Raw genomic sequence first — 71706 nt, forward strand, 5'->3', positions numbered from 1 at the left:
AAACGAGGGACATATCTTTATACTATAAAGCCTTTTACGGTCCCCGTTCTTTTGTTTTTATGTTGTGATTTTATAGAGAGGATGTTGATGCTACGAGGAAAAACCATTATATTTTCACTGACCCTGAGCCAAACTACATATGTTACAGGGAATTTGTTCCAATTTCAGGTTAAAAAATAACAGATTTACTGTCTAAAGTGCCAAAGTATGTTAAAAAAATGTACTTAAATAAACAGAAAAGCAAAATAAAACTATATGAAATTGAGGTAATAAAAATGCAGTTCCAGGATCAGCATTTTAAACGTGTGGTTTCTTTATCTTCATTACACTCCTGTTTTACTTCCTATCAGGTTCAAAAAAAGGAGGGTTTTATTTAGCTCGTGCTGTGAAATATCTGCGGCGAACACGTTAGCGAACGCGGCGAGAGCCGGCGTGTGGTCGACACGTGTAAATTATCACAGCATCTTTAATTTCACAGAAGGAGAAAATATGACTCTGCGTCGTCTGTCGCCCTCCGAGTCTCTTCGTGAGTTCATAACGGTACCACGTATTTTTTTACATCGATAAATTATTATCGCATTAATTCGCAGACAGTTTAATTATAGAGGGGTGGGGGGGGGAGAAATTAATTACCTCCTTCTCTCATTTGGCAATGTCACGTATTACGCAAACGTACTGTACTGGTACACCGTGTTGCAGTTGGACCAAGAAAGTGTGGATTTTGGGTGAAAATGTTGAATATTTGAACAGCTTTTAATGCGTCGTCTTCTTCAAGGCTGGTGTTTTAATTGAAATGTAAATTGAATGTTTGTCTGTTTTTTCTCTAATTTGAGCAACTGTTGGACCCTGTTGGAGTCCCATTAGGCTGCTGGACGCCTTATCTAAGTTAGCGTCCATGGCGTCCTACTATACAATCCAGCTGATTCGGCCTCAGTGGACCAATATGTCCTACGTGTCCACATCACCTCCCCCCTCCAACATAATCTGCATATCTGTTCATCTCTGCGCCCCAACTTCAAATGGTGCCACGCTCTCGCTTTACCTCCTGCGTCTTCCCTCTCCTCCTCTCCTGCGTGGGTAACTCCCTCTCCAGCAGCTCCATCACCTCTCTCTCCATCACCTCCCCCCTTCCATCTGTTAATCGGATGAGCCGTCACAGTTGTGTGGATGATTAAATTCCACTCCGGAGTGCTTCTGCGACCACAGAGTCCATCGTCGTCCCCCCGCGTCCTCGGTAAAGATAAGCTACAAATATTGATGTAAATCTTTCAACATCAACCGGACTCAAATAAATCACACAGTCGGACACGAGATGAATTGGGAAAAGTAGAAATAAACATGTCAGAGGTTTTAAATTTGCTGCTCTGGGCCACAGACTGTACATAATGAAGCCGAGACTCATCATTTGACCAATTTCACGAACATCACCTGCAACCAGGATCCTATCGGACAACATTCACTGTGTATGTTTCCCTGTTAACTTAACCGATACAACGGGATGATTAAATTACACTGGTGTCCAAACTTGAATTTCCTGTGGGATTAATGAAGTATCTATACATCTATCTCTGTATGTCCCCCATCGATTTACATTCAAACCTGTGGAGTCGCCCCCTAGTGGATAACTGCTACTTCCATCCGACATCCTCGGCTTCAGTTTCATCCCTTTGTATGTAACTGCTTTATATGTTCTGTTATTTTGTTTTCTTAACGTCATGTAAACACGTTAGTCCGACTAAAATAGAGCTAGTCTTCGTCGGACTAAGATACCTGGATAATGCGATTCATAGTCCGATTACTCCTGATACCTGGATAATGCAAATCATAGTCCGATTACTCCTGCGTGTATACGCTTAGTCAGACTAAGATACCTGGATAATGTGATTCATAGTCAGTCCGATTACTCCTGCGTGTATACACTTAGTCGGACTAAGATACCTGGATAATGCGATTCATAGTCCGATTACTCCTGCGTGTATACGCTAAGGCAAACTAAGATACCTGGATAATTTGATTCATAGTCAGTCCGATTACTCCTACGTGTATACACTTGGTCGGACTAAGATACCTAGATAATGCGATTCATAGTCCGATTACTCCTGCGTGCATTCGCTTAGTCGGACTAAGATACTTGGAAAATGCGATTCATAGTCCGATTACTCCTGCGTGTATACACTTAGTCAGTCTAAGATACCTGGATAATGCAAATCATAGCCCGATTACTCCTGCGTGCATATGCTTAGTCGGACTATGATACCTATATAATGCGATTCATAGTCCGATTACTCTGTGTATACGCCTAGTCAGACTAAGATACCTAGATAATGCGATTCATAGTCCGATTACTCTGTGTATACGCTTAGTCAGACTAAGATACCTAATGTAATTCATAGTCCGATTACTCCTGCATGTATACGCTTAGTCGGACTAAGATACCTGGATAATACGATTCATAGTCTGATTACTCCGTGTATATGCTTAGTCGGATTACGGTACCTAGATAATGCGATTCGTAGTCTGATTACTCCTGCATGTATACGCTTAGTCGGACTATGACACCTGGATAATGCGATTCATAGTCCGATTGCTGCTGGATGTGCATGCCTAGTTGGACTAAGATAATTGGATAATGTGATTCATAGTCTAATTACTCCTGCGTACATGCGCTTAGTCGGACTAAGATACCTGGATAATTTGATTCATAGGTGAACCGAGTGGAATTAAAACAGAAATATGATCATCATTATTCATGACAGCCCTCAGGGGAAAACATTTGCATTTGCCGATAGCACATGAGTAAATAAAATGAACTTATTGTTCGGGGAATAAAGGCACTCGGGCAAATCAATCACTTGTTGAGGTGCGTGAATCCTGAACTTAACGTGGTAGTGCACTCCTCTATTCATGTGCAACATCGCACACTTAAGAAAACAGCTTTTCTAATGGAAATCAGTGGCACCCCGGGGTCACGCGCCTTCCTCCCTTTCAATCAGGCTTTGATATGAGCGGCGCTCTGAGCCGGAGGAAATAATGTCACCAAACAAGAGACGCAGAGGGCTGTGAAATATCCACAAACACACTGTAAAAGTAATATTATTAATTGCAGCTGTATTGAACATTCTTACACTGTACGTTTTATCATAATAATGGAAAATAGCAGCCAAAATGCTCCGAGTTCTAAGGGTTAAACACACGCTTAGGACTCGTTTTGTGAGTATTTGGGTCTTAACTTTGAGCAACAGGGACATTTGTCATGTTTTACTATGTTTTTACAGCAGACGAGAGTGATTTATGTGTTAGTCTCATTATCGTACGGAGGAGGATTAGGTCCAAGGAGAAAAAATATATTTTGACTTTACTCTCAGAATTCTGACTTTAATCTCAGAAATTCTGACTTCAATGTCAAAATTCTGACTTTATTCAGAATTCTAACTTTAATCTCTAGAAATTCTGACTATAATCTCAGAATTCTGACTTTGATCTCAAAATTCTGACTATAATCTCAGAAATTCTGACTTTAATCTCAAAAATGCTGACTTTAATCTAAGAATTCTGACTTTATTCCCAAAAATTCTGACTTTAATCTAAGAATTCTGACTTTAATTTCCCGAAATTCTGACTATAATCTCGAAAATTCTGACTTTAATCTCAAAATTCTGACTTTATTCTCAGAATTCTGACTTTAATCTCAGAATTCTGACTTTAAAGTCGGAATCATCTTCCGTAGAGGAGTTAATTAGTGTTTTTTTTATAATTCTAGTGTTGGGCTGGACAGTTGTGATCACACTGAGCTTCATTCATTCATTCATTCATTCACATTTACAGTGGAAATAAGAGCTGAGCCTCCATAACACAAGGCTTCTCCATGGATTTTTTTTATTTTTTTATTTTTTTATGTGACAAATAATTTAATCAACGATAATCTATTCTGATAAGATGCACCCCAAATGAATTACAGCACTTAAAAAAATAAAAAAATAAAATAAAGCGTGACCACTAGGACTCATGGATGGAGAGAGTTGGTCAGTGACGCACGCACATACTTCACAGTCTGTGATGACACACACGAGAGTGTTTCTTACCGGTAACTTCACTTTAAAAAAAAAAAAAAAAAAAAAAAAAGTATCCTCATTACTTCTGCGCAACTCGTGACTGGATGAGAGTAGACCTGTACTCGCGCGCGCGCTACTGTAGCGCCCGTTACTAAGCAACACTCGCTCGCTGTGCTATATAGGAGCGCACGCACAGTCTCATGCGCACAGGACAGGAAAGGACGCACCGGAGCGCACGGGAGGCTGAGCGCTGTGTGCAGAGATACACCGCAAACTGACGCACGCACGCACGCACACTCACGCGCTATGGACTACTGTTAAAGATCTCCTTGTGAGAAACCAGTGCGCGCACAGTCCAGTCCAGCTGCTGCTGCTGCTGCTCGTGCGTAAAAACCTCACCAGTTGACCTTTTTTTCTTTCTTTTTTTTTAAAGTTTGCTTTTGTTGTTGTTGTTGTTGTTTGACGAACACTGACAGTGAATTTAAAACAAAACAACACGGTTTTTGGCGTCATGAAGTTGCTGATTTTACCGGCTTTAATGGTCCTTTTCGCCGTCGTCCAAGTTTTCTGCGAGAACGACCCGAAAGAGGAGGCTGACTACTGGACGAGTAGTAATCAGATTCAGGTACTTCTTCTCGATAATTTTACACACAAAAACTGTGTAATATCTGACATTTTCTTAGTTTAAATAACAGTGAACTATTTTTAGTGGCTCATTTTGGAGACGACATCCATGGAAGATCGAGATGATTAATCCCAGTAGATATTTCCTGGATTAAATTACTTTATGTTTACGTTTAACAATCAAATGTACAGATTTAGTTTTAAACAAAAATAAGCAGTGAAACTTTCACTTCTCTGAGCAGCAATAGTGATAAAATATCTGTAAATATGAGCTGATCCAGATGTTTTTACTCCCTCTACACATGTAGACGCTAAATATCACTAGTTACTACTGAATTATTAGATTTGAGAGCAGATTATATTGAAATAAAGGTCTATTTTTTAGTATAATGGTGACACTTTGCCTGCTTTTATTGCAAAAGTGAGGAAATATACAGGATACAGCTAATTCATCCATGTATATGCTTCCAATAATTCAACAGTTAATCAAATAATGAGTGAAAGCATCTCCTCTTGGTTACAGAACATGAGGAAATTAGGTTTTCAGATGTGGTCGGAGTGCTCCAGTGAAAGAAAAATGAGTTAAAGCTCTTAAGTGCGACTGATCTGAACCCTGAATAATCTCCATTCTGTGCGTGTTTGACATTGTGAGCTGGAGTCGAGCCAAAAAACCTTAAGACTGTGGATCTGCTGCTGTTATTTTTCTCTTTTTTTCATGCATATTTTAGAGATAAAAAACAAAAAACACTTAGTGAAAGTTGGACCTTCATCATCGTCACACTGTGCGTGGATTATTGGTGGTGGCGTCCTTTTTTATAGATAATGACTTATCTGGTGCTTGGCTCTCGTCCAGCTCATCAGCACAAGTGCAAGAATGAAAAAAAAGGGTTAATCAAATCCATAACCAAGTCGGTGTGCGTAATAAAATTCTGTTTGTCTGCTCACTCAGGACGGCTGGATCCCCAACGACCCCTTAAGAGAAATCCTCCTGAGGATGACGAGGAAGCCGCGGCCGCATCAGTTCATCGGCCTGATGGGGAAACGCTCAATGGGTGAGAGCTGATCTTCCTCATACAACAGCTTCTTCTTCTTTCTTCTTCTTAATCCTAATTTCTTCATGTTCTCTCTCTCTGTCTCTCCTCAAAACAGCAAACTCACAGATCACCCGCAAAAGTAAGTGCAGAGTCATTTTTTTTACACCTGTATCAGCAGCTCAGTTTCTCACAATCTGAAAGACTACTCAAAGATATTAACGTGCAGGGCCGTAGCAGAGATTTTAGCAGCCCTGCCCGAATGCCGTCTCAGTTAGTCGTAATTATGAAATTGAAATTGAAACCATTATAAACTCCAAACCAGGTTTCTTAATGAATCCAAAACCTTTAAAAAAGACAGACGTTACAGTGCTGCACCACCGTATTTGTTAAATTTAATGAGCATGTGTTGGCTTTTAGGGTAATTCACGAGGAAAATGATTTGTGACGCACAAAGAGCTAAAAAGGCTTCAATAAAAAGCTTTTAAAGTGTGGATTCACACCTACTAATAGGAATAAAGTTATTTATTTATAATCGTGTCACTGGGTTTAAGTAATTAAATTGTCTGCGCCGCGTTGATTTGTCGCGAGGGAAAAACACTGTGTGTGCGACAGAAAAGGACAGAGATAAAGAGTCCAGCAGGGATGAGGATGAAGAGGAGGGGATTTTCTTTTTTCTTTTTTTCTCTCCCTTTCACCCACTGGAGTGATGCAAACACAGTGCACGGCAGCATCATAATAACAACAACAACAAGTATACGTCTAATTTATTCCGTATAAGCAGACTGTAAGTCACTCATCATTAGGGCGAGGGAGAGAGTGCTGCCATCAATGGCTCCCAAGGACACGCCAGTTAAATTGGATTGTTTATGGTCTGTGATGGATTTAGGGAGCGACGTATTTTTCATCCTTCACTCACACGACGACGACGACGACGAGGACGCTGAGAATTCTACACACTCTTAGAAATAAGGGTTCCAAAAGGGTTCTTCTACAAGGGCTGAGGTTCTACCTGGAACCATTTGCTTCTGAAAAACCCTTTCTTTAAGGGTTCTTAGTAACACTAATGGTTGCAGTAAGAACCATTTTGATCCAGAGAACCCTTTAAAACCACTTTCGTGAATAAAGGGTTTTAAAAGGGTTTTTGGTGGGATCCTCCAAAAGGGCTCCAGGTGGAACCTTTATAAAAAGGTTCTACCTGGAGCCAAAAAGGGTTAAGACAAGCCTAAAAACCTTATATGGTTCTACTTAGCACTTGTATTTCTAAGAGTGTACTACACAAACTGTAAAAAGAAAAATAATCATATCTCTCCTCTACGTTGTTATGTTTTTAGTGACAAAGCCATATTATGCAAAACAGTTACAGTAACCTCTAATCAGTCTAATGCATATATTGATGAATGAATTGGACGCTGCTCCCTCGGGGGTCTCCGTGGTTTCATAACCCCCCCCCGCCCCCCAAATCCAATCCAATCCTGCATTCACATGCTTCTTCTTCTTTCTTTTTTTTTTTTTCCTCTATATTACGATGTGTTAAGCAGAAGTGACAGGAGCCTCAGTCAGTCTGCAGTGGGATTGTCCATCACTGCAAACCGGAATTTCTGTATTTCTGCCTCACTGTTTCATCATAAGAGGTTAAAAAATAAATAAACCCTGGTAACACTTAATCACATTTGTAACAGATATTATGGCAACGCCGTCTTATTTCTACAGTAAAAACATTATGTTATTATCTGTAATCTTGATGTAATGTTATCTCCTTATTATTTAAATATTACAATTAAAGCTGAAAACTGCATTAAAAAAATATATTTATTATATGTTTACAAGGTGCAATAGAATATATAATTTCTATGGTTTATATTTGTGTCATATCGTGACATGGTTCTCAAACTGTGGCGCGTGGACCACCAGTGGTACGCGAGATTCCTCTAGTGGTACAGTTGAGGATTTTTTTTAACCCGAGAATAATAATAAATAATAATAATTAATCTTAATCTAATGTCACAATCCCAGTGTGAGACATATATATGAGGAAGAAGAGGATGATGATGATGATGATGATGATGATGATGAGAGAGTTATTATCAGTAATTATCTTACTGGCAATAAATCTGCCTCCTGTGAAAAAGTTAGTGATAATAATGTTCCAAGTTGGTATGAAAAGTTTGAGAAGCGCTGATGGATGGATTCCATTTTAAAGTCGAGCTCCTTCACTGTGTAATGGATCTTCTAGAACCTGATGATGATGAATAAAGCGTTTCCACACGACAAACCAAAGCATTATCTATATATTCTACCGCGTGAATTAATGACACCATTTACAGATCATTTATTCATCAACCCCCGCGCTGCATAACTGGGATTTCAATATGAAAACGACGCGTTGTTCAATCCGACACGATCTGAATCTAAGTGGTTCGGGAAACTATTCGTTCACGACATACAGAACAAAGTGTGCAAAGTCTAAAAAAAAAAGGTATTGAACGTGGATGGAGCATCTCTTAACGTAGCTTTCTCTGCTAATATAACGCTGTAAACTCCATATTCTTTGGCCAGGTAACTTCTGCCCATGTTTGCCTCTTTTGTTTGAGAAGCGCCACCTTGAGGAGACATGAAGTAGCAACGCCTGGCAACTGAAAATCCCCTTAATTTATTAATTTAAATATCAATATCCGCCTTAGCGTATTGTTTATCACGTTGCACAAGGAAGGACGACGATACTAAACTGACATTTTGACTCACCGCTAATGCGTTTATCATGTATTTAATTCTAAATGGGACCATAATTTACTAAATGGATGCCATGCTGTATTAAAGAAGATCCGAAACTAATGATTCAGACTCTAAACTAGTGAGAATTTGGCCCGTTTTCCTCGTAGATTTGCATACAAAGCAGCAGCGTCTCCCCCTCCTGGACATTCAAGAGAATACAGGTTGAGAACACTTCAACATTGTCTTCACGTTATACCTAATATTATGAAAACATTGATTTAAAAAAAGTGACAGATATTTCCTCACAGACTGAAAATGGCAGCCAATGCTACAGAGCTCACGTTAGCCTAAACAAGCTAGCATTAGCCTCTGTATCTGTCTTGTACCTGATTATTTCACCATAAATTCAAAATATAGCCTGTGGCTTTTTCTATGTGCTGTTATTGTTCACCGTGTCGTCTTTCTTCAGTTTTCCTTTGCTTTTGACGTCAGAGTTTGTCGTACAAAATCAATACCCGGCCTAGATTCGGTTGCTAACGCTTAACGCTAACCCCTTTAGCGTCACAATCCGAAGGTACAATTTGTGGAAACCATATGTAATGATTTGAATTCATGAAACAATAATGTCAAAATACATTAGAATATCTATAACATAGGATTTTTGGCTAATGCTATAGTTGCTGCTAACTTAAAAAAAAAATGCTTCTACTAAACTCAAACGTATTTTCTTTAAAGGGCATAAAATCAACTCCTTTGTTGGACTGATGGGGAAAAGAAGCCAAGAGGAGCCAGGTAAGAAAAACATCAACGATATTCTTCTAGTAGTTTATACTTTAAAAAGGTCTTTAAAAATGCATATAGGGTTTTGTCTTTGTTTGCATACACTCTTAGAAATAAAAGTGCTAAGTAGAACCACATATGGTTCTTCGGCTTGTCCTCATAGGAGAACCCTTTTTGGGTCCAGGTAGAACCTTTTAATAAAGGTTCTACCTGGACCCTTTTGGAGGGTTCCACCAAGAACCCTTTTTAAATCCTATATTCAGGAAAGGGGTTTTAAAGGGTTCGCTGGATCAAAATGGTTCTTACTGGAACCATTAGTGTTACAAAGAACCCTCCAAGGGTTTTTTCAGAAGCAAATGGTTCCAGGTAGAACCTCAGCCCTTGTAGAAGGACCCCTTTTGGAACCCTTATTTCTAAGAGTGTAGTAAGCTCGTGCTCCAAAATGCAAAACGCACATTCATGCAGTTCTTCTGTAGGATATCATCACAAGATGGTAGCACCCGTAAAGTTAATACACTAAATAACTCAATCTTAATCTAATTTCACTATACAAGTGTATGAAGTACATGTGAAGAAGAGGAGGATGGTGAGAGGGCAAATTATCTTATTGGGAAACGTTTGAGAACCACCGTTCTAGGAGTTTTATAAAGACGGCAAAATGTTTATTCTAAGACACTTTTTCCCCTCTCTCTCTCTCCGTCTCTGCAGACTCGTACGAGTGGAGCACAATACAGACGTACGACAAGCGCCGCTAGACCGTCCTCTCTTCACCCCCCCGCCCTGCTTTGTCATCCAGCCATTCCTCATCCAACGACAGGAGGCACCCCCACAGACGGGTTCTCCAGACTGTGCTATAGCTGTTAGTCGAATAATAATAATAATAATAATAATAATAAAAAAAAAAGATTCTGTTTCCACATTGTAGTGATGTAGCAGTGCTGTACCTGTGCCAGTTTCATTTGTCCCAGCAGAGAAGAAGGAAGGGTTTGCGAGGAGGGTGGGGTTGATTCATCGTCAGTGTTAGTGCTTTCTGTGAGCGTTTTTTTCGGCCATCTGCCCTATGCCACAAAGTTCGACATGTTGTTGTGGACCATCAAAAGCAAGGCTGTACCCCAGGGTAGGCTGAAAATTGCACTGCCAAAATGACTGTATAGTGCCTCATAACTGTTCACTAATTGCAGCTGATTGTTTTGCTATAAATCCGTCACACTGGGACAGGTTCTTTTTTTTTTCCGTTTGTTTTTTGTTTTGCTTTCAAGTGACTTCAGAGGAGTCGTCGTGCACCTGGACATGTGGTTTTTTGACGCGACAGGATAACTGTGTGTTTTAATGGTTTGACAAATATTAAATTTATTTTCTTTACTGGTTCAACTTAAGCTTGCAAGTCGTCAATTGAATTCCTTCACTAAAACCAGTGGCGTCGAGTGCGATCGAGGAGCGAGGTAAGGGCGCGCTCTGGTGGTGGACAGAGGTGCTGCAAGCACAAATTCAAGACATTCAATTTACGAGTAGATTTAGTCGGAATTACTATGATAATGTAAATGTAGATAAATGTAGCAGGATAGACACTATTACTACATGTTCAGTCATCAGTTCATTATAGATAAAACCTGGAGTATGTCCCAACTACAGTGATTGACTGGAGTGGATATGACACTATTTCTCAATAATGCAAGAACACACTGGTGTGAACCCGTCACAATATGTAAGTATGCTATCCATGAGGCTAAAATGTTAGTTTTATTTCATCCACAATGGAGCACAGAGGTAAGTAGAAAAGAACAACAAAGACCATCGTCTCATATGCACCAAGTCTACACTCCTAGTACAGCAAAGATGACAGACAACGGTGTTAGTTACGGTGGCCCCGAGGTGCAAAACTCAAACGCAAATCACAAAAACATTAACTCAAAAAGGAAATGCAAATCGCACAACGCAAACACAAAATTTGATTTGCATTTGTGTTTTTTGATTTGCGTTTGTGTTTTTGATTTGCGTTTGTGTTTTGCACCTCAGGGCCACCGTAGTTGGTGGCTCCAAACAAAACATAGCAAAAAGTCTGCCATAATTTGACAACTAGAAAAAGCCACAGGCTATATTTTGTTGTTTTTCATGGTTTACAGACGCTAATGCGAGCTTGTTTAGGCTATTATATTTTATATTATATTTTTAGCAAACAGCAACTATAGCCTAGCGGAATGTGGCGCTAAACACACTTCGCAACCAATCACTAGGCAGAGAATCCCAAAAATAACAACACATGGAATAGTGGCTGGTGCTGCAAAAAAGTATTAAGTCTGTCACAACTTGTGTAAAATAAAGAGTAGAAAAAGCCATAGGCTATATTTTGAATCTTTGGTGAAATAATCAGGTACAAGACAACAAAACATTGTTTACAGAGGCTAATGCTAGCTTGTTTAGGCTAACGTGAGCTCTGTAGCATTGGCTGCCATTTTTACTTTTCAGTCTGTGAGGAAATATCCATTACTTTTAAATCAGTGTCCAATTTAGTCCCTTGGTTGGCAAAGTGAAGTGTTTTCTCTTGAATGTCCACCAGGGGGAGACGCTGCTACTTTGTATGCACGTCTATGAGGGAAAACGGGCCAACTTCTCACTTGATTTACAACATCTTTAAACTTTTCCCACAGGGAGTTTAGAGTCTCAATCATTAGTTTCAGGCCTTCTTTAACACAGCATGGCATCCAGATTTGTAATGTTTTTCTGATAGAGTTTATCAATCAATTTCCATGATGTATCATGTTCCTATATTTGAATCAAATAGACCACACAGCATGAGTTGGGGAACAGATGGATGATCCCCATCCTTCTCTTCTAAATACAGTTAACTGGTTTTAAAAATTACAATTCAGCCCAGGACAAAATACTAAAATCTGGTCATCCTTCCCCCGAGAGAGAAGTGTGTGTGACACAGGAAGCCACAACCTTCTCTTAACTTGAAGTACTCAAACAGAAAATACAGAACAAACTGCTAACCCACTATCAACGCTCAGAGGCAAACTGCCAGGGTGTGGTGTGGCGCGGCAAGGTGAGCTTTTATACTGAAAACCACAGGTGCAAACAATACGGGCGGAGCTGTGTAATCAAGAGCACATTCAAACCAAAAAACAGGAACAGCAGGTAAAATAAATGTGAAATGATCACGATCTGCCACCTCTAACATGCACTTTCCCTCCTCTGCCATTTCAGTTATTCTTTTATTTCAACGTCGGACGAGCTCGTGCTCTCTGAACTGGTCTCATCACATCATTAGCACAGTGATATCAGGTGTGAGTCGTTGAGTGGAAGCTGAAACACCTGCGCTGTGCTGCAAATGGTGTTTTAGAGAGGGAGAGTGTGCTCAAAAAGAGTGAATAACATCACTCTTTAGTGATTGGCAGAGCGAGAGTGAGTGTTTTTTACCTTTTACTGAAGCAGGTCGAAGAAGAAGAACACGAGCTTTCTCCACCATACCGCTCATGTTCGACGTGTTAAAACAGAATTCAGTGATACAAATGCACGACAAAGCCTGAAGTGACACGCTGCATACATCATCTACGTATAGATCATCCACACTAATGACGAGAAATCAGTGGGTCTGACAATTCCGTTTTATTAGCAAAGCATTAGCGATTCACAATATGCGTCGTTATCTCAAGGCACTTTAAAGCTGCACTCTTACGTGTAAGCTAACGTACGTCACCATCGACCAAGCGCGAAATTAGTTCATACAATGCTGATTAAGCTCCACACGACTCTCTGCGTTACCTCCATATAACCGTTTTTTTAACGGCTAGCACGGGCAACGGCAAACGTTGCGCTAATAAAGCGTCAAGAAAGTTTTCTAAATTAATTCTGAAGTTCAGGAGTTTGACGAGATTAACAGTTATCGTGTTTTTGGTAGTTAACGGTTGATGATGTTGATATTTTTCTGTTTGTATGCTGCACAGTTCATCTAAAAAAAAAAGCTTGTCAGGCAATACTATCAGACCTGACTGAGGTAGCGTTTGTGCGTTTATCTTGTCAAACTGCTGCAAAAACGCATTTTATTTGACCAGTAAAGTCACTTCTGAATGTTTTTTTGGGCGATTTTATTTGTCGCCACCGTTTGTGTTTGTCTTGTGACATAAAAGAAACCACTTCCTGTGTGCAGCAGGTGACACAAACGCGAAAAGTAAGAGTTAAGTGGCGTAATGCCCAGATGTTACAGTAATTTTAAAATGATTATTAGTGCCTCGACACCATCACTATCTGAAAAAACAGCATGTTGAATTAATAAACTAAAACCCAGGAAGTTAAAATAGCTCATGGGTCAAATAAGTAAAGCTACAAATGGCATGCTAACTGACTGTCTGACACACAGCACCTGTAGCCAATCACTGGTCTTTCTCCGGTTCATAGATAGACAGCGTTCGGGCCGACGGGTCGGAGGCTTGGATCCATCGGGGCATCCAGTAATGGGAGAGCCACTCGGCTCGGCCCGGGTAGTGCTTCTCGAACACCTGCCTGTAGTGGTACGCCTCTTTGGAGGACGGGGTCAAGTGAGGGAACGTCTTCTGGGCCTTTTCCATCTGGTCGTCGTTGACCTGAGAGAGGAGAGCAAGCGGATCAGACAACAGCCCAGGACTGACGATCATAACTTCACAGTGGTTATAATAAGTGGTGGTCTACTGTAGTGTGGTCTACTGTAGTGTGGCCTACTGTAGTGTGGTCTACTGTCAGCACGGGTTGCCAAACCAGCAGCACAATAACCAACAAAAAGAGCATGATGCATTTTATTATCATCTAATAGTCATCTAACCCAAACCCCAACACTAACCCTAACGCAAAGCTAGCAGTAATAGCTAGCTAGCAAAAATAAAGATATATCAGAGTATCAGACGATAAAAATGCTTCTATTTTCTTGTTTTAAGGTACATTTTGTCAAATTTAGGGGAAGATAGACGAAGATAGAGGTTTGTGAAAATGGAACATGCACCTCAAAATAGGATGGTCGAACACTCCCTGAAGCGACTTTAAGTGATATGGCTAATGCCGAGATTAGACGACACAAATTCATGTCGATTTTCAAGCGATTTGGTGACCGACACATTTCCAGTGTCGTGACCTTATTATTATTGTCGGAAACAATGACTGAACATGTAGTGAAACCTAATTGAAGACCAGATATTTGGAGAATGGGATTCTCCAAGACACCCTGATGAGAAATCTAGCAATCTGTAACTTTTTTTCAAGGGTTTTCTAATCATCCAATAGTCTTCTAACGCGATTAGCAAACACAATGTACCATTAGAACACTAGAAATGGGCCTCTACACTCTTAGAAATAAGGGTTCCAAAAGGGTCCTTCTACAAGGGCTAATGTTCTACCCGGAACCATTTGCTTCTAAAAAACCCTTTCCCAAAGAAAGGGTTTCTTGGTAACACTAATGGTTCCAGTAAGAACCATTTTGATCCAGAGAACCCTTTAAAACCACTTTCCTGAATAAAGGGTTTTAAAAGGGTTCCTGGTGGAACCTTTATAAAAAAGGTTCTACCTGCAGCCAAAAAGGGTTCTCCTATTGGGACAAGCCGAAGAACCTTGTATGCTTCTACTTAGCACTTTTATTTCTAACAGTGTATACACCTATGTACATATTCCATTAAAACCAGTCATTAAACACCAGCTAGAATAGTCGTTAACCAAATTAACAATAGAGTGTATTTCTGATTCATTCAATGTTATATTCATTGAAAAAAACATGCTTTTCCTTCAAAATAAGGACATTTCTTAGTGACCCCAAACTTTTCAACGGTAGTGTATCCCAGTGTTAATACCCCACTGAGGTGTGTCCTCATCTGTATAATACTACTACCATGTGGACTGATAATTAAACACACACCATGGAGTCCAGATGCTCCTGCAGACAGTGGTACCAGGACTTCTTCACAGACATCAGACCGTCACTGAAGGCTTCTTTACGCCTCCACAGGATCTCCTCGGGGATCAAGTTGAGACCTTTGAAGGAGTCCCTCAGCAGGAACTTCTCCACGCCGTGCTGCTTACACAAGACACACACACACACACACACACACACCAGACACCGTTATGACCCTGTTATTAACATCGAGTGCAGTGCGGACCCAGAATAACTCATCTTACAGCACCTTAGGAATCCTCATTTCCTCGGGCAGCGAGAGGTAGTACGCTGTCAGTCTGTGGTCCAGGAAGGGAACTCTGAGCTCCAGACTGTGAAGACAAAAACAAACACTCACATCACTGACATGAGCTCACTGCTGGACATACAGTATGATGCAGTTATGCAGTAAACGCCGCTATTAATTCATGTCAAAAATCAGTTTCCGCCGCATCGATTCTGATGGATTTCACTTGTTAAACTTTTATGAGTCACATTATGCAGGTTATTATAAATTCAAGCTGTTCACCGCTTTCATTTTTTTCCCCCCCGTCTCATAAATTTTAACGGATTATTTCAAACGGTGACAAAATAACAGCACAGTAGATAAACTTCTCCTGTGTGGCAGGATGTTAAGCTGCAAACGTGGTCCTTTTGGTGTCAGGAGTGAGTGGTTTATACACAGAATACACAGCAAATACTGTGTATTCTTAATTCCTCTCAGAATAATGAGATTTTAATTACTATGTAACGCTGCAGATTTATATCAGATTAACTCCACACATTTTCGTTCCAGTTTTAAAGAATCTACCCATGTGCAGAGGTGGTGCGGTCCGCACGGAGAACATCAAACAGGTAGAGTTCCTTCATGAGTCGAACGCTGTCCTCTGCGGCCGCTTTGGGATTTGGAGCCTGAAGGAGAAACGACGCGGACCTTAATTATTAAACAACAAACGTGATGGAAAATTGTCCACGTCTATGTATTTTACAAAAACTCAAAAACTTTCTATCTTTTTACTGATTTAACATGGTCTCTCTGGAGTCAGATGTGAGGGTTAAATCAGTCAATGGACTTGCCTTGTGGAAGTAAATGTATCCCTGAGCCAGCTCGTCAGAACCTTCTCCAGAGAAGATCACCACACTGTCGGACTTCTCCCTGATGTACTTTGACACCAAATACATCCCTGCAGTGGAACACGGACAAGTTACAGGAAGGCAGTGCACATTTACGACCTTAATGGGAAAGGGGTCGTACCTATGTTCGCCGTTTTTCCCAAAAAAGGTCCTATGTTCCCCACTTTGTATATGACAGGAGAACATAGGATCCTTTTTTTGAAAAAGGGTAGGGTTAGGGTTAGGGTTAGAGAAAGGGTCCTATGTTCCCCGGTCACATACAAAGCGGGGAACATAGGACCCGGGGAACATAGGACCCGGGGAACATAGGACCCGGGGAACATAGGTACGGTCCCATGGGAAGCTAGCTTGTGTTTTCAGATATACGACATTTTTCGCCCCCGATTTCGTCCGTGTGGCTCAAATGAGCTCTAAGTACACGTCTGAGAGAGTTTATGTGAGAGAACACAGCAGGAAAAGCTCTGTGTGAAAGGGCTCATTCAAGCGAAACATACAGTAGCAGCAAAGCTAGCAGTAATAGCTAGCTAGCAAAAATAATAGAGTATTAGACTCTAAAACTGCTTCTATTTTCTTGTTTTAAAGGTACAGTTTGTCAAATTTAGGTGAAGATAGATTAAAATAATTGAATGTGTAAGTGAAAAATATTATTCGGCCTTCTCTAAAGTTATCAGCTCCCATTCCTAAGCACAAGCCTAAACAATTCAGGACAGCGCCTGCTGAAACTGTTGTTGTCACATTGACCTCGGTACAGCACGGTTGTCTACAGAATTCGTCTCTTCATGTTTTTTTCGCTGAGCCTGACCGGATTGGGGCAGAGGACTGACACTACTGCGCGGTCCTCCCCAAGGTCAGCTCCATGTATCAGCAGAGGAAGCACCTTTAAGTATCCTAACTCTGGGACTCACAGGCAGACTGACAGAGGATGCCCATCTGTTAACATACTTGTTTTATGTTCGGCGTTGTCTCAGTTCTCCTCAGATCTGAGCTGCTTCCAATAAAGCCTTATTCAACTTAACTCATCTCTGACTCCAGAATACTCCATCCTTGGTCGACTCACCTAATAATCAAATCTCCGCAACAGAATGAACTGTTGTTTTTCATTACCCCAGAATTAGCCCGAATTAGCCTTTAATATCTATATCAGGAGCAGGGTCAGGGCCCATGGAAGTGCACATTTTGGACCATCGTGTTTGTACAGTAGCCCACAATGGACAAAGTGTTGATGCTAGCTGAAGGCTACATGGGTTCTCCAACACATGTTTAAATAATAAATGCTGCTACGTGCGACACACTGCCTACACTACGGTTCAAAAGTTTGGGGTCACTTAGAAATGTCCTTATTTTTTAAGGAAAGGCCCTTTTTTTTAATAAATATAACATTAAATTAATCAGAAATACACTCTATACATTGTTCATGTGGTAAACGACTATTCTAGCTGCAAACGTCTGGTTTTTAATGGAATATGTACATAGGTGTATAGAGGCCCATTTACAGTGTTCTAATGGTACATTGTGTTTGCTAATCGCACTAAAAGGCTATTCAATGAACAGTTTTGCTGGTTCTTTGACATAAGCAGTTATTATTTTGAATAAAAATCATTATTTCTAATCATGTCAATGTCTTGCCTATATTTTCTATTCATTTCGCAACTCTTTTGACGAATAAAAGTGTGACTTTTAATGGAAAACACAAACAAAATTGTATAGGTGAGCCCAAACTTTTGAACGCCAGCGTATATGAACACATCACGAAGAGGTGACGCATCACTCACCAACAGAAGCGCGTATGGTGGTGATGTCATAGGTCTCCAGGTGGAAGATGACGTCGTCGACCGCTTGGATGCCTTCCTCCACGGTGAAGTTCACCTCGTGGTGTTCGCTGCCAATGTGAGCAGCGACCTGACAAACAACAGGTCACAGCCTTAATATCATCAATTATTCTTGTTATTGTTATTATTATGTTCCATGACGTCAAAGACCTTGCGAGCCGATATGACGTCGGGGCTGTCCTCTGAGCCGATGGAAAACGTCTGGATGGGATACTGCAGCTTCTCCTCCTTGGCCAGTTTCACCAGCGTGGCGGCAACCAAGCTGGAGTCCAGACCACCTGGAGATCAGTGAAGGACGATCAGTGACAGAAAACACATCCTGGGACTGGGGCGGGACCCAAAGATGGATTGTTGGAGATTTTATTTGGGGTCCTCCAAACAAATTTTCAGAATTTTGCCAACATTTTGGTTTGGATTAATGTGTATATGCTTTGAATAACATGCATATAGTGAATTTTTATATTTGATGTTACATATATAGCTGTAAATTTGCCAGATTTGCACGATTTACAGTGTCTTTTTGGGTCACTGTGGAACAAGACCTGCAAATAACGATTTTTTTCGTAATCGATGAATCTGTCAATTATTTTCTCAATTAATCGTTTAGTACATAGAATGTCAGAAAATGTAAAAAAAAAACTGTAAATTATGATGTTCTCAAATGTCTTGTTTTGTCCACAAACCAAAATGATTCAGTTTTAATAATTTCTTTGTTACGTGGAGCAACGAAACAAAGAAAATATTCACATTTAAGAAGCTAAAACGATCAGAAATCTTGTTTTAATCATGAAAAAAGCTTCAAAACTGATTAATCGATTATATAGTTGATGATTAATTTAATAATCAATTCATCCCGCGGATACTCGGTATAAATTACCTGAGAGAAGACAACCAATCCTCCTCTGAGCCATTAGACGCTTCCTCACAGCGTTCTCAAACAGGGCTCTGATGTTGTTCTTCACCGTTTCCTCATCAAAACCTGCGGAAGCATAGGTTGTAAATGTAAAAATGTGTCACTAATAAGCATGTAAGTCAACAAAGAGCGGTTACATACTCGTCTGAAGCGTCTCCACGGTGTCGCACACAGCATGAGCCGGCTCCTTTGTGCAGCAGTGAAACGGCTCCATCTGAATAGACTGAACTTTGCCATTCTGATTTAAATCAAAGACCTCGAAATGCCCGGGGAGGAAAGGGACAATGTTGGCAGGGGTGGCCATGGCATGGGTAAGGTTCGTCAGGCCTGTGATGAGAATAACAAAAAGGTCACGCTGTAAGCAGGCTATAAAGAAGCCCAGATTCAAAGGTTGGTGATAAACTATCCCCGTTACCTTTAGCCTCTGAGCAGACGGCGAGGAACCCGTCGTCCGCGAGGAGCCTGAACAACGGACGCACGCCGTACGTATCCCTGCCCAGAAACACCTTCCTGTTGGCGGTGTCCAGCAGAACGAACGCAAACACGCCGTCCAGCATGGAGGCCATCTTCTGGACGCCGAAGCGGTCGTACAGGTGGAGCAAGATCTCGCCGTCCACTTCGGTCTGGTGATCGAACTCAAACTGCTTCCTCAGCTAAAGGAGGGACATCACACGAGGTCTCACTGAGGTCATCGATGTCTTAAAAGCCACTCACTGTTATTAGATATTTTACAGATCCTTACTGTGCGATGGTTGTAGATCTCCCCGTTGTAGCAGAGCCACAAGAAAGGGAACTTCTTGATGCGCAGCGGCTGCATGCCGTACAGCCGGTCCACGATGGCCAGCCGATGGAAGCCGAAGCAGCAGTTGGTGAAGCCGTTGACGTTCTCGAAGCGGAACGCGTCGGGGCCCCTGTGGGCGATCTTCATGGCGCTCGTGCACTGCACCGACAGGCACTCGTCGCTGCCAAACAAAGCCCAGATTCCGCACATGCTCGCACCTGCGCCACAGACAAAATACGCGATGATCGAGGAAGTCTCGCTATCTGCTGTAAGACAAACTCGAGGTGGGAATTCCAAGGTCTGAAGATCCTTCACTGAGCACAAGAGTCAACGAAGATATCATTAACCCTTTAAGGTACGCACCGAGAAAAAAGCAAAGGCAAAAAAAGCATTTTTTATTATTTTATTTACCTATGATAACAATAACGACAATCAATATATATATATATATATATTTCTTTTTTTTTAATTAGACCCTACAGCATTGGTTCTCAAAGTGCGGCCCGGGGGCCAATGGCGGCCCGCAGAAACATTTCTGGCAGCCTGCAGTGAATTACAGTTGATAGTTTTAATCCAGGAGCTACTAAGCTTGTTTATTGGACATTTCTGGATACAGACCAATAAGCGTAAACACAAATACTGGGTATTTACCTGGTTTCTATATGGTGAATTTTAGTGTATTATTGGGTTATAAGCTGGTAATAAGCAGGTAGCAACAGCCCCCAATTACTAGCTATTTACCCAGTAAATATATGGTAACTGTGTTACTCGGTATTAACCTGTAATTAGAAGGTAAGAACAATGGCCAAAATACTGGGTAATTACCCAGTAAATTATAAAGCGTTATTATATTAATGCTTAAATTACATTATATTAACACTTATATTACTTAACGCTAAACTGTAAAATTGCAATCTGGTCATTAAAATTATTACAAATGAGATTTATTTCTGGTTTTTTCCTTTTTTTTTTCTTTGGCGGCCCTCAGTCCAATGTTGGGTTCCTAAATTGGCCCTCAGGTATCACAACTTTGAGAACCCCTGCCCTACAGTATTTCAGATACAGGCCTCTACCAAACGGTTGAGACGTCTGTTCATAATAAACCTGGTTTTTCGTAATTAGCACATTAGTACAGCATTTAGAACAAGTCACATTAAGTGTTAGTGATTTCAGCTTGATGCATTTTTTTTAATGAGATATAGTGACTTAAAGTGTGGTCAACCAAATGGTTGAGTAGTACCTTAAAGGGTTAAGAGCTCTAAGAACATCGTCATTTCCAGGTTTTGGGAAACACCATTCAACATTTTCGGACATTTTATGGACTTAACAAGTACTCAAATCATCAAGAACATATTATTTGATTATGAAAACAATCGTTGCTTGTAGGCCTCTAGACCCCCCCCCCCCACCTTTACAGCAAACATGTTTATAGCAGGTCTTTTCAGCTCATAACGTTGCTTAACTTGTTAATAAATCCCAAAGGCTCAGTTACAGTAAGTCTACTCTGCGAGAACAGCCCGTCTGTCCCGCTGTCTACAGATTACAGTCGGAGGATTCATTCCCTTCGACTACAATGAGCCCATAAAGCTGAGCCAAGTCTCCTGACGTCCACAGAGACAGCGTGAGAGGCTGTAGACTGTGGTGCTGCGGCCCTGTAAGGGGCCCGTTACGGGCTCCCAGGGTCACATTACCGTTACACGAGATTCCCAGAGCGAGGCTCCTATTATAACAACACGGCAAAACAAAAGAAAACCGCCTCGACTTTGAGGAGATAAGGCTCCTAAATCACTTTTTTCACAGACTTACTTTTATATGGTGGGAAAATTCATCATAAACATCTGGTCACCCTGATTATTTTACAATAATACAAAAGAGAAAATTAAACACATTATTTCATTGAACCACTTTTGTATGGAATTATATATATGTCAATATTTTTCATTTAGCAATAAAATATTGATTTAATCATTAAAAAAATATTGTATTTTATTGTTAACAAACAATAAAATACAATATTTTCTAATGATTAAATCGATATTTTATTAGCTTCTTAAAAAGTGTTCTAAATTAATTCCATACTTCTGTGCAACCATTAGACTGGGTTTAAAAGACTGGGTTTAAATGTTTTCGCACTTGTGTTTGGCACTCCAGGGCCACCGTACTTAAACCTGGACTTGTACAATATGTTACAAGTAAAACCTGTATAAACTATTATTTTCATACAAACAAATATCTACTATGAAAACGTCTATGAGTTTAATGTGTGAGCATGACATACACTGACAGCTGCTAATAATAAACACATTATTCCAATGAGTTTGACAGACATACTGAACATTTATTTATTTTTTTACATTACTGTACATCATTTTCACCTGTGTTAACCTCGCCCAGTCAGTGTAGTGTTATCTACTATAATAAAAGATATAATATAATATAATCTACCACAGATGACAAAAAAATAATAATAATAAAATGTTCCACTTAAACATTTATCACAACTATGGCACTGCTTCGTTATGATTTTTACAGTGACGATGTTCAACACTTATAGCGGTAAACGCCGCACGCAGCTGGGCTGAATTAGCCGTTCACCGCCCATTTTCCCCCTCTTTATTTACCTTAAATTACCTTATTTACTTCCGTGTCGTGTCGAAAACAAACTTACCTGGTTCTACAAACCGTTTGTTGTTCAAATCAGACGAACGTCTGCTTGCTGCTCCGCCGGCGGTGGACTGAACCACGTGCAGTGTGGGTATATTCACTCACTGTGGGGCTGTGGGATACTCAATGTTACATCATCCACTGGCACACCGAGCGGATATGGGGGGCAAACGTGGGCATAATTAAAGGCAAACATCCAAACTTAATTTTTTTATTAAAAAATACAAAATTATTATTAAAAAATACTACTGTTTTTTTTTTTTTTTATTATCATTATTATTATTTTTTAATTAAAGAAATACTCACCTTTCTTGCATGTCTCTCGGCACTTGAACATGAACAACTCCGCCTCCCTCAAAGTTGGTAGGGGCGGCCGCCACCCCCATACACGATTCATTAGCAGCCTGGAGGCGGAATACTGTGGCTCTCCTCTGTGCTCTATACACTGGGACTGCGGAGGCTACTGATTTTTATTCGGTCCGAATAATTTAATTGGCCGCACTTTTATTATAATAATATGAGAATTAAATAATGATGAGTTTCAAAACCGGGTAAGGTTTATCTTACTTTTTAGAGTACCATATGGGTTAGGGTTGTTAGGAGCAATTTAAGATTACAAAAAAAATGTGTTAAAATGTAAGGAAGGTAAGTACAGCTCTAAACTCGATGCCCTCCTCTGCCATTTTTTAAATTAAAATAAATAAATAAATGTATTCTGAGGGGAAAAGTCGGAATTGAATTGGGCCCTAGGACATCATACATCAATATTTGTTGTTTGTGCAAAAAAAATATTGATGTATAATCATTTAATTGTGGTATTTGCCACAAAGGCGTCGTGAGGGTAGTAAATTTTAGTAGGGCACAAATGTAAAAAAAATAATTTCTGTATATATACGAATAGAAAATTATAAAAAAATTATAAAAACTAAAAATCTTAAATACCAAACTATACAGTGGACATTATTGTACATAATTACAATCTAACGTTTTTTTTTTACTTTTAAAATCACTTTGGTGGGCTTTTTTGTTTATAATCCATTTAGAAAATTAAATGAGAACCACAAAATATGGTCAGAATTAAAAACTTAAATATCCAAATACAATTAAAGGTGTATTTTACTATGCGGGACATTAACAAAAAAAAAAAAAAGACACCCAGACATGTAAATACCTCAAAGCAAAAACAAACAATTATTGATTCTTATTAAATTTATATTTAAAATGATAGAAGGGGACATAAGAAACACATTGGTAACAGCATCCATGTTGGTCAGAGCAGGACTTTATTGAAGTCTCAATGATCCACATAAACCTTGGCCAATTGAAGACTCCAGTTAAACAAGTCAAGACACACAACTCGCGTCCCGCTCGATCCGATTGTTCGCAATGTAAACCGACGTGGAAGCTAAAACCCAAAACAAAAGCGTGGCGTTGATGGAAATCTGCGTTCGCCATCGACACGATAATACCAGAACGAGTCGTCTCTTAAACCTACACACACACACACACACACAAGTAAAACACATTTACAGTATATGCAAGCTGTGGGGTCACGGTTACACACTCTTCATGAGACGCAAAACGTGGCGTTACGTCCAAGTTTCAGCCAAAAAACGAGGTTCTAATGCAGAGTATGTAACGGATCTGACACAGTTACACAAACACTGATGAACACAAACAGAAGGAAAGCTTAGAGTATAAAAATGAGTATCAAACATCTGTGTACAACAATGACGTAAACACATCTGCCACAGACCATAAAAGCTAATATATATATATATATAAAGTGAAATCTTACCAGAAAGTAATCATTATTATTCTGTGGTGTCATGCAGGATAAAATAAAGAGCCTTAATTCAGTGACAGAATTTTGAGTCGTCATCTGGAACACCGTTTATAAAGCTCAATACAGCAGTGAAGCGGTAACATCACATCGACGTAAAAACCCCGGCGATTCAATAACACCTTAAAAACTGAGCATCGGACGAGCCTGCAAACGGATAAAATCCGGCTCCTGCACAAAAACACTGTCCTGAAATGTTCCGAGTGTATGGCTTTATTTTACTCTCCCCTCGTCTTTTAGCTTAGTGCTTTGCAAAAACATTTTTACAATTCTCATAGCGTATTGCACTGCAGTGATTGCATGAACTCACTGATATCGACAGTCCCAAAATAAAAAATTGAAATAAAATAAAAAAAGGAGAAAGGGAGCTGCTTGTGACAAAGTGCGGGAACTACAGTGGCCTGTAACAGCCGTCCGGCTGCCACATCCGCAGATCCACGAGGATCTGGTTCATCTTCTTCATCCACAGGTTCCTCTCGTCTTTAGTGTCCGCGCTCAGCCAGTTCCTGCGCACAGACACGATCCAGGATCAGTGGGATTTAACCCGGACAAGTCATTTAAATCAGTACTTTTACATCAAAGTACATTACACAGGGTCTCTGTAGGTTTCAACATGTCAAATTTAAAAGGTGCCATATATAAGAAAGTAGCCAAAAACAGTTACTACATTCAAATTCAAAATACCGAGATAGGTTTCGTTTTCTGACGTAATTGGCAACCCGTGGTTGCTCGGCAGCTGAGACTCTACTGACTGCAGTGATTGGTAGACGGCGGTAGGTGGCGCCACATGCCAAAACATGATTTCAAAACATAAACATGATTTGCAGTCTGCAAAAGATCTTTTTTAATGCAAATATTTTGGCTGTACTGTTGTTGTTGGTGAGTTCAGTTTGTTATATGAACATTTTTCTGAGTCTCTGTGACATATTAGGACGATTTTATGATTTATTACATAATGCACCTTTAAGACTTTTTAAAGACCATTATGAATACAATTTAAGACCCATTTAGAGCCACAAATCGTTGATCTTGCACTTACCCATCTTATGCAAGCAATTGTGCTCAGCTGTGGGCTTTCGTTAAATTTTTCTCCGCTGCTATGCTAAGCTGTAACACACTGCGGCGCGCGGACGGCACACTAGCTAGTAGTGCTCGGTAAATTCTCACCGGGCAGCACAGTGCTGTGTTGTAGTTATTGTTGTTATCGCATCCTCAAAAATCTAAACATTTCAAAGCGAGACTGAAGTTTGTGCATGTTTTAAATAAAAGTAACGTTATTAGATTTTTTAAGACCTTTCAAATTTGTATTTCAGACCTTTTATGAGATTTTAGGAGAATTTTAGACATTTTAAGGCCTTAAATTCAAATGATTGGATTTAAGACTTTTTAAGACCCCGCGGATATCCTGATAAAACTCGGAATGCAAGCACTTCTGAACACGTCCTTACGTGTCAGCGCAGGTGCCGGCCAACTATTCTATGTACGGGACTCCTCCTGGCATCTACATCGTCTCACATTAAAGGGACACTGCGTAGTATTTATGGGTTTATATGACCCAAAATCCACTTTTTTATACATATTATGTGCTCCTGCATTGTCTAGTCGCTGTATAATAGTTTTTGTTTCATTTTCGTAGCGTTTCAAAAAGTCATGTAAAATAACATGGTCGCGGGCCGCTGTTGCATAGCCACTGTTAGCAGGGAGACGCCATGTTTCTACTGGAGCCTGTAAGGACAAACGCGAGAGAACAAATCAAGCGTCGCTTTACTTGTAGTGGAAGTCCCGCCTCCACTGACGGAGTAGATACGATATACAAAAGATACACTTATACATCTGAATAAATACTAGAACCTCATCTGCTGACACGGAGAAAGACGACAAGGACGACATTTGACCAGCTGAGGACACCGTAGCGCTCAGGGAAGGGAGGGGGTGAGCAGAGCAGTTCGTTGTTGTAAATTTCAGGCCCTCCTCTAGATGGCACTATAAACTACTTCCTTCACCTTTAAGTAAACTTAAACTTTTAATAACATTTATTCCTCATCTTGTCCAGATCGACCTGACCAAATTTGAAGATGATAGCAGAAAAGCTCTAGGAGTTTGTTCCAATACCAAACGTATGAATTTTGATGTAAAACCGCTATTTTCCTACAGGGTTTAGAATATGGGTCGTCAGACTTCTTTTGTAGGTATAATAATGATCCATCTAGAGCTGCAACTAACGATGATTTTCATAATCGACTAATCGTTTGGTCCGTAAAATGTCAAAAAACGTTGATCAGTGTTCGTCAAACCTGGAAATGACGATGTATCTGAATGTCTCGTAAGGGAACTCACTTGGTAACACACATCGTGTCCTTGCACTGACTGACGAGTGTCTCTTTGTCGTCCTCTCTCTGTGGTCTGACCGTGATGAGCTCAAAGGTGTTTGGTCGGGCACAGAACTCTCTGTTGGCCGGTTCCACTCTCTTACTGGTGCAGTTGGACAAGTTAATACGACCAATGGGAGCCTGGGGGGGTAAAAAAAAGAGGAGGGTTAAAAAACATAAACAGGAAGAAACTATTTAAGTATTTTAAAAAAAATGACAGCCCCAAAATGACATACCTTCCTCTTCTCGTCATCTGGGTAGGTCCAGTAGGAGACGCAGTATCCCGACAGGACGCACCACCTCCTGTGCCAAGCTCCAAATCCACTCACGTCTTCAAACATGGTCTGTGGTTTGAAAGAAGGGATGGACAAGGATGATTAAATCACATCATTAGTGACTAATGAATATCATCATCCACCATGTTGATGCTTGATCTGCATGCACTCACCAGGAAGCCCCTCTCCTCGACTTTAGAGCCGACCTCACACTGCATCTTGAGGTAAACGTGGCCCTCTAGTGGGCACAGGAACGGCACCTTGGATTTAGAGATTCAAGTGTTTAGATAAATTCATCAAAAATGGCTAGAACCAGTATCTGACAAACATAAAAAGCAGTTACGTCCACACTAATACATCTTAGTTTTAAAACATTTGTTGATCTTGTACCAATATGTATTTCCCAGCCACTTAGAAAACTAAATCAGGATGTGCATCCGTGGTCACTTCCTGATTGAATTTTAGTAACAGCTCGACCACCAATTAATGCATTTTCAGCAGTGCTCGTATAGTGATATTTTTTTTGTATTAAAACCAAAAAGTATCAATGTGGACATTTAAAAAGAAAAAAGGTTAAAATGTGTTATTCAAGCTGCAAAACATTATCACAATGTCAATATAGTTTATAACGAATGTGACGTCCTATAGCGTGTTCACCCGTCCCCACAGAAACAAAACATAAACAGACAAGGAGGGTAAGTAGTAACCTTGATATGAAACATGTCACTGAGTAGTTCCGTTACAGATCCTTCATATATGATCTAAAAGAAAGATAATCAAGGCAGGAGAATGAATGCATGCACAGGCACAGCTCAGAGAGTGAGAGTCTCTGTAGAGGACTGCGATCTAATTCAGCCGCTCGATGGCATCACACAAACAGCAAAAGCACGAGCACTGGGTGTTCAGACAAACTGGTTTTCTCTACCTTCTCCAGAGGAAACTTGTTTTTCCCAATTGAGGACAGGGTGAGCTTGTGTGATCCGACCAGGGCGAAGTGACTGCTGCGAACAGCGTTGGGGCCTCCGGGACTGGCCAGAACTACGGGGGGGAAGGATACAGGAAATGATCAGACAGTGGGAAACATCTTCCTCCTTATAACCATTTCACCCCCAACTAATTAAATGTGTTATTCTATCATCATTCCCATTGTATCATTCCCACAACAACAGAGGAAGTTGGGATTGAAAATACATTTAAAAAGTTGACTTCAAAGTTAGCATAAGCTAACTGGTTAGCATAAACTGGTCAAATGTAATACATTTTAATTAATCAATCTTAATTAATTAATCCATTAATAAATTATTTAATTAACTCATCAATTAGTTAAATAATGTATTAATGGATGAATTAATTAAATAATTAATCAATTGATTAATTAATTATTTAATAAATTAATTGATCAGTTAATCTAATCAATTTATTTATTTATTAATTAATTAATTAATCAATCAATCTATTTATTTATATATATAAAAAAGTGAGGGGGGGGGGGGAAATGGATGAAACTGCCCTTTAAGTATTCAATGTTAAACACAAAGCTCTGTGTATTAATTTGTTTGAGATACATCAAAAATCTATCAATAAACAAATTAGCAGACTGTAATTTGACATACCTGGTGTCTGCACACTTTTCTGCAAAGGACAAGATAAAAAAAAAAGATAAATTATTTTCATTTTCAAGAAAGTTGAGCAGTGAAGTGAAAGCAATTTTTAAAATTCTTACAGTGATGCCGAGGAATCTCTTTGGAGTGATGGCCTGGAAAGACAAACACCAAGAAATCAGTATGTTGTCGCTTCGCCTGTGACACGTGAACATCTTTCAAAGGCAGTAATTATTCTGCTCCACTGAATGAAACCACCACCTGAAGCTGTGCAAATTAAATCTTCGCTTATTTTTTGCAGTGGCGGCATCGTGACACCCAGTGCAGAAGGATCTGATATAGAAACTATTCATACCGACATACACAAATCATGTGCATCAAGAGCCTGTCTCCAGATTGTCTGCACATATATACACACAGTTACAGAATGTGTACATCACACACAAAAACAACGATGTTTTGTGGGGTAAGAACAAGAGGGGGGGGGAATAAAGCAATTCACCTTTGATTTGCTCGCTTTCTTTTTCTTGTCACCGCTGACCTCGGGTTTCTGCACCTGGGGGACGTTCAAGAGGATGATAATGCGTCAGTAGTGAAACATTTATGGTGATTTTTACATCCAAAATGAAGAAGAAGAAAGACAGAAGCGTGTCATGTACAGTCAGTTATAGTCACTTACCAGGCAATAAACCTCAATGTCAATTGCAAAGTCACCAGAGACGTCAGACCTGAGTGAATCAAGCAGAGATTTATATATTATGAAAATGTACATTTGAATGAAAATACAGTAGACTGACAGCAGGAAAACACATCGTACTCACTGATCACATTCATAATGATGCTGGTGGAAGAACTTAGTTAAACCATCAGCCCAGCAGAGATGGAGATTAACGGACCTGTGTGAAGGCGTTTTGACTTACAATGTGAACTTGGTGGGGAAGGTGAGCGTGTCTCCACTGAGGCCGCGGTGGGTGCTGGCCAGCGGAGTTGCCACGGTGTTCTCTGCTCCAGCACGGATCATGATGAAGAAGGAGTATTTGGTGGACTCTGAAACATCCAAAACGAAGAACGCGTAAGATACGTGGCATAGAGTGACCATGGTGTGGTTACAGTTGTGTTAAATGTACCTGGCTTGTTAGCAATAGAGCAAACAAAGTCTGCCTTGAGAGGCAGACGAATCCCCTGCAGGGTGATCGAACCCTTAGAGGCAGACATGGTGGATGGTTCTGGGGCAGCGGCGGCGGGCGTCTTTTTCTGTCCAGGGACACCTCCTCGCAGACGGTCCAGCTCTGCCTTCAGCGCCTCCCTCCTCTGCACTACACCCAAAAAGAAAAATGGTCAAACTCGGGTACTGCCAGGAGTCAGAGCCTACAGCATGTGGCTTTATTCTTTAGATAAGGGCACACATCTACACTACCGTTCAAAAGTTTGGTGTCACTTAGAAATGTCCTTATTTTTTAAGGAAAACCACTATTTTTTTATGTGGTAAACGACTATTCTGGCTGCAAACGTCTGGTTTGTAATGGAATACGTACGGTGTATAGTGGCCCATTTCCAGTGTTCTAATGGTACATTGTGTTTGCTAATCGTGTTAGAAGGCTATTGGATGATTAGAAAACCCTTGAAAACGGGGCTTTGGAGGGCAAAGTTACTATTTTGAATTAAAATCATTGTTGCTGAACTCACTTGCCACCTCCAGCAGCCTCTCCGCCTCAGCCTCCACCTGGGACCCTTTTCCGTGCTCCTCGTCTGTGCAGCAGTTGAGCGCCTGACTGGCCTGATGAATGATCGTCTGCTGGAGGTTCATCTCGTTTGTCAAAATCTACACAAATAATAATAAAAAAAAAACACATTCAAATTAGCGGTTAAACTGGGATCTGTGAACCTGAAGAAGAAGATGACGCTAGAACAAAAAAATCATTCTACAAAACATCCACAACCTTGGTCTTCTGTTTGACGCTGAAGAGGCTGGATCCTCTGGGTTCTTCCGCTCTCTGAGAAACGTCCTCTTTCCTCACAATGACCTGCTTCACGTTGGGTCGCTCCATCTCCTTCCCTCTGGTCGACCTGTATGCGTCAATGCTGGCAGAGGCAAAGAAAGACTTGAATGCACCGAAAAGCTTTAATGCGTTAGTAGTGTGTAACACGTGGGAGTATTCACCTGTAGGGCAGTCTACGGTCTTCATCGGAGATACGGTCTGAGGAGGAAATCTGGGTTACGTCAGTCCTCGGATACTTGCTCGGACTGCGAACATTGTCTGGAGACTTTATAAGGAACGAACTGGCAGGTGTCGACGTCTGCAAAACAATCACATAAGGAACAATTTAATTTACGCCAATTTACATCTGCTGTGACTAATTAATTCTGGCGGAAAGATGCAATAGTGGTGCCCCACCATCAATCCCCTCTCTGGACTCTTCACCACAGATGCCAGGGGAGTCAGGAGGGACATGGAGGAGATATTCAGGGCATCTTCCTCCTCATCTTCATCTTCATAGTCGTCATCATCCTGCCCAAGGACCCCATCAAAGAGCCCGTTGATGACTGCAGAGTTGATGGACTGGTCCACGTTCATCTCTTTCTCTGTGACTACCTCCTCCTCTGGCTCTGGCTCATCTGTTGGTTTCTCCTCAGGTTGGGGAACCACCATCCGAGGGCTGGAGGTCAGCGCTGGAGGTGAGACCGCCAACATATGACCTGCTAATTCAAAAGAATTTATGTAAGCCAATATGATACACTTTGAAACAACTTGACTATGTGTTGTAGAAATTTCCCCTGATATCAGAAAACGGACGACAGAACAGTACCTGAGGGGGTGCATTTGGTGGGTGTGTCAGTTTTCTCGACGGGCGGAGCTGATGCTTCCTCCTGTTGCTCACATGACGCGGCCTCACTCTGCACCGTCTTATCAAGATGTTCCTAAGAAGCATTTTTTCCATCAGTTACATATGAAGAAGGATTTCTTTGTGACTGAGTCGTTTGTTCGTTTTGTGAGCCAACCTTTATGTTGATTTTCTTGGATTCGGTCGCCTCGTCTTTGTTCTTCCACATATTGTTCCCATTTTGAAAGCGACTGCGAATCTTAGCCAGCTCAGTCTCTCGCTCCTGGGGGAAAAAAAGCAGAGGATTCTATTAATCATGAACCATATTTGTCGAAGGTAACTTAAAAAAAAAAAAGACCAGATGGCGATGAACCAACCATCTTCTGTCGCTGGGTGAGATCAGCAGTGGTGGTGTTTGCTGCCTGGGCAGCTCTGAGTCTCTCCTGGACCAGTTTGGTGTTAGGTGTCATTGACTGCGTTGCAGTGGGAGTCTTGGCCTGGGTGCTGCCCCCTGCTGGAGAACACTGGTTGTTGCGCTCTTGGCACCTCTCTCCAAAGCGCTCCAGGAAAGATTTAACACCTGTTGGTGAAATGTGAAATTCGCATTTTCTTTTACACACGTGAAGGAAACCCAACAAAAAAAATTACAGACAGAGAATTTTATGACACTTTCTACAAAGTAAAATATTCAGAAAGAGTGAATAAAGACTCACCGGGACCTCCAGCAGTGGACTTCTCCTGGGAGGCAGAAGGACCAGCAATGACAGGTTTGGCACAAAGCTCTGGTTTCTGGGGGCTGGCAGTGGAGTTGAGACCCCTGGAAAGGACCTGACTCTTCAAGGGGCTCTGAGGCACAGATGCTGTGGAGGAGGGACCGGCCCTCTTGGGACTGGATGGGACTGTTGTGCCTTGGTTGTAGCTTTTCAGGGGACTGGAGGTAAAGGCTACGGTCTGGTTGGAACTCTTCTGAGGACTGCTTACAGTCTGGGGTGCTGCTCTGTCAGGTTTCTTAGGGCTTGGAGGAACCACTTGGCTGGATTTGACGGGAGGACATGCAGCCTGCTAGAAAAAAAAACCACATAATATCGGGTGTCATTTATTTTATACCATCTTGAAATTAAATTTATACCAAATTAAATAACTTCAGATCAGCCTACCTGATTAAACCTGGATGTGGGCTTGCTGCTTGAAGCTGATTGACTTTCAGCAGCACTTGGCTTTGTGTTTGCAACGACAAACTTGGTTGCAGCAGGCTTTTCTTTTGGATTCTCTTTGGGGATGTTAGCATGGCTTAGGTCATCTTCCCAAGACCCAATGGTGGCAGCGAGGTTGGCCAGTCTGCCTCTTCTCCCCACTGGATTCCCTGAGGACGTGGGGGGTGCAGCAACTGGAGGGTCCTCGGCTTGTCTCTTTAACAGGGACATCGGGGCACAGTCTGGAATGGCATCAGTACTGGGGGCTGAAAAGTAAACAGAATTACATAACAATCAGATTATTTCACATAGTGATTGTTATAGACTTTGCACACTTTATATAAATAATAACTATTTTACCATTTCCATCCCAACATTGTCTTTGCTCAGCGAGCCTCTGTAGACGTGACTTCATGCCAGCAGCAGAGGGAGCTGGGTCTTCCACCATGTCCTCCTTGGTCCTATGAAGGGCTGGGCTGGCAGGTACCAACTCTTCATCTTTGCTGCTCAGATTAGGGGAAGGAGTGACTGCAATTTTCTCTGGTTGTGGCTGTTCAGTTTTCAGCTGCACTGGCTGAGAGCGAACATCCGGTCGGGTAGCTGTCTTCTCCAGAGAGGAATGTCTGCTGCTGGGCCCCACTGGAGGTTTCTTGTCCGTGGGAGGATCCGCGAGCATGGGGACCATAGGTCGGTTCATCTCTGGCTCTTTGTTCTCCTCACCAGTCGGTGGGTGGATATTTTCCCCCGAGCATAGACGCTTGGAGGGAGAAGGCTTGGAGGATGGCAGTGGAACTGGGAGGACGTAGAGGAGAAAGATGAGCAAAGCTACTTGAAATAAAATGTATATGTCTGAAAGCATAGCAGGCCAGAAGATAGAGTCATACCTTTGTCAATGACTGGCTCACTGAGCACACTGTTTGTATCAGCCAGTGGCTCTCTGGGCCGCTTGGCCATTGGTCTGTTTGCTGCATTTGGTCTCTCTGCCATTTTCTTCTGCAGGTTTTCTCTGCGCGCCCGGGTCCGCTCCAACAGTTTCTGTTTGACAGACAGGGTGTTTAAGTGTTGGTTCAAAAGTTGTGTTTTAATCTATTTAAAACACCATCACCACTATAACACAGTAAAGACAGGGAATGACCAATGAGCATACAGTGAGCCGGTTTGACCAAGATTCAAAAGTGCTCAACTATTGAAACTTGCCAGAAACTTGCAATCTCCATTCAGCCCTTGTATGGCAACATTATGACCCTGTTTAGACCCGGTCTTAACATCTGCCGTAAGTGATCTAATCACAGGAAAATGTGCGCCAAGTGCTCTTAAATCCATCCTGAATGCATCCTCAGATCCAATCACATAAACCACATTTAAGAGTTGGTTTAAGTGCAGATGTGGCTACATCCCCAAGCTGCATGAATTGCATTAGGGACCACGTATCTTCAGCTAAAAGCATCTGATCCACAGCAGTTTCAGGTTAATTTTTCACTCCTCTCTCTTTTTTCCTTTCTGCCATCACCACACAATAGTAAAAATGTGTTTCGAAAAATAAAAATACATTTTATTGAAACACAAATCTACACAAAAACATTCCCCAATACCACACTCAGACTACAGAAACTATAGAAACTCAATCCCACACTCAGACTATGGAACTATAGAAACTGCCATGTCTTTCATTGTAACTGTCAAGCCATCTCTTTGCATTTCTCTGCCCAAAATAGCTGGGGTAAGAGGGTGTGGCAAGAGTGTGAGCGGGGGATGCATCTTGATGCATACACTACATATAATTCTTGTGAAAGGAATACAAGCTGTGAAAGAAAGAACTTCCCTAAATCTTTTTTTTTTTCAGTTGAGGCCAGTAGTAAACTTCAAATCCCGTCATCCAGTTTTAATAGCCCACTGCAACATTACTTGTGGGTGAGTCAGGCAAGAGAAAGAGGCCTCTGTTTGCCTGCCCCTTTCATTCCTCTTATACATGACATCCCCTCCAAATGGCCTTAGCCTGTCAAACAGTCTGATTTACAGTAAAGCAAGCCTCGACACATTCCTGCAGCTGCACTGCAACGCCTACAAACTTTCTCAAGGCACTGTGGAAAACCTGATGTCACGTTTTTTGCAGCAGCAGGAATGAGCCACTCCTGCTTGTGGCTCCTGGATTTGAATTTTCAAAACTCCAGCGACCAGGGCACACGAGTAACAGCAGCTGTAATTGGACGATCACTTCAGAACCATAGTTTTTGGCTCACAACAGCAAGCGGAGCGTTGGTTTTTGGACAATTTCCAACCCTGGCACATTCCATTGCCTTAAATGGGGATGTGTTCAATGTGAGTTACGATGACAAAGTGATAAACATGGATGATATACCATACTGGGAGGTCTGTCAAACAGTAGCAGGACTAAATAACAGAGCAATCAAACCACGATAATAACTCTAGAGCTGCAACTAACTATTATTTTCTCGATTAATCGATGAATCGGTTGGTCCATAAAATGTCAGAAAATGTAAAAAGAAAAACGTTGATCTGTGTTTATCAAACCTGGAAATGACATTGTTCTTGAATGTCTTGTTTTGTTCACAAACCAAAATGATGCAATTTTAATGATTTCTTTGTTATGTGGAGCAAAGAAACAAAGAAGGAAGAAACTAAAACAATCAGAAATCGTGTTTTAATCATGAAAAAAATAGTTATCGATTAATAATCATTCATCGATTAATCATTTCAGCTCTAAATAACTCAATACACGATCTTATGCAGCAAATATTAGCTTGTTTTTTAACACAACGTTGTGTTTCCTGGCGACGTACAAGATAACGAAACAACACGTGACGCGTTTTCTTAGACTTTAATTTTTTTTTTTACGAAGCATTACAATTAGCGTTAGCTTATGTGCTGCTGTGAATACTATCGAAATTAACTACGTAGCCTCCCACCGCGACTAACGAGTGTCAACGTTGCATTCTACGTTAGCATTAGCATGCAACTCAAACGCATGCCAGGTCGACACAAACATGAGTTGGCAACATAACACACGTACATTAACTCTAAATGTAGCGCAACGACTCACCTCCGTAAACGGGTCCATTCTGAGAGACGAATCCGCTCAAAAGTTAACCCTTTGACAGTATTTTAGAGTTCTCTTGTACACCACTATGTGGGGACGGGGTTAGGCGAGCTGAACGACGGCTCTTCTTCTCCTCTGTGTCTGTTTCCTCTTCTTCTCTGGTTCTCGCACAAAACAACATCTGTTCAAATTTGAATTTCAGCGCTGCGCCAACTGCGCAGACTCCAACCGTTGAGCGGAACTCCCCTGGACCAATCAGAGACCGCGAGGACAAGCTTTAAGCCCGCCAGCCAATCACAGCCGTGGATGTGGCGCGTGAGCGAGATACGTCACGACACAACAGCACTACTTCCGTACAGCACTACTATTCTCCTATTTTCCATAGCCCCTAGTTAAGACATTTTGCCTATTTTTGATTTATTTATTTAATTTTTGTTGATTTGTTGTTTTAAATTACATTATTTAGTTTCATATATTTTATTCAGCATATATGTGATCTGTTTTTCTATCATATATATCTGATATGCACATTGTTTTATATGTATTTTGGCTGTATGTTTCTATTTTCAAATAAAGTTTGTTCAAAAAAAAAAAATCCATGGACACCAGCGCATTTTCTGTAAAAGAGACGCATTTAAAAGTGTCCACGGGACACCTCGAGACATGGACGCAGACTTTTATAGATCTTTACATTCTATATTTTTAATTCATGGAGTTCCATATGTGTAAAACCTTCCTAAAGGACTTAAAAAGTCCAGAGAAATACTGTACTATTTTCCAGCGTGACGTCACAGCTTTGTGTACGAGCACAGCACAGCAAAGCGCGGTCATGTGGCTAATCTCGGGAACGGCGCTACTGTCAGTGAACCGTACGATATGAAAACTTTGTGAGAAATGTGAATGAATGAAAGCAATGAGGGGTTTTTCGTTCACGTTTTTTAAAAATTATTAGGACAAAGTAGGTCTTAGTTATGTATTCGTCGCGCATTAGCATTTATATTCAAACGTATTCACGATTATTCGTGGCCACCATGCTAGGCTAAAAAGGACATCATTTCCCAGAAGCCTTTGCGCGCGCGTGTGTGTGTGGCGCAGGGAATAACGTCACCATGGAAACAGAGCTGTCAATGCCGACAGTCCCATATAAAGACAGCAATAGTCTCTCCTGTCCAACGACTTGCGTAGGTTGGAAAAACAGTGTTAGCTCAGCTTATTATTGCTACTAAACATGTCGTACACGTTTGTTTTTGCGTGTCGGAATACGTAGTTACGACAGGCAGCTCTAGTTTCCGATTATACAGCCGCTTTAGCTAGTTTAACCTTGCTAAGTCACAGTGGGCTTGTGCTAGTGCGACTACGGACAACTGACCACCTTCACTTTCCAAAGGATGCTGGAGTCGATTAAAGTGACTGGTAATGTTGCATTGTTGTTGTTCTTTGCTGCTCTTATTTCCCTAAGATGTCAATATTACTGTAACCTTCATTAGTACTAAATCATATATGTGTCTAAATTTGTCATGTAATAGATAGAATTTCAGTTGACAGCAGCTCACGTGTTAGGTCATAGTAGTTGATGATGGTGAAACTGTCGAGTCATCATCAATCTATTGTAGAAAACATTGACCTTGTAAGGACCATTACTCCTCGTCTAAATGATGCCAAACCTTTTTTATGAGGAACTGCTTATGTCTAGAGCTAAACATTCAAACATTGTGTGTTCAGGTTAGGCATTAACCCGTTGTTTGAGGTCAGGAATAATGCTTTGTTTATGCTTTTCCAAATGATGGAAGTCAATGCATTTGGGACAAAATGGTGGTGCTAATGTTATATTTTTATGTCTTCTTGCATGTGAGAGGTCATTTCACATCTTGGCAGCTGTAAAACCAGCTCTGCTGAAAAATGCACCCCTTGTTTATGTTTATTTCCCAGAGCATTTGGGATAATATAGTGGTGCTCATGTTAAATTTGGATGTCCTCTTGTATACGAGAATTAATTTCACATGTGTAAAAAGTTTCTAGGGTTAAATAAAATGGGGGATGCAAATCTCGGCAGCTGTAAAGTCAGTTCTGCCAAAAATTGTGCCGCATTTGTTTTATTTTGTTGAGCATTTAAGATAATATGGTGGTGCTAATGTTATATTGTGATGTCTTCTTTCATATGAGAGTTTATTTCACATGTGTAAAAAGCTTCCTGGTTAAATTAAATGGGGGGTGCAAATCTTGGCAGCTGTAAAACCAGCTCTGCTGAAAAATGCACCCCTTGTTTATGTTTATTTCCCAGAGCATTTGGGATAATATAGTGGTGTGCATGTTATATTTGGATGTCCTCTTGCATATAAGAGTTAATTTCACATGTGTAACAAGCTTCCTGGCTAAATTAAATGGAGGATTCAAATTTCAGCAGCCGTAAAGTCAGCTCTGCCGAAAAATGCGCAACATTTGTTTTATTTTGATGAGCATTTGAGATAATATGAAGGTGCTCTTGTTATATTTGGATGTCTTATTGCATATGAGAGTCAGTTTTACTTGTGTAATAAGCTTTGTGGCTAATAAATAAATATATAGAATAAGATGTACCTTTTTGAAGGCAAAATATGAACATGTATTGCTTCCAACATGTATGCATTCCATTTTTATTCACATTAGAATACCAAAAAGATCAGTGGGGAAAAAAAATAGAACAATTAGATCGCAGCCTTTGTGATTTGCTAATTACATTGTGTCAAACTGTGATCAGGAACAGATCTAATTTTATCCTCGGAGGATTCTTCTATCTAGCTATTTGTGAAAGGTCTGCACATGAAAATAAATCAGCAAAAAAAACATTTGTTTTGTATTTCAGAAAGACTTCACTGGCCAGAAGTAGAAATGTCCAAAAAATACATCTTAAACTCCACCGACACGCCACTGAGTCCAAGCCAAGTATACCTGGAGAGGATTTCTTCCACCGCCCTCAAAGACCTGTTCAGCACTGGCTCTAGCAGCTACAACCTGCTGCTGCAGGCCGAGGAGGACGACTGGGAGAGGCCAAAGAAGTCCCTGTTTAAGAGGCCAAAAACAGCAGGGAGGAGCGGCGCCTCACCTGCTAAAAGAAACCAACGAGGGCTGGCTTTAAAGAAGACGCACGCACAAGAAGGTGGCGGTAAAGCCGCTCAGAGGTCCAACTCCAATTTCTCCAAAACGGCACAGAGCATCTCGGTCGTGGGCAGCAAGATGGGCCTCACTCCGCGTACGAGCCCGCAACTCAGGAAGATGTGCAACCCCAACTCGCCTCATGCTAAACGTCCGACGCTACACAAAGCAGCGAGCGCAGGGGAAGGGGAAAATGCCAAGAAGCTGTGCATCCTGACAGCCATCAAGCCGTCCAATGTGGAGAAAGAGAAGGCCAAGTTCTTCAAGTCTGACTTTTGCTACAATCCTCAGTTTGAGTACAGCAACCCTGTCTCTCCACCGGTTTTGGCACGGCATAACAACGCCTCCGATCGCTTCCTGACACAGGTGAGGAGGCTCTTTCTCCAACGAGCATGTGTGAAACAAAACAGTGTTGAATTTGGAAGTAAATCATTGACATAGCAACATTACATCAGTATTCATTTTTACACTGATGACTAGGACATCATGAAGAACTTGACCATTCTCACCTTTTATACTTATCTATCTATGTCAAAGTGTAAGTACACAGTCCTCAGAACTACAGTACACAACACTTTTTCTTGTATCCGCAAGGAACCTTCATCAACAACACAGAAAATCTGACTCTTAGAGTCACTGCAACAACAAAAAGGCGTCTTCATTTTACATTACACAAATCTGTAGGAGACATAACATACTTTGAAAATAGTCTTTTTTTCCTTTTGACTGTAATGTGACGACAATTCAAAATTGCGCTCCACTTTCTCGCCCCCACTTCTGAATGAGTATACGTTTCTAATGAGTAGGAAAACAGCCATTTGGTGTCCTGTTACAGGTTGTTTAAGTAACGCTAGTGTGTGAGCGTGAACGGGAAATGTGAGTGAGCTGAATAGGAAACAGAGTAAGACGATCCTGAGAGCGAATGTTCAAGGTTTCTTTTCCTAAAGTTTGTCCTAGTTTTTCCTCTCTTTTGAATATAGTGGTCAACAGATTAAGTTTTTTTCTTTGAGAAGCCGATGATGACTGAAAAATAATGTTACTTAGATGAATTGATCAAGTGTCTCAGATCTTATATTTGGAAACTTGCATAAAAATGTAATAACTGTGTAAAATCCCGCATTAAACTTTCCCAGTATCTCCAGAACCAGGAGCCAGAACGCCACAAAGCGAGGGTCCTCTCTGCTCACGAGCTAACATTTAATAACGGCAACAGACAGTGAAGTTAGCCACATGATAATATCCATGACAGTGGCTCCAAGAGTGGAAAGAGATTTGTGTTTTTAATCAAATACGAGACCTCAGCGGAGCATTAAAACATACAGATTAAGAGGAATTAGACCAGGACCAAGTATAGAACCTTGGGGAACGCCACAGGGTTAAGACTGCCAGTTAGTAAAGTTAGACTTTAAAAACAACAAACAAACTTAAAATATATGTTATTTTATTCATTTTAGAACACACAATAGATCAGTATAAAAATAGAATTCAATTGTTTGTGATTTGCTAATTACAATTTTGACACTGGAATAGATCTAATTTTATCCTAAGAGAATGATTATATCTGGCTCTCTGTGAAAGGACTTTGGAGCACCACAGTGAGAACTATACTGCACATTGAAAGGATGAGCAGCGGAACCTCAGTCATTAGACGTGACCAGCTATTACACAACGACTTTCTCGTTTCCCTCCAGGCAGTGCACATCATGGAGCTGGCGCTGCAGCGATATGGCAGCTATGAGAAGTTTGAGCAGGTCACTGCGGGGAACCTCCTCACCAAGAGTCGCATCTGGCACAATGTGAAGAAGTACATGGAGAAGGAAGGCTGCGTGGGAGAGGTGAGAGGACACAAATCAGTACTGTGCTGCTGCTGATTAGTACATGTAGCCTGGTATATTCTGTAGTCTGTGTCATGATGGATTTGCACACATCGTCGTTACAGAGAAGGAAGTGCTTTAGGGCAAAAACAAAGGCCTCGGCAAAAACCCACCACTTGACTGAGCTCATCAGAACCACTTTGCTTATGCAACATACCAATGTTACATCACCCTGTTAACAATGTTCCACTGAACACATCCTACCGCATGATTCCTTACATTTAAACACACTAGAGACAACAAATAAAAAAGTAGTGAAGAATATTATGATTTCTGGTCAATCTCAGTTCCATCTTATCTCCTTTGATTCAATGCGTCTCACCCATAGACTTTTGATTGGAGTTTCCCAGGTGAAGTCATTCAGGAAGTGAGAATATATTGAATAGCCACCAGAGGGCGATTCTGCTAGGTGCAAAAAATATGTACATTTGAATAGAAGTCAAATTTCCATGTCTTCTTTGGTGGAACAAGATACAGTTTTATAAATGATTTCCCCACTCTGAGGAAAAAAGTTGGGTATGGCCTATATGAGTGGACACCAGTGTGATTGACAGTTGGTATTGTCCAATCGGACCCAGTTTCCTGGTTGGGTAAACACAGTAGTTTTCTGATGTAGGCGTTCTCTTGTTCTTGCGTTGATAGATAGTCGTCCAGGTGACCGATGACCTCCTGTCCAGAGCCTCCATGACAGTCGTGAACAGCAGACCAACACTTACGATCAACATCTCCACTGCCCGGGAGCACTGGCTGGAGGGCATGCTGAGGCATGAGATCGGTGGGTACAATAGTTCTCAATCAAAGCGATTCTTTTATTATTAAAATGGATAATTTAAGGTTTTTGAGGTGAGGAACTGACCCCGTTTGCCTCAAACCCAGCAGGTTTTAACCACCAGTGAATTCAGTTGTGTCTTTTGTAACTAACAGTCATTGTCCCGGTCTTTCAGGCACTCACTATTTCCGCGGCATCAACAATTGCCACCAGCCATGGAGCAGCAGCGTGGGCAGGAAGAAGCACAACCTGAAGCCCCTCAACCCCACAGAGGAAGGCCTTGCCAGCATCCACAGCGTCCTGTTCAGGAAAGACCCCACGCTGTGGCGCGCCGCGCTGCTCTACTACACCGTCTACCAGGCCAGCCACATGTCCTTCTCGCAGCTCTTCCACAACCTGGGACGCTTTGTCCAGGACCCCAACACCCGCTGGGACTACTGTGTCAGAGCCAAGAGAGGCCAGACGGATACAGCACAGCCAGGTCGCTAACGGACATTATGTTACTAATGTTGGGCTTTTCTTGTATAATTTAAAACAAGTTCAGACCTGGTCTTGATATCTGTTATACCAAGAACAGGTCTGAGCGGTTCCAGTGTGTCCTCTTGACATCAGTAAACAGTCATTATAATGTCAGTGTGCAAAGGGCAGAGGAGAGTATATGTGATCACAAGAGACGCATGACGTGTGTGTGAACAGATGTACTTACTGTACACTCTTAGAAATAAAAGTGGTAAGTAGAAGCATATAAGGTTCTTCAGCTTGTCCTCATAGGAGAACCCTTTGGAGGGTTACACCAAGAACCCCTTCAAAACCCATTATTCAGGAAAGGGTTTCAAAGGGTTTCAAAGGGTTCCCTGGACCAAAATGGTTCTTACTGGAACCATTAGTGTTACCAAGAACCCTTGAAAAACCTTTTCTTCAGGAAAGGGTTTTTCAGAAGCTCAGCCCTTGAAGAAGGACCCTTTTGGAACCCTTATTTCTAAGAGTGTAGATCACTGGTGACTGATTATAGCACCAGGTCTGAACCCTGAATTCACATGTGATATATAATGTTGTTGTTTTTTTTACTTGTCTTGGTATTTTAGGTTGTTTCAGTAAAGATCAGGTCTACCTGGACGGCATCCTGAAGATCCTTCGGTACAGAGACAAGATCAACTTTCCACTTCTCATGGCTCTCGGCAAGGTGAGGCATCAGTATTATTCAGATGATCTGATTGAAGCCTACTAGATAGATCCTTTTGAGACTTGAGTGATCAAATCCTTAAACCATAGATTGGTGTTTGCGAATGAGATTTAGTTCCTTCGAATTTTGCACGCACTGTCTAAAAAGTAGTAAACGCTAGACCATGTTTTCCCTCTGGACTCAGGTGTCATTTGAAGACGTGGATCGCCTGAGGGTCGTGGCCCAGATGGAGAACATCCGCATCCCGCATTTCATGCAGGACCAGGCGAGGTACGCCGAGCAGCTGAAGAAGATCATGGCGGTCAACGGGCTGACCGACGACGAGCTGAAGACCATCGTCTGAGCCGCCCTCCTGAATCCGAGCTGCGTCACTACTGCCAGCTGTGATCTGCATGTGTCAACACCACCCACATCATCAGTGTGTGATCTTAACCAGCATGCTGTAGTAATATAGTAGGATTTTATTGATAATGAGACCGATATTGGTACTTTTCAACAACACTCTTGTTTTTTGTGCAAATGTTAAATTTGGTATTATCACTGTTCCTTCTAAACATCAATGTTTAAAAGCGCACAAGACAGTGTCTCGAGTTAGCAGCTACACATTAAACCATGCGGGTCTCTCATAATGTCACCCATAAGAATCTGAATGCCCATTTTTGAGCCTCACGAATCACAACGAGGCTCCTATTGGACGAGACCAGCTGTCAATCACACTGGCGTCCAGTCGTATGTACCGTACTTTATCATCTATTTGTACGTCACGTGTCATTGAAGATGACAGAAAACTAGTTATTGAGCCCAGTAATTCCTCAGGAAACCAAATCAGCTCACACTTTTGTTCCGATACGGGAAGTATAAACTCCAGAAGTCACTATTTGCACTTTCTTGACTTGAATCTACCTTATTTTTAACCTGCACTGATACACGTGAACGCAGCTGCTGTGTTTGTGTCTGCACAGATCGACCCCAATGCCTTTGTAGTAGTGGTTTTCCTGTAGTACCTGATGAGTATTTGTGTTTTTGTTGTGAAAACCGAGGATTACCCGATGCTAAGAGCATGTTTTTGCCACAGTTCACTTTATTGACATGGCATTTCTATGAGATTTTTTTTTATTTTTAAAGGATTTTGTTTTTGTTATATTATTAGATAGAACCTTGAAATAAAATAGTCCTCCTGTATTGACATGGTGTGAGCCTCTCTCTCTGTGTGTGTGCATGTTTTTATGTCTTTGTGGGGACCAAAAGGCGTATAAACCTATGTTTGTGGGGACATTGTGTCTATGTTAATCAGGAGAAACCGCCAATAACAGGAGAGTGCTTCTCAGGTGGCCCCTATAACAACTCACATTGTGACACCTTTGACGCAGGTGAAACCAACAACCTGAAACTGTGTCACAGGGTCAATGACCCACATTGTTTAACATAACAATTCTATGGATTATACATGACACACACACATGCTAGACCCAAGCCCAGATACACAAGACAATTAGCAGTGTTTGTTTGTTTGGTGGCAGCCATCTTGGGATGACAGACTGTGCTAAGTCGCTAAGTGATTTGATGATCAAATTCATATGGACAGGCCTGTGGGAAGAAGCTACATCTGAGTTTGTAAAGACATACAGTGTTGTGTATGGCGTTTTAGCATCAAGCAGATTGGAGAAGTTAGCTAGCTAACACTACACCGACTGTGTGGCCTACAAATAAATATGTTTTTTTCAACAAATTACGTGTTATATTTCTCTTATGAGCTTTTAAACATCTATGGGTGAATGACCCACACTGTTAAACATAACAATTCTATGGATTATACATGACACACACACACACACATGCTACAGTAGCAGTGTTTGTTTGGTTGTTTGGTGGCAGCCATCTTGGAATGACAGACTGTGGTTGCTAGGTGATTTATTAATGGATGATCAAATTCATATGGCCTGTGGGAAGAAGCTATTTTTGAGTTTATAAAGACATACAGTGTTGTGTATGGCGTTTTAGCGTAAATTAGATGGGAGAAGTTAGCTAGCTAACACTACACCGACTGCGTGGCCTACAAATAAATATGTTTGTATGTTTTTTTTTATGTTATTTTTCTCTTAGTATCCATTGCCAACTTGTTAGCATGCATGCCTTACATTATTATTACTTGCACTCAATGTTCAAGTGATAATTAGGCACTTTGTTGTTAAGCTAAAACCAGCCCACTATGCAGGTGCTGAAAGAAATGCAAATTCAGAAACTAAAGTGAAGTGAGCAGATTATTAATCTTAATTTCTGTATTCCCGTGTTCACATGAAAAACAATAACGTAGATGGGAATTATTAATCCGGGTCACATTTGTTGATCAGAGTCGTGTTTTAAAGGTTTGACTGGGCCCTGACACTCTTCCGTTTGGGATTGGCTGATGTATAACATGTTATTATCCATCGCAGTTGATATAATTTAGAGAGGAAAGTGTGGATTAACAGCACACTAGACAAAGAGAATGTCCTGCCTCTACACCTCTGACACAGTAGGTGGCGATGTCCTCTCCTCAGGCCACTTTTTACGCCAGGTCAACAAAACCCGTAGAAGAAGAATAATTCTGCAACGTCACGGACGGAGCAGGAAGGGCAGCGTCTTCAGCAGCGGCACAGCGAAAAAAACACTACGCCTATGTGTTCGTCGGAAACTGAACATTAAGCAAGTATGACATTATTTCTTAAATTAAACGCCGTGGGCGCGATGCCTGGTGTCCGCTTGTCAACTGACAGAGGGCAAACGTAGCTGTTTTAGAGAGGAAAGCAAAAAACAGTTCCTTAAACAAATAAACCCAAGGGCTGTTTAACAAGTTTAACGTCAGTTAGCTGGCAAGCTAACAGCTGTGCATTCCACACACCCTCCCGTTACTTTCGCCCGATTCGCAGACGAAGGGAGGCTCGGGTCCGTGAATTTAACACGCACACGTATAGAGCGTTAACACGCCGTGTTATTAATGCGTTTCAACCAGTAGAATGTCTCGTAAGCGGTCTGCAATGTTGTGACGTTAGCGGGCTAACTTGCTAGCCGGCTAACGGTTGTTCTCGGACTGCACTTATCGATATTTAATGTGGGTTCACCGCTACAACGGCGATTAAGCAACGCTTTTGGTCAACCATTCCCGGACTATGTGACGCACAGCTGGCATGACTAAGCTGCATGACTGTATTGTTATATGAACCACCCTTATTTAGCCTCATACTGAGTTAAAACCTGAGTTTGATTTGCCAGGATGTCACTGAGTTAGTACCAGTTGTCATTGGTGTTTCTATCATTGCCTTTTCCTTGCTTTGTCTTTGTCAGTCCTCAGTGCAAACAGCAGTTACCGTATCATGTGTAGACAGACATGTCCCTAACGTAGTGTTTGTCTTTGTTTTGCAGGTCAACCTCAACCCCAAAGACAACATGTCGTACGGCAAAGCGGAGAGCTACCGCTCTGTCCCACAGGACTTCAACACAATCATACAGTCATGCAGCACCAACATCCAGAAGATCACACAGAACAGTGAGTGGTCCTCGGTCCTTTCACCTACTCACTCCTAGCTGCCCTGTCAGACTCGGAACTCGGGTGATTCTCCACAGATTTTCCAGAGAGTCTCCTGTCAGCTCCCTTGTCTAATCTACTTTGCATGATCGAGTGAGGTCATGTGAGAACCAACAGGAGAACCTCCGGCGAATCCACAGCGAGTTAATAGGTCAAGTGACTCCTGTCTGACCAAGCCAGTTGCCAGCCTCTCAACCTGGATCTTCTGGAGCTTCAATTACTGTTGTGAATGTGTCTCAGATAATCTCCATTTGTCATATGTGAACAGTCAACACCTCAAAACTTTGCATTTGAGAGCAGAATTGTTACAGTCAAATGTCCCATGACGTAATGTATAATCAGATTAAGCTTTAATCGAAAAGGCTGACTTATCACTCTGTTTTTCTCTTTTACAGCTGCTCAGATAAAGAGCATGGTGAACCAGGTGGGGACCAGACAGGACAACAGTGAACTCCAGGATCGCCTGTATGTGTTGACTTTAAATCTTCACTAACACACACACACACACACACAAATAGAGTAACGAGTGAGAACTGTCTCAGACAAACAGCAATGCCACACTGAAAATTATAAAATAAATAAATAGATGTGTTGGTTTACATAACGGTATCAAGTTGTTTTATAACTGAGGGGGTATTCATTTCATTTCCATCGCCCACAGTTCACCCAGAACAGAAAATATTCATTGTTTTAACATCTGCTGATCAGCATTATGTCCTGTCATGTGATCATTGAGGCCGGTCATGCCGCTGCAGTATTTTACTGTGTTTCTTCTGCACTTCTTGAATACTTGCATGATTCGTGTCCAAGTCAAGGATTTGAAAATTCCTGAAAGTGTGACAGTATCTTTGCCTTCATTTTTGCAGGCAGTAGATACAGTTTTCATTGTTTTGTCCAGGTTTGTTTTTGCTTGTGTGCTGCTTGGGTGTCTATTGCCACCTATTGGTGTTAGCTTGCACTGCATGTTTGAGAGAGTACTTTTTCAAAACAGCTGTTATAGTTTTATAAATGCAGTAGCATCTTTATGATATGCACATCAGTACTGAATATGTTAAAATAAGTTTTTATTGTGATGGGTAGATGTAATTTGGTTGTTCTAAAATGCTTTTTGTCTCCACAGACAGCAGATACAACACTCCACTAACCAGCTGGCAAAAGAAACCAACAAACACCTGAAAGATATTGGATCAGTTCCCTTGCCCTCGTCACCCTCGGAGCAGGTGAGTGTCAGTCTTCTTGTGTCCTCACTCGTTGGCTTTGTGTTATCATTTTACTCATGTGCTCATGTCAATCAGAAAACGGTAGAAAAGCTCAATCAAATCAGCTGCACAGGAGCAGCAGATAAAGAGCAGCGAGCAGTGAACTCAGAGCGAAGTCCACCAGTTGTTAGTCAGTAAAATACAGATAAAGTCAGCAGATGAACTCTATTAACTCATTACTTAATTCTTGATTGCAAAAATACTAGTCATGTTGTTCTTGAAAAGGTAAGAAGAAACTTATACTTAAATAAAGAAGTGATGAAATTAACCAGGGTCATTGAATGCGCCATCATTTATCGTCTATCGTCCTCGAAACCTGTACATAATTCACAAAATTGACAACTTAGTCTAATGAAGAAGACCTGAAACTAGAGATTGAAATCATTAACTCCACAGGAAAATGTTACCTGACGTTATTAATCGAGAGGGAAACTCGGCTCATTTTCTCACAGACCTCTATTGAAATAAACCAACGGAGTTGCCCCCTAGTGGCTATTCTATATAGTCTTATTTCCTGGAGGAAACAAATACGCTTTTCTAACTGAAAAAAATAACAGTCTGATTTTTAAAATATAAAATCTATTTTTGTGACAGTCTGAGTTCTTCGTTGTCTCATTCCCCTATGTGTCGCCCTCTGCTTTGTGGCGTCCAGAGGCAGCAGAAGATCCAGAGGGAGCGACTCATGAACGACTTCTCCGCAGCGCTCAACAATTTCCAAGCAGTGCAGCGACGAGCGGCGGAGCGGGAGAAGGAGTCTGTAGCCAGAGCGAGGGCCGGGTCCCGTCTGTCGGTGAGTACAGGAGTCGGTGACGTCACGGCGGCGGCAGATGAAGAAGACTTCGCCTTCATGCACGTGATACCACTGAGCTTGATGTTTCCTCTCTCCTCTCTCAGGCTGAAGACGCCACTCGGGATGAAAAGCTTGTGTCTTTTGATAAGTAAGTGCCTCGTTGCTCATCATTTTCACTCTTAAGACGAGTCTCTGCTGCCCTCTGCTGGACTAAACTCAAATTCAGGACTCCCAAACACTTCACATGATTTTTCCATTTGGCATTTCTGGACTTGTATATGACGTAAATTATTCACGACATATTTTAATTGCTGTCCTCTTTGTGTATAGCCAAGAGGACTGGGGTCAGATGACGACCCAGGCGGAGGAAGTGGCCATCACAGAGGAGGACCTGGAGCTCATCAGGGAGAGAGAGACCAACATCAGACAGCTGGAGGTCTGTCTTTGTGTCTTATTTTTTTTAAAGGCTATACATGAGATCATCATGAGAAAGACCATGAGCTACTATCTCCCGTCATGATGTCAAACAACTGCCTCAACTGCCTTTTTTATGTCGCCCTGTCTGTGTTTCTCTCAGTCTGACATCTTGGACGTGAACCAGATCTTCAAGGACCTAGCGGTGATGATCCACGATCAGGGAGAAATGATCGGTGAGGAGGCAAATTCATCTTTTCATTTTTTAAATGATCTGCATTGTCCAATTATTATCGTACGACTAACTAAAATTCTCCCGATTCTGATTCTGCGTGCTGCAGACAGCATCGAGGCCAACGTGGAGAACGCAGAAGTCCACGTGGAGCGAGGAACGGAGCAGCTGCAGAGAGCCAGTCACTACCAGGTGAGTTTTTCCCGCTGTAAAGGCCACATTATACTTCTCCGACTGCGAGAATTCATACTTCTCCGTCGTGGTGCCGGACACGCACTGCAATTTCCCGACCGGTCAGTAGGGTGGCAGCGACGTTGTCTGCGGTGATCAGCTCCGCCTCCGTGGACGCTCGGTGCGCACAGTGGCCGGCACAGAGCAGCTTTATCTCGGCCTGTCCTGAGGACCAATCGCAGCCCTTGCCGTCTCCTTTGTCCCTTGACGCAGTGACAGACACTTAAAACATATTTTGTGCAGTCAGAGGCGACGTAGAGGGGTCTCCGTAACCCACATGGAGCACTTTACGCAGGAGTATAATTGGGCTTAAGACGCGCGCGCTGGTGCGTCCCCACAAACGCTGACCCTGCTCTCTTTTTTTCCAGCAAAAGTCCCGCAAGAAGATGTGCATCCTCGCCATGGTCGGTTCCATCGTACTCGTCATACTCGGCATCATCATCTGGCAAGCTTCCAAATGAGACGACTCGGCCCCCGGGTTGTCCGTCGCCTGCTACGTTTGACCCCCTCCCCCTCCCTTCTCACCTGTGAGTCCCTGCATTTTAAAATAGGCCGCCAGTGGCTGACGACTTAGTGAAGGTCGGTGGAGTAGAATTATAACGAGCTGCTCGGCGAAGAAAAACATTTTCCTGACCTGATCAAAGCGTTTCTGTAAAAAAAAAAAATAGCTGGACAGTGAGAGGACGCAGGGACAAGGTGATGCAGGGGAGCAACGTAACACCTGATATTTGCCTCCATTCATTTCTTTCTTTTCTTATTTACTGCACTAACACTAGCTCTCACTGTATGTCATTGTATATATAAAAATGTTATTGGGGATGAGCAGTCAGAACAGGCTAAAGAATAATAATAATTAAAAGAAAAAGAAGTTTTCAAAGTAAAGTCATGGTTTCAAGGGTTGTAAATTATTTTTTTTTGTTACCTGTTGTTGTGGTGTAGAGTGTGTGGAGGGTCACAGGTCTTCACAATAACATGTTAGGACTCGTATGACTCTGGTGGTGAAGGCTCATGTGATTGTACCATACAGTACAGTATGTTGTAAAATGAAAAAACTCTATAAAAATAGAAGTCGATTACATTGTCTGTAAATATCCCGAAGTGCTGCGTTATATTCTGCTGAGAATGTTCTGGATGACACAAAAAAAAAAAAAACAACAAAACACAGTGTTTGAAAAGAGAAAACAGCAAAACATATTTAAATGAATTTCTATGGCACCTGATAGTATGCATAATAAATGTTTTAAAGTCTTTTAACTGCTCTGGACTGGGTTTTTTTTCTCCATACAACATCTGTTATGATTATGAAATTTAGAATAAAATATTCAATAAAGCTTCTTTTTTTTATAGTTAAATGATAATTTATATTTAAGTATGTTGAATGTTTTCTTTGTGAAACTTCCATGAAAAAGTTTCCAGATTCACCCATTCATATGATTATTTGTGTATAAAGGGATGCTCTTTCTGAAAACATGGCTACCATTGATGGGACACCAGAAAAAGCTTTTATTTTTGCAACCTAATGACTTATATACACAGCCATGCCAAGTGGGTTTAGTCTGCTTTGACTGTCGGAGTTAAAGATGCTGAGATTAAGGGTGGCTAAGAAGAGAGTTGTAACAAGCATTTTCCAGAGGGGGGCAGTGCACCTTCAGGTCTTCTCTGTATCAGCACCACTCACTCTTTCGTTGTCTGCACTGGTCTGTGAGTTACTTTGTGAGTGATCGACACACAGACTGACACTTTCCAGCCATTTCAGGTCGTTTTGTACGTCTTTTTTGGAGCAGAAAACAATCTTACGTTTGCATGTGTGCTTTTCCGATCTGATCTGTTTTCACAAGAATAGAATGTTTCCCTTTAAAACCGTCTGCTCTATCCCTACACCAGGCTTTTGTCCACATTAAACGCTTTATGTAAATAGTGTAAAAGTACAAACTGTGTTTATACTTTTTAACAAACTGTGGATTAAACTCAACAAATCACCTACTTTTTCCTAATACGATTTATTCCATCACCTTTCATCCACCCAGTTGTTGAGGCTAAAGCGACTGTGCGGAACACCTGGTATGACACTCTGAGCCGGAAATTCCATCAGCACTGAAGTAGAAACGTGTAAAGTCTCTGGACGTATGACTGTTTTGTGCTGCCCTCTCTCTCTCTCTCGCTCACGCTCTACCTGTGACGATATGAACTGGTGACCCCTCTTCAGGGTGTTTCCCCTTCTGTCCACCCACCGCATGAACTTCAGGGACATAAAGATGATGGATATGTCGGCGAGAAATATGCACATGACTACATAACAGCCACTTTCCCCCGTACATCATAGTAAATTGTGGTTATGTAAGCACACGAGGCCCAATCCCGTTTCTCATTTTTGCCTGTAACGGAGTTATAATTAAGCACTCGCCCGCAGCAAAGTGGAAGACGTCTCCAAAGCCAGGGTTTACCGTTTTTTTACCGGATTATGGTATGTACCACATGGCAGCCAGTCGTGACTTCACAAGTTGGAATCCTAACTCCCATTTTTGAAGCCTCGGTATTCACAGTTTGTCACCTTTTTTGATATCAGCTCATATTATCATCTGTTTTCCTTTAAACAGGAACAGAATTTACAGAATTTACATCATGGTTTACTGAAGAAGACCCTAAAACTAGCGTTTTAGACCATGAACTCCTCATTTCGAGTGGCTTGTAATTCTTTTAAACGCTTGAACAGAAACCCAAAGACTATTGCATTCTTTATATATGGTCTATAGCAGGGGTCTGCAACCTTTAGAATGAAAGAGACATTTTTGTCCCTTCTCCACCCCAATAAAGTTAATCTGGAACTGCAAAACAACCTATTTGACCCTGAAAATGAAGATAATAACTATAAAGTAGTGCTGTGCAATAGGTTAACGTGCGTTTCCATGACGACTGACCGCAAAAAAGACGCGCATGATGTCATGTTTTAAGTGCCGCGACACCGGAGTCCAGGCACCGTTTACCAGTTAGCTCCATTAGCTGCATTAGCTCCTTTTAGCCCCTACAGTCGAACTGGAGCGGTCTGTTTATTAAACGAAAAGAGCAGTGCTACAAATAACCAGCGTACCTGTGTACTGCATGTGTGTGCTTCTGTTTTTAAAGTTTAGCGTCACTTTAGAGACTCATTTTAACAATCCAGAGTCACCTAAACATGACGTCACACGTGTATTTTCCCTTGCTAAAAAACCTATTTGACCCTGAAAATGAAGATAATATCATCTATAAAAGTAGTGCTGTGCAATAGGTTAACGCATGACACGTTTCCATGACGACTGACCGGAAAAAGACGCGCATGACGCCATGTTTACGTGCCGCGACACCGTAGTCCAGGCACCGTTTACCTGTTAGCTCCGTTAGCTGCATTAGCTCCTTTTAGCGCCGTTAGCGCGCCTACAGTCGAACTGGAGCGGTCTGTTTATTAAACGAAAAGAGCAGCGCTACAAATAACCAGCGTACCTGTGTAACTGCGTGTGTGTGATTCTGTTTTTAAAGTTTAGCGTTACTTTAGAGACTCATTTTAACAATCCAGAGTCACGTAAACATGACGTCACACGCGTCTTTTCCCGGTCAGTCGTCATGGAAACGCGCCGTGCGTTAACGTTGACGCCGTTAAACAGCGTTAACGTTTGACAGCACTACTATATAGTTTTTTTAATACATATATACTATATACTATTATATATATACGTTTTTCACCCTCCATAAAAAGGGTGAAAAACATGTAAATAAAATAACAATAAACACAAAGCTGCTCTGTGGTTTGTACAAAAGACTATAAACAAGTGGTTAGCATCGCTACATAGCATGCTAACAGGCCGTGTCGCTCTCACAGGACAGAGGCCTCGGGCTGAATGAATCACAGAGGCGACGCGGGTGAAACGGGACTGAGCCCGAGTTGTTCTCATGTGCTCTTGGATCGTTTTTTTTTTCTTCTAAATTTATCACATTAGTCTGACTTTAATGTTTTTGGCTTCCATGCAGAGCAGGTAATTGGGACCACACCCACTGCCACATTCAATCCCCTGCGTGTCCTGTAACGCCGCAGAGGTGCGTGAGAAGGACGAACGCTGGTGGAGAAGGAGTTTTCGACGACCTGGGCGAGCTCACGTCTCTCTCGGCTGTGACTGGCACAGGGTTTTTTTTTTTTGGCATCCTGTGATTTAAAAAAAAAAAAAAAATTTGTCTCTCACTCTGTGACTGGATAAATCACAGATATGGATATTTGACTCGGAGCAGAGGGGTGGCAGGAGCTCCCGCTATTAATGTCCACTCTTTTATTGAATCCAGCTGCTGCAGCAACTCAACGGCAGTCACTAATTCTCTCACGCTGGACCTTCAAGTGGAGCGTACGGCTAATAACGTACCTCAGACTATACTGTATATGGACACATATACAGATGTGTCTGGAAACTGTATTCTCATAAATGGCCACCAGAGGGCGACTTCAGCGATTGATTTATAACATCAGTCGGTCGGGTGTAACCACCTCCCGTTTCCAAGAGGCGCGACCAACTGACGTAGATCAAAATGCCGTACAATCACTTGGACCAATGATCCGGGACGATTTTTGCAGAGCGATGGAAAATGTGTCAACACAATTGTAGCTTTCTAGGAGTGACAGATATGCACTTATGGTGTCTAACGACTAACGTCATGGGGACCTCCATGGATGCAAATTGCCTAAAATTGCCACCATGTCGGGTGTATAGACCAAAGCTGCCAGATGTAGCTGCTCTGTCATCAACGTGCCAGATGCTAATTGTCGCGTCGATCCGTACCAATCACATCTATGATGCCGCGATATAATTTTGTGGCGCGATGGGAGCGTCAATCGCCATCTTTGCACTCTTTGTTGTGGAAACGTCTGCAGAGAAGAAACCGACGTCTTGCGCGATACACCTGTTGCACGATAAATTCGCGATAAAACCTATTTGCGATCGGTTCCCTGTTATCTGAGATTCCGTCGTTCTTGCCAGACGGCTCTGCAGAGAGCGAAAAACCATATTGCTAGCACATCCGGCTCGATTTATCCAGGCTATTGTGTTAGTGGACGCGAGTTCTCGAGTCATTCGGGCCCATCAATCAATAATTACAGTTGAAAACCAAATCGTCCTTTTAAGTTTATACCTGTTTTTCCTATCGTCGCAGGCAGCGGGCGAGCTGTTCCCTCAGGTTCCAGCAGTTCTAAACCACATCTCGCCTCTGAGTTCTGAGATTAAAGCGCAGACGTGCAGTCGACACAGATGATGAACGACTTTTTCCCCTGAAACGATACGGTATTAGTTTCAAAGCGCCATCAGGACGTAATGCTGAAGACACGGCTTGCGCGAAGGAGGTGAAAGCAGCAGAAAGGGACCGCGGAGGGTCTGCAGCCGAGGACTTGTTTTGACTGCTCCTCGCTGGCAGAAGACGACGTGTCCAGTTGGAATCTCGAGTGGAGCAGGTCTGAGAGGAAATACCGCTGGCACAGAGCGAGGGCAGACATACCTCACCTCTGACAGTCTGGGTAAAACACTCCAGCGAGGCGGCGGCCAGCAGCAGCAGCGTGCCGCTGCACGTCGCACTGCTCTGAGCTGACAACGCTCAAGGACACGAGAGGGGATTTTCTCTGCGAGAAATCCCGAAAGGCTCTCTCCAGAGTCTGTGGTGGCATATCACGTTGCCCTCCTGCCAACCCCATTCTCTGTTTCCTGAGTGCATTCATCCACACCCAGACAGGAGAGGCCCTTGAAGGCCTTCCAAGCCTTAACATTCGGGGGCCGTCTGGAAACAATTAAAGAAGGGGAAAACGGTGGATAAGTTGGGTCTGACCAATTTTCCCAGAGTTCCGCGAGACCCAGCCCAGCGCTGCGCTGTTAGTGCTCACTTCTCTTCTTCGCCACAATCCTTCTGTCACGCTGCCGCTCGCTCGCTCACTCGTTTGTTTCCTCTCCTCTGCATCACGCCATCTGTCTTGTCACCAGCTCAGGCAGGGTTACCTTTCAGAGAACATGTTGTCCAGAACTGTGTGATTGTTCCACCAGGCCTTTTGCCTTTGCAGAGCAGATTCTCATTCAGCAGAGGAGCTTTATGCTGTGCTTCCATCATGGTCTACGGTTCGGTTTGGGAGAGTACGGTAGAGCCAAAAAATCAAGCCCGACCCGACCCTAGCCTGTGCACGTTGTGTCCGAGCCCGTAAATGTACACGTACGTCCACGGCGGGAACTTGTTGTACCTGCTGCCACAGTCTAATTTACAACAATAACAGCGCCACTGAGATCCACTTCCATGAACGCATGTTGCTAATGACGATACACTTCCTGGCCTTTAAATAATGCGTTCACGGCCACAGGTTTTTACACCGTCACACAATACGACGTGCTACAACATACCACGTGAACACGACGGGGGAGAAAAAACACAAATGCTTGATCAAGGGCCCGACCCGGCCCGGGCTCGGGCAGAGAATCTAAACTCTAGAGTACGGTACGGTTTGGAGCGGTAAAGACCTGGGTCAGGCATGTGACAATGAACGATAACATTGAACGCAACACAGCAGACAACAAAGGAGGACGTCCAGCAGCTTTTCTGTGGCTATTTGTCTCAACAAGATGTCAACGCTTTGTTTGAGAATAGACTACACTCTTAGAATTAAAAGTGCTAGTAGTAGAACCTTATAAGGTTCTTCGGGTTGTCCTCATAGGAGAACCATTTTTGGCTCCAGGTAGAACCGTGTTTATAAAGGTTCCACCTGTAACCCTTTTGGAGGGATCCACAAAGAACCCTTTTAAGAAAGTGGTTTTAAAGGGTTCTCTGGATCAAAAGGGTTCCTATTGGAACCATTAGTGTTCGGGAAAGGGTTTTTCAGAAGAAAATGGTTCCAGGTAGAACCTCAGCCCTTGTAGAAGGACCCTTTTGGAACCCTTATTTCTAAGAGTGTATGTAGTACAAAGCAAGGTTACAATGGCTTGGGATTTTCCATTTTAGTTTTTATTTAGTTTTGACCTTTTTGAGTTAGTTTTAAAAGGTTTTTTAGAGCAGGTTTTTAATTTAGGTTTTATTAGTTTTAGTGTTAGTTTGAGGGTTTTTTTTTGTAATATGGAGTATCACCATAAGTATTGTGTCATAAAAACCAAACAAAAGGTGCCATTTTAAAGGTTTATTAGGACAAATGAATCAAACAAAACTGTGGACTGAAGTGCAAAATGTGCATAATAATGCTGAGGTTGGATGCAATTAGTAGTGTTCCAGGTAAAAATCTAATTCATTTATGATACATGATTTATTAATTTCAGTTTTGATATGAATAAAGTACATGTATGTACCTGTATTCTAGTTTCCGTGAGTTTCCAGTTTGGACTCTCTGTTTTAATATAGATTCCTCTTTCATGCTGAGTAATGAGCTGTGAGTTTAAGCTGCTCTGTGGCTTTGGAGGCCGAACACTTTGTCCACTTTTTTGGATGAAGGATGATGGTTTGATTCCCGGCTCTTTGCATGTCGAGGTAAGTGAAAAGACACCGACACCCCAGAATTCCTCCCCCTCCACCGACAGCTGTGCTCTCGGCGTGAATGGGATGGTGTGAGTGAGTGACACGGAGGCGTTTCTCTTTTCCACCGTGTGACTTAATTCCCAGCATCTCGGGCCGGGGCAGAGTTCCTGTTGCCGGTTCGACCGCAGCTGCACGTCCACACAGCAGCTTGTTACAGACGGAGAGGACACATACATCACTTTTCCTTTTTTTCTTTCTTCTCCTCTCACACGGACACACACACACACACACACACACACACACACACACAGGTCCCTCTCTCTTGTGGAAAAATCACGAGTGCCGCAGTTATTTGCATTCCTGTGGGCTGACTGGCACTTCCTCTCATGAACGAGAATCACGGCTGCAGTAAAGAACATTCCTTCAACTCATAGTGATATTTTTTTTTTTTTCATATTTTGTACTTGTTTTCTTGAAGCACTGTTCAGCTGATGTGATGCAAATGTCCGCTCGCGGATGAGAAATGCTCCATCATTGTGTGATTAAAGGGCTGAAATACTCCATTTAAAATCAATTTCGGGTTCTTTTGAACAGATTTTGTGTTAATTTAATACTAAAATTGTTCATTTTGTAACTATTTGAGAGTGTATTGAAGTCTTTTAGTGGTAAATTTAAAGGCGCCCTATGTAAGAATGTGGCCAAAAACGGTTACTGCATTCAAATTCAAAATACCGAGGTCTTTTAGGTTTCGTTTTCTGACGTAACTGGCAACCCGTGGTTGCTCGGCAGCTGAGACTCTACTGACTGCAACGATTGGTAGACGGCGGTAGGTGGCGCCACATGCCAACACACGATTTCAAAACATAAACATGATTTGCAGTCTGCAAAAAACATATTTTAATGCAAATATTTTGTCTGTACTGTTGTTGTTGGTGAGTTCAGTTTGTTATATGAACATTATTCCTGAGTCTCTGTGACATATTAGGAGGATTTTATGGCCAGTTGCTTTAGATTTATTACATAATGCACCTTTAAGACTATTCCATCGCAAATGTTACGCTGAGACTTCTTTAATCAGTGCAAACTTTACTGTGCACCTGTATAAATACATGGCCTTTATAGACATACATTTGTTTGCACACAACTTTAGTTTCCCCCTGTGCTTAGATGGTTAAACATAGACTGATTCCTGGACTCAAATAACCCCGAACCTTCTTGGTTTATATATTTTGCACATGCATATTTTTTCCTATCGTAAAAGAGTTCCACTTTCCTCTCAAACCTAGGACTTCTTTCTGCAAAGGCAAGAGTGCTAACCACTGCACCAACCGTGTCGCCTCGTGCCCCGATTTATCTTCTGCAAAAAACCTTTTATTCCCAGCTCAAAACTCACAATTTCTTTTCTCGAACCTAAAGTTAAAGTCCTCACTCTGCGACTTCCAGATTTGCGATTTCCCGCTGAACGACATTACCCAAACACCTACGTCATCTTTCACCAGCAGGAGCTGCAGACTGACGTGTGTGTGTTGTCACAAAAACAAATGCTGAAACCATGTCAACAGGTCCCCGTCCTGGTGTTTGAAGTTGTGACACGTGGGGTTTCCGGCATCACTTATTCATCGTTATTTACGTTAACCTCCGTCTCTCTCTCTCCGTTTATAAAATAGATTGTGGAAGAGAGAGAACACTGTGCAGACGGAGGAGTGGCTGTTTCTCATAAATCACTCCATGCTAAAGGATCCTGACTCCCTGAATGCATCGCTCCTGCACCCTGAGGGAGGTCCTGAACAGGTCAGGTCCTGTTACAGCATCCAACGCCACCCCCCCACCCCCCGATTTCTGTCATCACGATGACCTTAATACGCGTACAGTACATAACTTTACATTTTTAATTTTCCATCTGGTCCAAGCGCAGCAGGAATGTGTGTGTGTGTGTGTGTGTGTGTGTGTGTGTGTGTGTGTGTGTGTGTGTGTGTGTGTGACACAACAATGGAATGTTTTTGTTGTTGCTGTGACTCATTTTTACAAGATGCTGCGATTAGATTTGGGAGTTTGGTTGTCAGCGATAAACTCTGACTGTGTTAGAGTTTGTGTGTTAATCAGTGAGATACGGGACACACATCAAGGGAGACGTTGGTTCAGTTTCTCACAGACATGGTACAGTCGGTTCTACCTGGACCCTACCCTTTTGGAGGGTTCCACCAAGAACCCTTTTAAAACCCTTTATTCAGGAAAGGGTTTTTATAAGGGTTCTCTGGATCAAAATGGTTCTTACTGGAACCATTAGTGTTACCAAGAACCCTTGAAAAACCCTTTCTTTGGGAAAGGGTTTTTCAGAAGCAAATGGTTCCAGGTAGAACCTCAGCCCTTGTAGAAGAACCCTTTTGGAACTCTTATTTCTAAGAGTGTATGTAGTCCAAAGCAAGGTTACGGTGGCTTGGGATTTTCCATTAGTTTTAGTTTTTATTTAGTTTTGACTTTTTTGAGTTTGTTTTAATTGTTTGTTATAGTGGGTTTGCTCATTTAGTTTTTATTAGTTTGAGTTTTTTTTGTATTGTGTCATAAAAAACCCATCAAAAGATGCCATTTTAAAGGTTTATTATGACAAATGAATTAAACAAAACTAGAAGAGAGTAGACTGCAAAAGTGCAAAATGTGCATAATAATGCTTTTTGGTAGGTTACAGTACTCTTTGGAATGATACAGCCCTGGGTCAGTAACGTAGTGCGATGCTGTGCAACGACAATGAACGAGACACAACAGACAACAAAGGAGGAACGTCCAGCAGCTTTTCTTTGGCCATTTGTCCCAACAAGACATCAAACGCTTTGTTTGAGAATAGACTACGCAGACCAAAGCAAGGAAGCAAACGGTTCTAGGTAGAACCTCAGCCCTTGTAGATCTTTTGCAGACTGCAAATCATGTTTATGTTTTGAAATCATGTTTTGGCATGTGGCGCCACCTACCGCCGTCTACCAATCATTGCAGTCAGTAGAGTATCAGCTGCCGAGCAACCACGGGTTGCCAGTTACATCAGAAAACGAAACCTAAAAGACCTCGGTATTTTGAATTTGAATGTAGTAACCGTTTTTGGCCACATTCTTACATATGGCGCCTTTAATAATTAAGGGCTATATGGTGACAAGTTCACCAATTGTTTGTAGGGATTTTAGTAAAAACAAAAATCTAATGCAGGACTGTTGGCTATGATTGCAAAAATATCTTCTTTGGGTGTTTTTTACGGCAGTTGGAATCCCTAATCCCTCTCAGCCTTTACCTTAACTTCACCTCTGCGCTGCAAAAAAAACCAAAAAACATCTGAATGACAGAGATATTTGCAAATGTGAGCAGACGATGCCTCAGAAGCGCTCAGTCTGGCCTCGTGCAGCTGGTACGTACGTGTTCTCCAGCCATGCGAAAGGTGGATGGAAGGAAACAGTGGGAAGGAGGCAAATATGCAGGCTGGCTAAGCGTGTAAGGAATGTCCCAGACTCAAACAACATCCTGACTGAGCAGAGAAGGGAGGTTTGAGTCCAGGAGTCCTGGCTATTTTTAGCCCCGCGTAACTCACCTCATTAAAGACGAGAGGCTTTTCTTTACAGGTGTCTCTGAGGACAGACGTTTGAGCACAACAACCCGGGCTGTGTGAGATTAACACTTACTCCAAAACTCATCTCCAATTCCAAACACTCTGACGACAACAATTATGCAATGAAGCCGTTGGCCGAGTTCCTCAGGAAACGGTGGAATTTGTTCTTCTTCCGACTTTGCGTCTTTGAAGTGGTTGTTTTTCTTGAGGCAGCTTCGTCATATTTATCCGTCACCACTTTCACGCCGTTTCTGAAGTCTGCATGAGCACAAACAGTGAGGCCACAGAAGCTAATTATACTGTAGTTCCATCAAAATCAGGCAGGAGGACCAAGTTACTTATATCTTCTCTATCAGATTTGTGTCACTTCATTATCAGGCCTGGATCAGATGTACTGTATGTCCCATATGTGGCCATGCAATGTGAATAAAAACGGTCATGGTAGAATCCAAAACGCTTTTAGCCTCTCAGTCCATGCTACAAAATTACCATTAGCTACCAGACCCAGCCCAGGCTACAACATTACCATTAGCTACCAGGCCCAGCCCAGGCTATAACATTACCATTAGCTATCAGACCCAGCCCAGGCTACAACATTACCATTAGCTACCAGGCCCAGCCCAGGCTATAACATTACTATTAGCTATCAGACCCAGCCCATGCTACACCACTAGCTACTAGGCCCTGCACATGCTACACCATTACCATTAGCTACCAGGCCAAGCCCAGGCTACACCATTACCATTAGCTACCAGGCCCATCCCAGGCTATAACATTACCATTAGCTACCAGACCCAGCCCATGCTACACCACTAGCTACTAGGCCCAGCACATGCTACACCATTACCATTAGCTACCAGGCCCAGCCCAGGCTACACCATTACCATTAGCTACCAGGCCCAGCCCAGGCTATAACATTACCATTAGCTACCAGACCCAGCCCATGCTACACCATTAGCTACCAGGCTCAGCCCAGGCTACAACATTACCCTTAGCTACCACACCCAGCCCATGCTACACCATTAGCCACTAGGCCCAACACAGGCTACACCATTAGCTACCAGGACTAGCACATGCTACACCATTACCATTAGCCACCAGGCCCAGCCCGTGCTACACCATTGGCCACCAGGCCCAGGCAGCAGCAGGTGAGTATGTTGTGTTGTCACTGACCAGGAAGTGGAAGAGATAAAAAAATAAAGTCACTTAACTTTATGTCAGAAGAAATTACAACAATTTCAAAACAGCAAAAAGTGATTATGGACTTAATGGGAGAGATTAAAGACCGTTGACTTTAGAGGACATTTTGTTCAGATGTGAGACATTTAGCAGTTATGAATGTGAACTGTTCATATCTGATTGTAGCCTCAGTGCAAATGTCTCTTTATCAATGAAAAGTCTGAACCTGAAGACAGGAGACGGCAGCTGACTACGGTGCAATGACTTGTCAGGAAGTGACAGCAGGAGCAGGGTTCTTAAAATGCTCTGATCAGACGATCTTCAGGTGTTCTTGTTTGAGCAGAGCAGGTTCCTCACTCCCACACACCTGATTCAGATAAATGGGTCGTTATCTGGGTTCTGCAGAGCTCACTGTTTGAATCAAGTGTGTTGGATCTCACTAAAGTTTTCTACTATTTATTACTACAATCCGCAATTTGTATTAGCTGAACATTTTAATGTGATGACACATATCTTTCACATATTTCTAATTATATGAAGTTACTTATATCTTCTATATCAAAGCAGTTGTGGCAGATCCCTGAGTCATTCAGTTATCTGTCCAACTCAAGCACATTATCATAATCATATTATACCTCTCTTCAAGGACATGAATGATACCTAAGCTGAGTTCCAGTTTATACGACATTTAGCAGCATCAGCAGAAACATTCCCAGCGAGCTCAGCTCACTGGGGCAACACCTTCAGACGTGCTGTTTTCACTGTTTCATGATGTGCTTTGATGTATGTTATGAGATGAAGTCATGAAGTGGAGCACACCAGAGAGCAGAGGGGGGTTAACAGCCCCCACGCTCCCATTTCACAGACCTGGAAATAATAAATATCAGGATATAATGAGACTGAAGTGCTGAAACCATGTCTCTTCAGGGAGGGAGGAGGATAAATCAGCTCAGCAACAATCTGAGGCGTCTTTTGCTGACAATATTGACGTGCTCGGCGGCTAGCCGCTCGCTAGCTAGTTAGCTAGCTGCTTTCATAAATCGTCACTTATTATCTGACATTAGTGTTCGAAGCTCAACGGCCCGTTGGATGTGTATCAAACCAACATATTCCAACACAATTCGACATCGTAACGCGCTTATTTGCGAACATATATTACAACGGAAATGTTCCTCGGCAGATGTGGCCGCCATCTTTGTTGAAAAATATCAGCCGGCTCGCTGAATTCGCAAAGCATCATGGGTAATTTCATCTTCCACTTCCACTTTTTAAGCCCGCATCAGAGCTCACTACATTTTGAGGGTTGATTATAAGGGGGAAAATCGCATTTCCCCTTGCTCCACCCTACACGTGAACGCGCAAAATGTAGGGTTAGGGGGAAAATGTAGGGTTAGCGGGAAAATGTAGGGTTAGCGGGAAAATGTAGGGTTAGCTGGAAAATGTAGGGTTAGGGGGAAAATGTAGGGTTAGGGGGAAAATGTAGGGTTAGGGGGAAAATGTAGGGTTAGTGGGAAAATGTAGGGTTAGCGGGAAAATGTAGGGTTAGGGGGAAAATGTAGGGTTAGCGGGAAAATGTAGGGTTAGGGGGAAAATGTAGGGTTAGGGGGAAAATGTAGGGTTAGGGGGAAAATGTAGGTCTAGGGGGAAAATGTAGGGTTAGGGGGAAAATGTAGGGTTAGGGGAAAAATGTAGGGTTAGGGAAGGTATTGGGACAGTCTACACTCTATTTCAACAACAATCGCAACACCCTACGCTAACATGTGAACTTGCAAAGTGCAGGAGTGCACATGAGTCAGTGGTTGGGCCAAAGGGTTGAAATGGGATTGAGCCCCAGAGATATCAAGGTGCACATGAATGCCGTCGGTAAATTATACGCCGGCGCTCGCCGAGCTGCCGAAGAGAGAAACCTTTGTTCGCCGTGACTTTCGCTCCACAGTCACTGCGTAGGTGTGCGCTGTTAAATCTCACTGCTCACTGGCGTGCAGGGGGAAAAAGAAAAAAAAAAAAAAGGGGGGAAGACATCTGTGTGAACCACACATTCCCCGTGGCAGCAGAAAGATCTGCTTGTTTGTGCGCAGACCATTTGGTTTGAGGCAAACAGTCATGTGTGAAATCGAAGCTGTTATTGTCTCAGTTGACAGTTACGAGTTAACTCGAAAACAGATGATGGAGTCTGTCTGTGTGTGTGTGTGTGTTCTTGTATCTGCACGAAACGGCGACTTAGTCGGGACCTGAAGTCCTCGTGGAGACTGAAACCGGGTCCTGATGAGGCAAGTGTTATGTTTAGGGATAAGAATTGCGGTTAGATTAGGATTAGGCATTAAAGGGATAGTTCAGAATTTTGTGATGGAGACGTTTTCAATAAATTTCATTCAGTTCTTCTAGTTGCCGAGTTCGCTGATGCTATGGCTAGCGCAAGTCAATGATACAAGTTAGCATGGCATTAAAAACACTCATACCGACTCCACAGTGCACCCGAGGCAAGTCGATTGTAACGGCAGACTATCGATGTACATATATGTGTTGATAGATTAATATTTGAAACAAAGCTAACGTCGCATCGCATGAATTTTTGAGGGACTACTTTCTCAACACTATACATCCGGCAGCGGAATCAGTCCGCCGCTGCCGTATGACGCGCCGCTGCTGCTGCTGAGACATAAATCCTTCAAATTGCAAGGTTGGTTTTATTTCAAACATTCTATCAACACAGATATGTACATCGATAGTCGCTACAATCGATTTGCCTCGGGTGCACTGTGGAGTCGGTATGAGTGTTTCTAATGCCATGCTAACTTGTATCATTGACTTGCGCTAGCCATAGCATCAGCGAACTCGGCAACTAGAAGAACTGAATGAAATTTCTTGAAAACGTCTCCATCACACCGGCTGAGTTGGAAAATAGGTCTTATGTCCAAAATTCCGAACTATCACTTTTACTGGTATCGGGATAATCCTTTGTTTAGGAGGTAGATGCAATGTCTCAAGACAGACACCAGCACAACTGGAAGGATGAATTATGTTCAAATTTAAAAAGGATGTGAAGTCACGCATCTGTGGCCACGTTTCCCCTGTTCCATGCATACCCATGCTATCACGTTAATCCCGTGTGCCGTATAATGCTTTGGATGGGAAACAGTTTTCAAAGTGGCTCAGGGCCTGTTGGTATTAAACTAATCCTAAAACCTTGGTTCAGGGGAAAACTCTTCTGAGGGAAACAGGTGGTAAAAAAAAAGCCCACAGTCATGGACCTGCTTTCATTTCCTAATACTTCAGCAGGGAAAGTTGCCCAATATAATCAGTTTGTCTGGCCCAGTGACACTTGAGCCCGATCACTCCACCCTGCTTGGGTCACGCGCTAATCTCGCTCCAATAACATGAGTCAGCGCGTGAACCGCTGAGGTCATCGCGCAGAGAAAACATCGCACACGAGTACAGCTGAGATAAAAGAGCAAAAAAAAAACGGATGGAAAGACTGTGACCTGGTCACCAGGATGTTCAGGCAGCGGACGATAAGCCTGTCGGGCCTCACACATCGTGCAGGATGTGAGAGCAGGACGGTGTGTGTGTGTGTGTGTGTTAGTCAGTGTACGAGCGAAAGCACACGTCTGTCAGAAAACGTGTTCAGACACAAGACGCGTCTGGGTCTTTGATCACAGCGGCTTTTAATAAGAGGGAAGTGTTTACAGAATGTTTATTATCTATATATAACCAACCTAAAGGTAAGAATCAAAGGAAAACCTGTAAGTGTTTAAAGCCAACCATAGAATTCATTACTTAGGCAATTGGACAACTTGCCGAGTCCGAGTACGTCTGACTCCACCTCCATAGGTGGCGCTGTATCACAGTACGGGCTAGTGAGGATTGAATCAGTTTCCTGTTGACCTTTACTTCACAGAAAACCTATCAGCGTACGGCGATCTCGTCTCTTAGGCCAAAAGTGGGTCGTCTGCGTAGCTTACAGCAACAGCAGTTTATACGTCGTCTTCTTCTACTTCCGACTCCAGTCTGACTAAGCGTATACATGCAGGAGTAATCGGACTATACATCACATTATCCAGGCATGTTAGTCCGACTAAGGCTAGCTCGATTTTAGTCAGCCTAACGTGCTTACATAACATTACAAAAGGCAACATCAACATTTTGGAGCATCTACATGCAGGCGTAATCGGACTATGCATCACGTTATCCAGGTATGTTAGTCCGACTAAGGCTAGCTCAATTTTAGTCAGCCTGATGTGTTTACATAACATTACAAAAGGCAACATCAACATTTTGGAGCGTGTACATGCAGGCGTAATTGGACTATGCATCACGTTATCCAGGTATGTTAGTCCGACTAAGGCTAGCTGCAGGCGTAATCAGACTATGCATCACGTTATCCAGGTATGGTAGTCCGACTAAGGCTAGCTCGATTTTAGTCAGCCTAACGTGTTTACGTAACATTACAAAAGGCAACATCAACATGCATCACGTTATCCAGGTATGTTAGTCCGACTAAGGCTAGCTCGATTTTAGTCAGCCTAACGTGTTTTCATAACATTACAAAAGGCAACATCAACATTTTTGAGAGGATCTCTTGAACTCTCTTCATCCGCATATCGGATGTGGGAGTTTTTGTTGGGGATTTCCAGACTTTCCAGACAAAATCAGTTTCATAGCTAACAAAGGGCTTCATATTCATATATTTTCACTTTGTTCCTTCGCCCTCGTCTGCCACCCCAAATAGGCCAGCGAAAGGGTAAGAAGGGATTTCCTGCTTGAAAGCCTCGTCGAGGGAATCAAGTAGATGATCCATGAACATGTTTGTAGTCACGGATTTTCAGCCGTGTTTCACAACCCATCATTGAAACCTCTTATCTTGATTATAAGTAAGTATGAGCTCAAAGTATGGAGACAAACTGAGCCGTTTTTGTTTTCTCCTGGGAAATCTTGTTACGTATATGTATGACATACTTTAAATAAACTTATATTCCTCAAAAAAGTGAGGTACTAATGCTTAAGTTCATATTTGTAATATTCCATAATGTAACTCTCTGAATGACTGAATGAATGTTTGTTTTCCTACCTTGAGAAAAACTCAACTGTCTGGAAGTAACTTATTATTGGCCTCCAACATTATTTTGTGGTATAAAACAAATAATACGGGAGCATCACAATTTGACGTCATGACAGAAACGAGTTCACGCTCTACTACGCGGCGCTACACACGCCCAGCTACACTCATAACTCGCTGTGAAGGTGACAATATATCATGTATATGAGACAAAATAACTCTCAGTAAGTGGACTAATGCAAAGTCAACAACACTATGTTTCTCGGGGTCTGGATTTCGCTCCACGGGGCCGCGGCCAAAAGCACCAAACTTCGCTTTGATTCCCGGTCAAACACCTTGACTGACTTCAGCTGTTGTACCGTAACACAGGATGTAATTAACTCCGCGCATCCTGCTGTGACTAACAAGCTGTGGAGTCAGGTGGCTTGTTTTCACTTCCACTTCACATGAGCGACGAGACCCGCGTTCAAAGCGCCGCTAATCACCAAAGGTCGTGGGGGGAAAAGTTATAAAACGACGCACTCGATTACTCGTGTGACTGAAGCAGGGCGTTGTTCTGCTCGACTGCAGCTCCGGACGAGGATTTACAACCCAATTTGAAGACTTGTGGTGATAAACACCCAAACACCACCACATCACTGGGATGTGTCTTGAATTAAAGATGTTTTGACAATCCAACTTTTTCAGGGAGTCCCACTGAGATTCTCAGCATGGTGTCCCAAAAACGTTTTTTCCCCGCAAAACCATGGGAAATGTGGATTTCATACAGATTCAGACAGGGTCAACGTTGGGTGAGTTGGGTGGTTGAGCGAGTTGTCCTTCAAGGGTTTGATTCCCAACCCCAAGTTGCTCCCTAAAAGCTGTGCTGGCAGCGTGAGAAAGAAACAGTGATGGAAAAAGCGCTGCACGTGCACCATATGGACACAAGTATTTGGCCACACCTGTTTACTATTGAATTCAGGTGATTCAATCAGGCTTTGGCTCCAGTGAAGGACGATCTAAGCGCTCGAGCAGCATACCAAGACATTTTGGACAACGCTTTGCTTCCAACTGTTTCGAGGAAGGCCCTTTTCTATTCCAGCATGACTGCGCCTATAAAGCAAGAACTATAAAGACGTATTGGACTTATTAAGTACACCACAGAGCACCTTTGGGATGAACTGGAACAGAGATCGTGAGCCCAAATTCGTCCAAAACATCAGTGTTTGACCTCTTAAATGCTCTACACAATGAATGGACACAAACTCACCATAGAAACATCATGACACAACTGTAGCTAAAACTGCTGATTCCATTCACCTGGCCTGCCCAAACCCCCCCCATACTCACCTGCTCCTCATCAGCTCTGCAGTCATATATACCGGCCCATTCCCTCAGATTGTCTCGTGTGTTCCCTAGAAACCAAGTGTATTCTGATACTGCCTGTATTCGTGTTGACCTGCCACTTTGGACCTTCCTGTATGCCTGCGCCTACTGGATTTGTTTGTTTTCTCTGATTGACTTCCTGGTTTGACCTCTGCCCGTCCAATAAACACTGGTTTTTTTTTGCACTGGAACTGCTCTGCATGGGTTCCTGAACATTGTACAATAGGTGTCATATCAACATTTCTATAGCTATGTAGTGGCAAAATGTTCACCACTAGTGGTGTGTAATATAGGCAAACATGTATCAAACTAACCACATACATGGTCATGGAAAACAGTTTCCTTCACCCTCATTAAAGGTGCATTAAGTAATAAATCTAAAGCAACTGGCCATACAATCCTCCTAATATGTCACAGAGACTCAGGAATAATGTTCATATAACAAACTGAACTCACCAACAACAACAGTACAGACAAAATATTTGCATTCAAAAAAATATTTTGCAGACTGCAAATCATGTTTATGTTTTGAAATCATGTTTTTGGCATGTGGCGCCACCTACCGCCGTCTACCAATCATTGCAGTCAGTAGAGTCTCAGCTGCCAATAACCACGGGTTGCCAGTTACGTCAAAAAAACGAAACCTAAAAAGACCTCTGTATTTTGAATTTGAATGTAGTAACCGTTTTTGGCCACATTCTTACATATGGCACCTTTAAGCATTATAAGTTAGTCTGCACTCACACGTACATACGGCTTTATTTCTTGATGGTGGGTGGGCCTGATGCTTGGTAATGGAGGTCGCTATCGCTCATTAGCTGAGCCGAATCTTACATGGCTGGCTAAAAGAAGTTGCTAATGTTGCTAAAGTGATTATATCCAGTGTTGTTGGCTGCACTCTGTCCAACGAAAACATCGGCAACTCCAGAGTTTTGTGTGTTTAGAGATGTAATAAACGGGTCAAACACGGTGTGTAACTAATGTGAGCCGAGCTGTTCCAGCCTGGTGCAGATCATCCTGCAGGCACCGTGTCACCTGCCGGGACACGACTACTGCGGTCAGTGTGTTTTTTTTGCAATGTTTTACGTAATGTTTGTGGCAGGAGAAGGAAGACGAATACCAGTTGATTATGTGGTTTCTGGAGAATGGCAGCTGTTTGCCAATGCCCTTAACAAAGACTCACTGTTTTCATTTACTTAACCAAACCCAATAGTTCCTGTCTTGTTTTAATAAAAACAACCTTTGCAGTGATATAAGATGTTTTCAGATATAGAGTCGCAAGACCTCATTGTACAAACGCTCAGTTCAAGGAAAAGGCACAGTATTGTGTGTGTGACGTGCATGCGTTAGCTTAACGTATACCTCTTACAGTGGATTTGCGCGTACGCGTTGCTTTAGCGTTTTCCAGGGTGGGTCTGTCGAGCTGGAGGAGGCTATTAAAGCCATTTATACAATGGCTCTGTCATTGTGCGCTACGTTGCTATGTTAATACCTTGGTATGCTGCCCTCTAGAGGAGATATTGCGGAAAAGACAACACCAAAGAGGTGGTATGTAGGGGGGTAACGGAGATGACGTTTGGGACAGACGGACGTAAAACATACAAAAATTGAGTTTTTGAGAATGGTCATTTAGCGGTTAGCAGAGCAGTGTCTGTCATGGCTAACTATGTGGCTAATGTTGCTAAAGTGATAGTAATGTGGATTGTGCCATGTCCGTCATGAATGGGCAAACATTTTCCTATAAAAATCATGAGTAATGATAGCGAGAACAACCATTTAACAACATTATAACACTTTTTGAAAATGTAAACATTGATGTTTTGACGTTATGTCGCATATGCTAACATGGAGGTGGTGGGTTTACCTATGCTGAATTTAGCCACCAGGGGCTGTACATACCTTATAATACTTGATGTAAACATTGATGTTTACATTTTGTCACATTGGTATAATTGGGTGGGCCTATCGTGCTGGAGGAGGCTATCAAAGCCCATTTATACTCCGTACTTTGCGTTCATTTCGTCCGTCATCGTGCGCTACGTCGCTATGTTAATACCTTGGTATTAACGCGGCGGAGGTATGTAGGGTGGTAACTGAGATGACGTTTGGGACAGACGGACGTAAAACATACAAAAATGGAGTTTCAATGGGCCTTTAGCGGTTAGCGGAGCAGTGTCTGTCATGGCTAACTATGTGGCAAGAGTTGCTAATGTTGCTAAAGTGATAGTAATGTGGATTGCGCCATGTCCGTCATGAACGGGCATGAAACGTTGATGTTTACGTTATGTCGCATATGCTAACATGGAGGTGGTGGTGGGTTTACCAATGGTGAATTTAGCCACCAGGGGCTGTGCATGCTCTGCAAGAACAGAGAACTTGGTTCTCTCTCCATCCCATGAAGTATGAAATGTCCTAACCTGTTCTTGTTCCTTTCCACCTCGAGAAAACAAACACTTCTATGTTCTTGCGGAGTATGTGCAGGCCTTTAGTCGGTCAAACAAAATCATCCTCTCTCTCTCGTTCCACTGAAACTGACTGGAACTTTTTGGAGCTCAGAGGTCTCGAACCATTAACAATAACAAAACTGCGTGGTATGTTAATCTGTGTTTAAGACATTTACATAATGACTGCATACGACAAAAACAAAGCACATAGAAGAGAATACTGCAAGTTTCTTGTACGCACCAAACATTCGAAGCGTTTCAAAACCGCCCTTCAAACCTCGTTCTCCACGGTGAGAAAACAAACAAACAAAACAAAAAGATAGAAAGTGAGCGCTGCCATCAGAAAAATGACGCGTGAACGTTCGGCATTCGCGCCGCCGCCTTTGATCGGCCTGCAGTCCGACGTGCGGCGGATCAAACGCAGATGTGATTCCCTGCCACAGTTGCTGCGGCAACGTGGTGCAGATTAAAGGCAGATGAGGCCATTGTTTCGTCTCTGCTCATTTTCAATGGGAAGCGATTGCGGAAAATGCGGAAAATATTAAAAAAAAAAAACTGAAAGGAATCTCTCTCCCATCTCCCTCAAAGCAAACTTGACATAGTTGTTTCGACAAGCTGAACGAGGTTCTTCAAAAACACCGTAAACACTCTCTCACGTTTCTATTTACTGCTGCACTTTCTCTGCCGTTCCCCTCCTTCTTTTTTTCAAACGGTTCATGCTTCTGTTTAATGTCGCTGGAGTCATTCTTCTTTGTCACCTCGAAAATCCTTAACTGTACAGTGTGCGCTCTGGCTGCTATAGAAACTTGGCAGTATTAAGATGGCAGAAGTACAAGCAACTGCTAGTGATGTCACGTGTAAAAATCTTAACTCTGTGTTGAGGTTTTGCAACTGAAAATGAACAGACACCTGCAACGAGGGCACCTCTTATTGGACGACGCCACCTGCTTCTCCTCTAAATTGGAACATCATTTCCAAAACTGACACAAGATTTCACTGAAGAAGACCTGAAAGTAAAGATTGAGACCATTAACTCAACAGTGTTCTCCAGTCCTGGTCCTCAGAACACCTGCCCTGCATGTTTCAGGTGTTGCCCCCTTTGCTCCAACACACCTGATTCAAATGAATGGGTCATTATCAGGCTTCTGCGGAGCCTAATGACGAGCTGATGATTTGAATCAGGTGTTTCTCATATAAAGAGAGTCCTTTTTGTAACCAGCAGTCGCTGCCTGGTGACTATTATATAGTCTTACCCCCTGGTTTGTCCTCGTCCAACATACGGAGCATTTTATCCATTCTTTGTGTCCAGTCTATGAGTATAACCGTTGCTTAAGGTGCATGAACAAAGTGTTGATGATCGAGTATAAACAATTTCTGCCAAAATAGACACCTAAAAGCTACACATTGCATTTTTAAGGCTTGAGAGGTTGGCTTTGGTTAAGGTCCACACATGAATGGCAGTCAGTGCAGTGTCCTTACAAGAATACACTTGCAAACATATGTGTATGTGACATTTTGTCTGGTCCCAACAACTTTGAAGGACTTTTTGAGTGTT

The 71706-nt window shown here is 42.2% G+C and overlaps 5 protein-coding genes across 5 annotated transcripts; 3 read left to right on the plus strand and 2 right to left on the minus strand.

Moving 5' to 3' along the window:
- Positions 1-4563: 4563 nt before the first annotated feature.
- On the plus strand, positions 4564-9957 carry tac1 (tachykinin precursor 1; the record flags this gene model as incomplete). Its single annotated transcript, XM_083899903.1, has 5 exons — positions 4564-4677; positions 5626-5728; positions 5826-5849; positions 9158-9214; positions 9911-9957. The coding sequence occupies 5 exons, from the start codon at positions 4564-4566 to the stop codon at positions 9955-9957; spliced, it is 345 nt and encodes a 114-aa protein (XP_083756029.1).
- Positions 9958-12788: 2831 nt separating this feature from the next.
- On the minus strand, positions 12789-22517 carry asns (asparagine synthetase). The gene is made up of 12 exons (XM_083899351.1): positions 22421-22517; positions 19714-19970; positions 19387-19624; positions 19113-19298; positions 18936-19037; positions 18209-18336; positions 18002-18128; positions 16173-16279; positions 15907-16007; positions 15346-15427; positions 15081-15236; positions 12789-13785 (listed from the first exon to the last, which is right to left on the minus strand). Exons 2-12 carry the CDS (start codon positions 19960-19962, stop codon positions 13576-13578), a joined length of 1686 nt encoding a protein of 561 aa, XP_083755477.1. The 5' UTR covers positions 19963-19970; positions 22421-22517; the 3' UTR covers positions 12789-13575.
- A 2133-nt stretch (positions 22518-24650) lies between these two features.
- anln (anillin, actin binding protein) lies at positions 24651-35599 on the minus strand (the record flags this gene model as incomplete). The annotated part of the gene is made up of 25 exons (XM_083899586.1): positions 24651-24765; positions 26597-26769; positions 26865-26972; positions 27077-27163; positions 27611-27664; positions 27829-27941; positions 28517-28535; positions 28627-28659; positions 28860-28904; positions 29007-29060; positions 29184-29232; positions 29425-29551; positions 29632-29820; positions 30191-30326; positions 30445-30586; positions 30666-30802; positions 30901-31202; positions 31313-31424; positions 31506-31610; positions 31705-31907; positions 32041-32386; positions 32485-32786; positions 32881-33312; positions 33405-33555; positions 35582-35599. 25 exons carry the CDS (start codon positions 35597-35599, stop codon positions 24651-24653), a joined length of 3552 nt encoding a protein of 1183 aa, XP_083755712.1.
- A 1367-nt stretch (positions 35600-36966) lies between these two features.
- matcap2 (microtubule associated tyrosine carboxypeptidase 2) lies at positions 36967-42879 on the plus strand (the record flags this gene model as incomplete). Its single annotated transcript, XM_083899328.1, has 7 exons — positions 36967-36991; positions 38421-39076; positions 40402-40545; positions 41227-41359; positions 41529-41834; positions 42439-42536; positions 42721-42879. 7 exons carry the CDS (start codon positions 36967-36969, stop codon positions 42877-42879), a joined length of 1521 nt encoding a protein of 506 aa, XP_083755454.1.
- A 2245-nt stretch (positions 42880-45124) lies between these two features.
- stx12 (syntaxin 12) lies at positions 45125-50251 on the plus strand. Its single transcript, XM_083899259.1, has 10 exons — positions 45125-45225; positions 45939-46062; positions 46497-46566; positions 47222-47321; positions 48013-48150; positions 48255-48298; positions 48481-48586; positions 48728-48800; positions 48906-48988; positions 49396-50251. The coding sequence occupies exons 2-10, from the start codon at positions 45963-45965 to the stop codon at positions 49486-49488; spliced, it is 807 nt and encodes a 268-aa protein (XP_083755385.1). The 5' UTR covers positions 45125-45225; positions 45939-45962; the 3' UTR covers positions 49489-50251.
- The last annotated feature ends 21455 nt before the right edge of the window (positions 50252-71706 follow it).

This window comes from Microchirus variegatus (assembly GCF_963457635.1).
Source record: "Microchirus variegatus genome assembly, chromosome: 13".
NCBI classification, from domain to species: domain Eukaryota; kingdom Metazoa; phylum Chordata; class Actinopteri; order Pleuronectiformes; family Soleidae; genus Microchirus; species Microchirus variegatus.

Excerpts from the sequence above, each read along its gene's own strand:
- asns (XM_083899351.1), bottom strand. The coding sequence starts at position 19,962 with ATGTGCGGAATCTGGGCTTTGTTTGGCAGCGACGAGTGCCTGTCGGTG. Across the intron at positions 19,038-19,112 it reads CGTGGAGACGCTTCAGACGA|GTTTTGATGAGGAAACGGTG; the intron begins GTATGTAACCGC and ends ATGCTTCCGCAG. Across the intron at positions 15,428-15,906 it reads CGCACCACCTCTGCACATGG|TCTGGAGCTCAGAGTTCCCT; the intron begins GTAGATTCTTTA and ends TTGTCTTCACAG.
- stx12 (XM_083899259.1), top strand. The coding sequence starts at position 45,963 with ATGTCGTACGGCAAAGCGGAGAGCTACCGCTCTGTCCCACAGGACTTC. Across the intron at positions 48,151-48,254 it reads GGGCCGGGTCCCGTCTGTCG|GCTGAAGACGCCACTCGGGA; the intron begins GTGAGTACAGGA and ends CTCCTCTCTCAG. Across the intron at positions 48,299-48,480 it reads AAGCTTGTGTCTTTTGATAA|CCAAGAGGACTGGGGTCAGA; the intron begins GTAAGTGCCTCG and ends CTTTGTGTATAG.